The sequence below is a fragment of the Mya arenaria genome, chromosome 13 (genome assembly GCF_026914265.1).
Source record: "Mya arenaria isolate MELC-2E11 chromosome 13, ASM2691426v1".
Taxonomy (NCBI): domain Eukaryota; kingdom Metazoa; phylum Mollusca; class Bivalvia; order Myida; family Myidae; genus Mya; species Mya arenaria.
The window spans coordinates 43,277,441-43,349,529 of record NC_069134.1 but is presented as its reverse complement, the minus strand read 5'-3'; the positions used below and the strand labels follow the sequence as shown (position 1 = coordinate 43,349,529).

General features: G+C 36.1%; 4 protein-coding genes across 4 annotated transcripts; 2 read left to right on the top strand and 2 right to left on the bottom strand.

The window, feature by feature from the left end:
• Positions 1-33,735: 33,735 nt before the first annotated feature.
• On the top strand, positions 33,736-37,908 carry LOC128214361 (para-nitrobenzyl esterase-like). Its single transcript, XM_052920782.1, has 4 exons — positions 33,736-34,453; positions 34,703-35,021; positions 35,202-35,273; positions 35,381-37,908. Exons 1-4 carry the CDS (start codon positions 33,782-33,784, stop codon positions 35,953-35,955), a joined length of 1,638 nt encoding a protein of 545 aa, XP_052776742.1. The 5' UTR covers positions 33,736-33,781; the 3' UTR covers positions 35,956-37,908.
• A 3,666-nt stretch (positions 37,909-41,574) lies between these two features.
• LOC128214671 (intraflagellar transport protein 25 homolog) lies at positions 41,575-46,525 on the bottom strand. Its single transcript, XM_052921265.1, has 4 exons — positions 46,376-46,525; positions 43,624-43,730; positions 42,779-42,847; positions 41,575-42,151 (listed from the first exon to the last, which is right to left on the bottom strand). The coding sequence occupies exons 1-4, from the start codon at positions 46,456-46,458 to the stop codon at positions 42,003-42,005; spliced, it is 408 nt and encodes a 135-aa protein (XP_052777225.1). The 5' UTR covers positions 46,459-46,525; the 3' UTR covers positions 41,575-42,002.
• A 1,934-nt stretch (positions 46,526-48,459) lies between these two features.
• Positions 48,460-50,525, bottom strand: LOC128213336 (doublesex- and mab-3-related transcription factor A2-like). Its single transcript, XM_052918946.1, has 2 exons — positions 50,076-50,525; positions 48,460-49,822 (listed from the first exon to the last, which is right to left on the bottom strand). Exons 1-2 carry the CDS (start codon positions 50,485-50,487, stop codon positions 49,155-49,157), a joined length of 1,080 nt encoding a protein of 359 aa, XP_052774906.1. The 5' UTR covers positions 50,488-50,525; the 3' UTR covers positions 48,460-49,154.
• A 10,538-nt stretch (positions 50,526-61,063) lies between these two features.
• Positions 61,064-69,942, top strand: LOC128213362 (pancreatic triacylglycerol lipase-like). Its single transcript, XM_052918992.1, has 11 exons — positions 61,064-61,214; positions 62,105-62,376; positions 62,858-63,004; positions 63,159-63,267; positions 63,496-63,612; positions 63,797-63,916; positions 64,687-64,802; positions 65,482-65,614; positions 67,477-67,600; positions 68,379-68,573; positions 69,828-69,942. The coding sequence occupies exons 1-11, from the start codon at positions 61,130-61,132 to the stop codon at positions 69,895-69,897; spliced, it is 1,488 nt and encodes a 495-aa protein (XP_052774952.1). The 5' UTR covers positions 61,064-61,129; the 3' UTR covers positions 69,898-69,942.
• The last annotated feature ends 2,147 nt before the right edge of the window (positions 69,943-72,089 follow it).

Below are 72,089 nucleotides of genomic sequence, written 5' to 3'. Positions count from 1 at the left end.
AAATAATTCCCCTTGAAATGTCAGAATAATGCAACAAAGTTCAAACAACACAAAAGTTATTCCCCTTGGAACATACCTATATCAAATCAACATTCGGTCCTCAAACGTTATCCATGAACTGTGTGGCAGTTTACGTTCAGTTGATGAATGGCTATAACATGGCCATGACCAGAATCGATCACAAAGCGTAGACGGATGGCTTTCGCCCGGACATCGATGTTTTCAGACTGCAGCTACCCATCCGTCTGTGGGAGATCTCGAAACTTGTAGGAAAATCAAATGATGTAATTTGATGGCTATCATTATCTTATTTATATGATTATACAACATTTTGATTTGGGTATATAGGGGTAAATAATGAGGGATTTTAATATGTTTTGTTTATAAGCTTTAAGATAAAAGCATCATACAGTTAAAGGACTAAACACCAGATGGTACCAAAGTCAGTAAGACAGAATTCCATCAAATCGTATAAAGATTCCCTCAATTGCAAATATCGTCCAACTATGCTTTAAATAATCACTGAACGAAGTAAATGTTAACGCCAATAATGCCACCAGGTCCTGGTTGAATAAACAACTCTTCATGAAATTAATCGTTTGTTAAATTGGCTTTTTAGCTGTTTACACATTTACCTATGCTTGAATTAAGACATTAGAGCATTTGCTGAGAAATACGGTAATTATTTTGTCTATACTTAACTCTAAACTATTGGCCGGCAGCAGCCTGCACCCGGCCAGTGCAAACGTAATACATTGTATTTAAGTAAAAATAAAGACAAACATTTGATTAAACAATTAAAATAAAATTATTTCATGTCGGAAAATAGCTCATTGAGCTTGAGTTTCTTGATAGCATATGCCCGATTTTAAATTAAGAATCTTGTATTATATTGAATCATGCTAATACAGTCCGAATGATTTTCATTTTGGTAATTAAAGCTATTTGTATCATTCAAGAAACACTGACTTTTCAAGCCCCTGATAGAAACTCTCTGAGCATCCATGATGCTACCGAAACTGAAGTTTTTGTGGAAATAGGCCTGTAGATGACAAGAATGTTGCATCGGATCTGAAAAGTAAAATCTAAGCTTTTAATAAATAGTTCTTTTGAGTTTTCATTTTATTGACATGCTCAGTGCTTTTTCCACTTATTGATAGGGAGTCAGGGCTTCACAATGGGGGATGGGGAATGTTTTAGTATCAATTGAGATTGCTTAAAGAAATTTACAGATCATGTAAAGGACTATAAAATACTTGTTTCTTAATGATAGCATCAATGTTTCCAAAAGCATTTTAGGGTTTTATTGTTAAAATCATTTTTCAGCTAAATTTTGGAAAGATGAATTTTCTTTTTTCTCTTGGGGAAACATGTACTTTGGAGGCTGTGGGTTCAATCATTGAAAATTGGTATTAAAGACACCAGCAAGCGCTGGGCATTATAATGAAAAGGTAGAAGTAGGAAATTTGGAGTACCAGAAGCTCATTTGTCGAAGTTTGCACAAGCCTGCAAGACCTGCACCAGTAAAATGCTTTACGGCTTCTCGATTTTGTATTAAACATGGATTATTGATAGATTTTGATGGCAAGTTCTGATGTAAGAAGTTGGGCTTGTTTATAAAAAAGTTTAATTTCGATGACCAGTAGTTCTTCTCAGTCACAAATTGCTCTTTGACAGTCATGATATGTGCCTAACTATGAACATTTCATATCAAACGCATTCAGTTTTTGCTACCCTAAACTACAATGTATCATTTTTGCATTGGCTTGGTGCAGCCCAGTCGCTTAGTTGTATAATATAGCAAAAAACATAGAACCCTTTTCTATGCTTTGTGCATTTGCAAACTGTATTGATCCAACTTAACGAAACCATTGGTTAATATCAATCAGATGCTTAAACATTTCTGTTGGTTGTAACAGTTTCCTGCAGGGGTTGGGATTTGTTTTAAATAAAACCTCAGAATTTGTTTACTACTTAGTAAAAAACGTTTAACCTTAAATACGAACTAAATTTTATTCTAATGGAAGAAAATTACACATTTCCATTACATAAACTGGTGTAACTACCACTGCTGTTGTTAGTTAACAGACGCACAAGGTATGTTTGACAGTATAAATTATATTAAACAAAATGAATAAGATATATTTGTATGCACTGCTTAACAAATGCATTATAATTTCAAAATAATAATTCAATACTACTATTTTCTGGATTTACTTAATATTCAACTTTTACACATAAAAATTATCATCTTCACAAAACGCTTTGGATGAAAAAGTGTTTTTTTTTGTGTGAATTTTAGGAAATTGTAAAAGAACTTCTGCTGTTAAATTACAATTTTACTTAATTTCGAACAATGTTTTTTAGGAAAATTTAACTTGATTTTTTTTAATGGAAGCGGATCTAATGTATACCGGCGAGAAAAGTTAAATCATAAAAATGTATTATATAAGAAATCTGCTAACAGTGCCTACAAGCGCAACTTATGGGCAGAATGTAGCCATTAGCTTAACAGACAGCTGTGTTGAAGAAACCCAGTGAGATAAAAGATCTAATTGCAATACTTTAGTTCTTTTCGGAATAAACTTTAAGTCAATGTATTTGTAAAAAGGAAACAGAAGGACAACACTCGAGTATGTAAACCTCTTGGTACTCCAAATTTCCCAAACCTTATTTTTAGCGCCAGACAAGGGAACTGCCTACACCGTTTTAATGTTGTTAGGACGGCAAATCATTTTCATTAAATACCTTAATTTGAATTGGCTAAGATAACCTGTAATCAGACTTAAATAGCTTAATAAAAGAGCAACGTTCAACAATAGCGGGGTCCTGGGATCCTGAGAACAACACTGTTTCAGAAGGGACACCTGAACTTCAAAGTTCGGTATTCCGTCGGGTCACTTAATTTTCTGGCCGATAAAAGAGGAATATAAATACATTGCATTTCCCTAATTTATTACCTACATTTTTTATTTAAACATATTTTATTTAACATATACAAACACATAATATGCACACACACACACGAGTTGTCTATAATATTGAAATGGATTGGAACGAAAGCATAGCTTATAGAGTTCTTCTCCGTAGGAATTGAATTACCAGAAAAATGCGTATGATTGACGGTTAGACGATATATGTATTATGCGAAAAAAGAATGTTACTAATGCTAAAAAATAGAACTAAGGATTGTGTGTTTAGATATAGGTTCGATAGTTCAAACAAGATAAAAAATAGATACAAAATAAGTACAAGTTTTGGTAAAAAGGATATATAAATAGTGTGTGGAAAGATATTTAGGAAGAATAGAAGTTTGGTACATACCATATTGGGGAATCTTTGCCAGTAAGGTAATGATCAGAAACGTTTCGAGTCTTATATGAATTTATGAACAGTAGCAAATATTTGTTCTCGTTGTTTAGGGTCGGATTGCCATAGAGAAAGAAACAAATATGAATTTCTGTGATAATTGACAATTGACATATCACGAAAGAAAATCGAGAGTCGGTAAATAAAGATCAATGCATAAAATAGTGAGTACTATTTTCAACTTTACCATACTCGCAAAGAGGAGATTTGATAATATTTCATCATAAGGGTGTTAGTTAAGACCACTGCATCTAGTACGCAGTCGAGTGTGAAGTACTTGCAATCGGCGGTTTCCGTAATAATAGTAAAGCGGGCAGACTGGCAATCGACTACGAAGTGCATTCTTAGAGGATGCAATTGAACGGCAATCCCGTACATTCTGTGAACGTTCCAGGCACGTATAATTGAAGGTAAGAAAGAGGAAAAGTAAGAATGTGTACGTGACATAACCGTTCTTATGTTCTACATTTCTTGACAGTGCATGTAAAAGTGATATCATTAATAATAATCATATTTCGCATAGTCCAAAGCGGTGGCTAACTACGTTTGTAACTACAGTTATGAAATAAATCTATAAAGAAACAAGGCAATTTACAATCCGCAGTATCGAAGTTACCCAATTTATGATACGGTGTAGTGTTTAAGAATCGTGCGCGTGCGGATTTCCGCCTCAATTTGTTGTTTACATTAACAACCTCAGATGTGACAGAGATTTTCAATCGGTACAAAACGTGAACTAACTCGCTAATATGTCATAACCGCCCCAAAAGGTTAGTGGTCATTTTTGATAATTTCATGATACGACCTTGTTACAGTGACATTGCGCTACAAACTAGTAATTACTTTCTGATGCAAAACATGTATAATATGGTATGGTGTTTACTGGACAAATGAAAAGCTACAACATATTTTTGTGGAATTAAGCATTAAAACATGCTTAACAATGAAAACAAGTGTGAACAATGGAAGGGACACGTGATTTCAGGAAGGACTGTTTTTCAGTATTTGTGTCCTTTCAGGATACCGTGGAAAAAGTGTATAAAGGAGTGGTCTCCTGAATATTAGTTACACTCTTGAGAGGTTTTCGAATTATCCATGTTTAAAATAGACATATAAATGAACAACGAGACAAACCGAAGTCAGATTTTTTTGATTTTTTCCCGAATAAATAGTCTGATGGTCTTAAGAAACCATGTTTTTTTTATATAAAATGCCAATGTGTCGACTACTTCAAGCGGAACACCACATTAGCATGACTATATGCAGAATTAAATGCATTTTTGTGGTCTACAAATAACATGGTAATCTTAACGTTTTAAAAATTGCATTTTCAATTACATTATGTAGAACAAATATTGCATCTTCTGTGCAAGATCCCTTCGGAAAGCAAACTGGGCATCCGACAGCATGTTATTTTCATCGAAACAGGTTTCGACTCCTTTAAGTGTTTTCATGGTCCATTTTTGTTGTTGCACACTTTGCTGGAAAGCAATCAGTTCAGCAAAAAGTTATATTGGTGTTTTGACTGTCAATGAAGACAAGATCAATATATGTATATTGTTCAACTGATATTTTCTTTGGAATATATATATAAACATGTACATGACTAGACTAGACAGCACAAATTTGACAAACTGATGCATTTCAGTAACTTTGGTTAAATTGATTAAATGCATTAGACAATTATGGTTATTCAAAGGTTTTCTACTTTTCGTTTGGCCGAACGGGCTATAGCTGCTTTTTTATAAAAATACCATACTGTCTCAAATTTCAAGTATTGAATATTTTCTTTTCAAATCCCAGGTTATGTAGCGTTTAGCCTGAATATGAATTGACCACTTATTCCAGTTATTGAAGTTCACTAACTTTTCCAATACTTATGTGAAAAACTAATTTTGAACTGGCCAAATTGCCGTTTGAACCAACTTTTTTGCCGACAGCTGTTCATTTATTTTTGAGAACACTGAATATAAAAAAGCAACTAAAGTTTAATGAAAAAAGAAAGCTTCTTTTTTGTTTTAACTTAACATAATTTGACACTGTAACATGCATTCAAATTAATCTATATAACGTAATAATAAAGTTATATGTGGCCTAAATTGGATCTCTCCATCAACCTATCATATTTACTAATTAAGGCATTTTGTGTATATAATGCATTCTAATTGTTTTAATCTTTTAAATTGTTTTCATGTATGTGAATGGTACTCATAAGAAATTGGCGTTTGTTCTATATTTGCTGGTACATTCAGCATAAGAATAGTTACTCACGGCTTTTAAACTGAAAGTATGCATGTACCAACGAAAAATAGTGCTGAGTAAGCTCAGCTGCCAGTGGCAAAATTTGACTGGACTCTTATTTAAATTAATAGGAAATCAAGTTCATTCTTTAAAGGCCCAGAATTATTTAGGTTTAATAATTGAGGGAAATCTCTTGGCTTGATAAAACAATATAAAGGAAGACAAATACTTTGATTGGTAAAAACAGAAAGAAATTCGTTTGTCAGTGATGAAAATCCATGTTGTCTTTTGGGAAGAATTAGTTGCTTTCCTTTACTTAATGAAAAAAACGTTAATGTTGATACAGGTAGTTGACTTTATATAGGAAATGTAGAGATACACACTTAAAAACATGATTCCAATTATCAATGCTGTGAACATACAATCTACATAGCTTTTCAACAACAACCACTCCATGTTCTATGGTATGTCTGGCTGATGGTGTTGTAATTGTAGTTTGCACTTCATTAGATAAAGTAGAAGAGATAGTAGCATTTCAATGTTTTTAACTTGATGGCATCTGGAAAACATAATAATATCAGTAAATGGAATAAAAACGTTAAATCGTAAATGAAATAATACCCATGTATGTGATTGAGAATTGGGGCGCCTAATAGCTAGAAAATTCTTATGACATTGGCAATGAAAAAATGTAATCATTTAGATCCGCTTCCTCTACAGGCTTAAACAGGCTCAGGTGCTCAGACAATGTCTACGTCCCTTAAGTATGTCATTAAAGACGTTGCGGCATCTGATTCAGATTCTTGTTTAAATGGAATTACTGAAACAGAGTATATAGAGTATATACAAAGTGAATATAAAGTCATACGATGGAAGTCTGTTTTATGTCTGTAAAACACAATGCTATTAATTTAGATCAATCAAAGCAAGTACATTTTATAGCTCAATCATTGATTTACCACGATTAAATCAGCTGTTAGGATGGTAGAATCTTTGTTCAGGACACTATTGCAATAGGCATACAATCTAAACTCAGATAAACAATCATTCAGATGAAATTAATCCTCAAATCCGTGCAATGCTAGTACAGAAAAATAATTTGGCTTCTAAAGTTGAGAACAGATCTCGACATGCTTTTGTATAAACAATGTTGAATATTGTTGAATTACATCTCATTCTAAACACCTCATTGAGCCCAAGTCATTGCAAATGGCACAATGTGAGTATATATTATCAATAATTTGTCGCCCATAAAATATAAATTGTATTCAATAAAATACTCAATAACTGCTGTAACGTGGTGTTTCTTGTATTTTATCGTCATTTTTCGGTATAATTGTAAGTCATTGGCCCATGTTGCGAGGCAAAGTTACTGGATCTGTTTATGCGCTAATCAAATTAAGATTTAAAACGCACCCATAAAATCAAATGGCAAGCACAATTGAAGTTTGCATAACACCTGTCCAGTATGATTATCATTTTCAGACTGGCATGACAACTACACTGTTTCACAAGGTTTACGGCTATGCCACAGCCATTTGAGTTATCCAATACAAACATAAGCCTGCCATTTGGCCATTGGCAATTGTTATAAACTACACTGTATCACAAGGGTTACGGCTATGCCACAGCCAATTGAGGTATCCGATACACAAATAAGTTTGCCATTAGGCCATTGGCAATAATACAGAACTACACTGTATCACAAGGTTTACGGCTATGTCACAGCAATTGAGGTATCCGATACTCAAATAAGCTTGCCTTTACGACATTGACAATAATACTAACACTGTATCACAAGTTTAACGGCTATCCACAGTAAATTGAGGTATCGATACACAAATAAGCTGCCATTACGCATTGGCAATAATACTAAATACACTGTATCACAAGTTTAACGGCTATGCCACAGTCAATTGAGGTATCCGATACACAAATAAGCTGCCTTTACGACATTGGCAATAATACTAAACTAACTGTATCAAAGGTTAACGGCTATGCCACAGCAATTGAGGTATCCAATACACAAATAAGCCTGCCATTACGACATTGGCAATTACAAGTATACAAAAATACACTGTATCACAAGGTTAACGGCTATGCTACAGTCAATTGAGGTATCCGTACACAAATAAGCCTGCCAGCCATACCAATTTACGTCATTGGCAATTACAAGTATACTAAACTACACTGTATCACAAGGTTTACGGTATGCCACAGTCAATTGAGGTATCCAATACACAAATAAGCCTGCCATTACCCATTGCAATTACAAGTATACTAAACTACACTGTATCACAAGGTTTACGGTTCTGCTACAGTCAATTGAGATATCCAATACTCAAATAAGCCTGCCATTACGTCATTGGCAATTACAAGTATACTAAACTACACTGTATCACAAGGTTTACGTTATGCCACAGTCAATTGAGGTATCCAATACTCAAATAAGCCTGCCATTACGTCATTGGCAATTACAAGTATACTAAACTACACTGTATCACAATGTTTACGATTTTGCCAGCAATTGAGGTATTCAATTCACAAATAAGCCTGCCATTACGTCATTGGCAATTACAAGTATACTAAACTACACTGTATCACAAGGTTTACGGTCATGCTACAGTCAATTGAGGTATCCAATACACAAATAAGCCTGCCATTACCTCATTGCCAATTACAAGTATACTAAACTACACTGTATCACAAGGTTTACGGTTATGCCACAGTCAATTGAGGTATTAATTCACAAATAAGCCTGCCATTACGTCATTGGCAATTACAAGTATACTAAACTACACTGTATCACAAGGTTACGGTCATGCTACAGTCAATTGAGGTATCCAATTCACAATAAGCCTGCCATTACGTCATTGCAATTACAAGTATACTAAACTACACTGTATCACAAGATTTACGGCTATACCATAGCCAAATGAGGTATCCAATACACAAATAAGCCTGCCATTACGTCATTGGCAATTACAAGTATACTAAACTACACTGTATCACAAGGTTTACGGTCATGCTACAGTCAATTGAGGTATCCAATTCACAAATAAGCCTGCCATTACGTCATTGGCAATTACCAAGTATACTAAACTACACTGTATCACAAGGTTTACGGTCATGCCACAGTCAATTGAGGTATCCGATACACAAATAAGCCTGCCATTACCTCATTGCCAATTACAAGTATACTAAACTACACTGTATCACAAGGTTTACGGTTATGCCACAGTCAATTGAGATATCCGATACACAAATAAGCCTGCCATTACCTCATTGCCAATTACAAGTATACTAAACTACACTGTATCACAAGGTTTACGGTTATGCCACAGTCAATTGAGATATCCAATACACAAATAAGCCTGCCATTACCTCATTGCCAATTACAAGTATACTAAACTACACTGTATCACAAGGTTTACGGTTATGCTACAGTCAATTGAGATATCCAATACTCAAATAAGCCTGCCATTACGTCATTGGCAATTACAAGTATACTAAACTACACTGTATCACAAGGTTTACGGTTATGCCACAGTCAATTGAGATATCCTATACACAAATAAGCCTGCCATTACGCCATTGGCAATTACGTATGTACTAAACTACACTGTATCACAAGGTTTACGGTTATGCCACAGTCAATTGAGATATCCAATACTCAAATAAGCCTGCCATTACGTCATTGGCAATTACAAGTATACTAAACTACACTGTATCACAAGATTTACGGCTATACCATAGCCAAATGAGGTATCCAATACACAAATGAGCCTGCCATTACGCTATTAACAATAATACTAAACTACACTGTATCACAAGGCTTACAGCTATGCCACGGTCAATTGAGGTATCCAATACACAAATAGCTGCATTACGCTATTGGTAATTACAAGTATACTAAACTACACTGTATCACAAGGTTTACGGCTATGCCACGGTCAATTGAGGTATCCAATACACAAATAAGCCTGTCATTACGCTATTGGCAATTACAAGTATACTAAACTACACTGTATCACAAGGTTTACGGCTTTGCCATAGTCACTGAAGGTATCCGATGCAAAAATAAGCCTGCCATTACTTTATTGACAATAAACTTAACTACACTGTATCACAAGGTTTACGGCTATGCACAGTCAGTGAAGGTATCCGATACACACATAAGTGTGACATGACGTCATTCACATTGATTTAAACTACACTGTATCACAAGGTTTACGGCTATGCAACAGCCAATTGAGGTATCCGATACACAACAAAGTCTGGCATGACGTCATTGGCAATAATACAGAACTACACTGTACCACAAGTTTTAAGGCTCTGCCACAGCCAATTGAGCAATCCGGTACACAAATAAACCTGCAAATTAAGCTATTGGCAATAATGCTAAACTACACTGTATTACAAGGTTTACGGCTATGCCACAGTCAATTGAGGTATCAGATACATAAATAAGCCTGCCATATACGCCATTGGCAATTACAAGTATACTAAACTACATTGTATCACAAGGTTAACGGCTATGCTACAGTCAATTGAGGTATCCGATACACAAATAAGCCTGCCATATACGCCATTGGCAATACTACTTAACTACACTGTATGACTAGGTGTACGGCTATGCCAAAGCAAATTGAGCAATCCGACACACACATGAGCCTGTCATTACGACATTGGCAATAATACTAACTACACTGTATCACAACGTTAACGGCAAAACCCCAGCCATTTGAGGTATCCGATACACACATAAGCCTGCATTACGACATTTGCTACAATACTAAATTTCGATGACTGCTGACCCCATATCATTTGAAAGAGAATGACTCATCGGTTACTGATATGAACTATAAATGATTGAACAATGTCTATCGATTAAGTTATTGCTGATTGTTTCTGTGTTAGATGCATTCAGCACGATATATGATTTGAAGACAAACGTTAGGCTACACCTTGTATGTAATATCATATGTGCTAAGCATTATAAATATTCCTACTCTGCACCTAAAACCATTAAAAAGGGTACACTAATGTCGAAGTTATTGCTGGTTGTGTTTGTGTTTGAATGCATTCAAATTGATGTATGATTTGAAGACGGACGTGAAGCTTTCCCTTGAATCATACTATGTGATATTAAATGTGATATTTATTTAACATATTCTTACTCTGCACATAAAACCCTTTCACATGCTACAAAAATGATATAACCCAGAATAAAACGTAAATATCAGTATTGACTATCATTGTGTAAAAGGTATAAAATCCCCACCAACATCATTGTATTAGAAGTATAGAAATGTTTCTGAGACACAACTAATTTGCAAAATATATGTATGTTTCTACAGTTGGTTCGTTCTTGTTTCGCAGATGGTGGTTGCGAACACTGTTAAGTTTTCGGGGAAGGTCTTTACATTTGTTTATCGTGTGGTTTCCTGTAAACCTCAGATATGCTTTATTAATGCCGATTGCGGCATGCAAATGTGCTTTAGTTTTGCTAGCGCATGCTACCAGTAAATTGGATTACTAATAACTTTTACGAGAATGCTACACACCTACGATATGCACTGTCATAAAACGTAATGTTTCAGTCGGTGCCATCCTATCACAGTTACATTGAATATAAAGTGATTAAATTGAAGTCTTTTCTATGGCGTCAAAGTACTTTTTGTTATGCTGATGCACTTTTGGAGTTATCAAACAGGTGTATTGCCTTTAACAAGAGAACACAATCATCAACTGATTCAATATGTTATTGTTCTACAGTCCAATATATAAGAATACAATTCAAAATACCTTCTTACCGTTTTCCAGAAACAAATAATATGGCGGTGAGTATAACCAAGCAATCCCTACCAGATTCGTAGTAGAGGGTGATTGCAACGTTCAACTATAACAGTTGTATCTTCAAGCAGGTTATGATTCCTTCAGGGAGCGGATAACGGTACTAAACAGCTCAACGGCAAACTATCTTCTTCCCTACATGATCCGAGGATGTTCACTCATCAACGATATGTCATTTCCAGTGTATGTTGACATTGTTGAGAGTGAACGCAATAAAACTAGCGAAGAAACAGACTCCGGCGCAGTGTTATATATTGTTGCTGTTTGGTGTTCTATTCTGCCGGAATAATTGTGATGATTATTAGGTATTTAAGACGTGAGCAGAGAGAATTGGAGGAGGTTAGAAGATTTCCTTCGAAGTATGCCAGCATATAAAAAAGAACCTGGGCACAACAATGTTAATCACGTGGCAATACACGCATTTCGTGCGGTGACGTGATTTTCGTACGACGAAGGTGAAGATTACGTATACAGCTCAGACGGGGAGGAGGAGTTGCCACCGTGTGCGAAAACAATTCAAAAGGAAGAGGGTGAACATCACGAATCTCGTGAATTTTCTCAGTGTTCATTGTTGTTAAATAAATCCCTTGAGGGGCTTGATCTTGCCTACTCACGAGGTTCAGACGCTCCGTTAACAGGTTAAGTAGTCACGACGAACAGTTCATCGGAACTATCTGGTACTAATTTGGAGAAAGAGATACATCTTTGACAAGTGTTTGCAATTATCTTTCAGATTCTCTCAATATTAAGGGTTCTTTCTTTTCCATGCATAAAGGAAGTATACAGTGTTGATTTGGTATTAAGTATAGGGTATCAACTAAAATCAACAATTACCTTATACTGCATACCTTCTGACTTCGATTTTTTGTTGTTATTATTTATTGAGACTATGGCATTTGTTCAACAGAAGCGTACGATTCGTTTGTAGAAGCTAACAGTATTTTTAACTGTATCATTTCATTTGAGTTCGGCAATAAACCTAAATCAGTATTGACACTCCGAAGCAAATCTGCCTAACACAAAAGTTTGGATTATTGCCGGTGCCTGTCTTAACATTTGTTGCGGACCTATGTTAATATAACAATAATCGGAACTGATTTAATACCGGGACGTACGACGAAATTAAACGTGTAAGCCTTCATAACAGTATTTTTAATGCATATACTTTCGCCCGTCTGTTTTTGGAAGATTTTGAGCTTTTGCATTTGCCTTAGTGTCGTCGGTTTCATTGGCGTCGTAGGAAAGTTGACCTCTGTACCTCGGACATAAATCCATTCAGGATATTCAAATGGCACGTGTAAAAATGTTTTCAGTTAACATATGGACATTTACAACAATAACCATAACTTTTGGTTTAATAGTTGTTGAGTTATATCCTTATTTAGACTTGTAAAAACATCATTACAACACATACAAGCTTTGTCCTTGTTATTTTTATTTGTGTTTAGAAATATAAGGGATGTTAAAAGAATAAAAAATATAATACGGTTGTCTTGTTAATAATCGTTTCGATACTGTGGCAGATTATAAGTATCAATCATGTGTTTCCGGTACGGATAGAAAAATCCGACCCGAGGGCACGCGCGTAAGCCGGAAACGAGGCAGCTTGCCCGAGGGTCGGATTTTTCGATCCGGACCGGAAAAACATGATTTATATTTTTTCTTGTATACCTAAAATAATTAATTTGTGGAAAAATTGACGTAGAAAACGCACTTTTGTACATTTCACCAAAAAGCGCGTGCGACGTTGTGTACTGACGTCATAAAGCGCAGCTATTTGAAATCACTATCGACGTCAAATAGTTCCTTTACAAATCGCGCTTTTACGATTATTTATTTTCAATTTTAATTAAAAGTATTGTATTCTTATATCTTTGATTCCGCTTTATTGAAATTGCACAATACACTTTTCATAAACCATACAATAAAAGTAATAAGAAGTGGCGCGTTGTTGCACGTAACTCATCTTACATGGGGGGTGTAAGATGAGTTTTTCGAGCACCGGTCACATGACCGGAAACACACGTCTGGTATGCAAGAAAATAAAGTGTAGGTAGTTAGATTCTATTTTTTATTAATTGTTTTCATAAACATTTATAAGTACATGTTTCAAACTTCCAAAATGATAAATCTACTTCATATTGTTATGGATATCGCTTCTATCTTTTTTGATAAAAGAATCATTGAAGTATTTAAAAAAAAACAAACATTTTAATACAAATATTGATTAAGAATAATTTTATTTATTGAACAGTTCCGTTGCGTTTGATTTTAAGCATTTTTAGGCATAAATGTTTTCTCAAAGCTCAAGCGCACATCACGTACATTCATTATATTTGTTCTTCGCACTTAATTATTTGATCTCTTGTTTCTAATTATATCTTTTTAAAGCGGAATGTGATAAGTAGGTAAGAATAAAAAGAAATTGAAAAACTTAACATATATTACACCATGAAACACATTCTTACTCAGATTTTTTTTCCATTTCACATTCGATGATTGATAATGATTGGATATTTGGATTCAACTATGGCTTATGAAATGTGTCCCGCATTATAACATTGCTTTCTTCATGTACTGCATAAAGCTTAAAAAAGAAAAAAAAGAATGTATTAAATTTTCCCAGTTTATTTCGATAATGCTGTCGGCCAAAACAAGAACAATGCTGTGCTTTGGTATGCCATGTGGCGTGTAATGACAGGTAAGTTTTCTAATCCGTTAATAATTGTTTGTCTGATTTTTTAGGACAAATGCACTGTCTTTTGAAATCAATTACATCATTGATAAATTTTAATTTTAAAGGATGCAGAACTGGATGAAGTTAAAGTGTAGTTGACAGTAATTTAATATGAGGAATACGTTAACTAAATAAACATATATGTTAACATTCCATTATTGTAAAATTTATATGTCTTGAAAACTTTATTATACCCTAGTAAAATCATTTGCTTAGTTATATTTTTTTGTGAATATAGATAAGTTTTATTTACACTAAACAGATCTTCCAACAAATTTCAGGACTGCATGAGAGTGTAACGCTAAACATTATGTTGGCTGGGCACACCAAATTTGCTCCTGACTGTCACTTCGGCAACTGGAAGGTCAAGTGGCGATGCTGTAATGCCAAGAATCTTCAAGAAATTGCCCACACTGTTTTCGCCACTTCAAAGTCCAGCCACAACATCCCACAGTTGGTGAATGACCCTCAGCAGCCAGTCACAGTTCACAGTTGGAAATCATTCCTAGATACATATTTCAAAATTCTAAAGAATAATACCAAATACCACCATTTCTATGTATCAAAACATAAACCAGGAGTTGTAGTATGCAAATAGTTTGTAGATTCCTCAGAAATTGAAGTCATTCTTTTGAGGATGAGTCCAGAATGTGGTGTTTTGCCTGAAATAAAGCACGCACCGCGCCTAGATGCTGCACGTCAATGGTACCTTCAAGATTCTATTGGTCCATTCTTTAGATCTGAGTCATCAAGATCTGCAGTATGCCCTAAACCCATTCGGATCTCCTCGGCCATTTTTATCGAAAACAACCTCGGATGTATTTGGACGGTTTACATACTCAAAAAGAGGTACGTTTAAGTCCGCTGCAAGTAGATCGCGTAGTAATTTTATTTAGCAGTTAAACTTTATGACTTAATTCTTGGAAATCTCAATTATGTTTGCAATAATATACTTCACTGACAATCAATTTAAACTTGGATCAATAAATACAATTATAAAACACTACATTTCATAAATGATATAATTCAAATATTTAGGCACTACTTCAACTGATGTACCGGCATACATCCGAGGTTGTTTTCGATAAAATGGCCGAGGAGTTCCGAATGGCCCTAAACCAACTCTGTGTAAAGTCGAAGTTTACTCATTTGTTGGTAAAATGTTGATTTTAGATCAAATGTTTGTGAGTAAAAAATGGCATTATCACATGTAAACATAGCAACAGACTGTTGTTTTATGTAGTTCTTTTATGTCATTTTGTACATATAATGAGCAATGTGTACTCGTTGTTTCTATGAATTAGTCTATGTGTTAGCTATAACAGACAGTTAAGTTAGTATTTCGGCATGGTAACATTTAAAAAAGAACATTTTAGTGGATATTGTTTTCAAACTGGCTTACCAATGTGTAACAGAATGATCCATATCTTTTGATTTCTTTGTACAAAAATGACTTGAAACTTTAGTTTTTATACCTTAGATACTTGGTATCATTTATATGCCAATAACTTAAAACGCATTGTATATTGAGAACACATTATATGTGGCAGACTTAGAAAATGATTGAAAATAGCATTTTCATTAGTAACCATAGCAACCGATTTTTGCTTTGACCTTTGTGGCCAATTTCAATGTCATTATGGACATTAGCAATGTGTACTTGCTATTTTAATTTTGAAGTTTATGTAACACTAGTAAAGATAAGTTATATATTTAAACAGGTATCTTGACATATATATTATATTTAAAATTAGAACAGTTTTGTTCACATTGTTTTTTATCCCTGTGTTTCATAATGTTTCATATGTTTTTTAACTTTTGTGGAATTTGACGTGAAACTTTAGATTTAATTTATGTAAATACTTAGTATCATAAAGATGTCAATAAATTATAAATATTTGTTTTTTATGCAGACTTTCAAAAATGATTGGTAATAGCATTTTCATAAGTAACCATAGAAACTGAATTTTGCTTTGACCTTTGTTGTAAGTTTCTTTATCATTATGGACATTAGCGATGTACACTTGTTATTTTCCTTTTGTAGTTTATGTGATACAAGTAAAGATAGTTTTATATTTTAATATTTTGACTTGTATGCTTCATTCAAAATAAGAACAGATTTAGCGAACATTTCGTTCAAATTGTGTTAAAGCCCTCTGTTACAAAATGTTCCATATCCATTGTTTTGTTTTTTAATATTTGACTTACAACTTCAGATTTTATTTCTGCAATTGCTTGATATCATAAAAATGTCAATAACTTAAAACACAACTTTATGAAAAACATTATTTTTTGAGAAACATTTAGAAAATGAGTGAAAATGGCATTATCAATACCATAGCAACCAAATGCAGTTATGAACTTTTCGTTAACTTTTGTAATCAAACTATGAGTGCTTATTGTTTCTATGCTAAAACTTACATGTTACATGTAAATAGTCCCTGACATGATACTTATCTGACATGGATATTTCATTCTAAATAAACACATTAGACCATACATTTTGTTCATTTCGATTTCTACACCCGTGTTACGAAAAGTACTATATGTTTTTAGGTTTTGTGAATTTTGACTTGAAACTTTGGATTTCTGTTCTAGAAATACTTGGCATCATAAAGGTTACAATATCTTAAAATGTCATTTTTGGGCCAGAATGATCATATTCCTATTCCCATCCACAAATGCGTGTGTTGACAGTGGCGCACATTAAAGCGAGACCTTTTTATGTCTCACTTTTCCTTTTCTGCTTCACCTATTAATAGAGCTATTCCGATGAATGTGTTATCTGTTTGTGGTGTCTGTACGTTTTGTGTCCCTCGACCAGTGTCTTCGACTGGATTTTGCCTCTTAACCAGATTTGTACTCAAATATTTGGCTCTGTAGATAAAATTGCAATAACGATACAATTTGGTGAGATTGTAATGTCTGCTTAACACCCAAGTAACATGACAGTGGAAACCACACGGTCACGTCTAGCAAACCAACACTTTTGTGGTCATGTGTAAGGGCACATGGATAAAGTGTTAAGGATATCGTTCATGGTTCATAAAATACACTTTTTACTGATTTTTTTTAATTGCGAAATAAAGTGTGGCAGATCGTGAGGAGTGTTAAAGTTAAGATACTGACGGCTGGAACCCTTCACCAAAAGTTGATATGTTCTCAAATGTTGTCTATGAAGTCTATAATATTGAAATGCGCTACCAACGCGATTCAACAAAAAGCAGTAGCTTGATTGTTTGATTGACATTATTACGTGGTGCTACCAATGTTTTCAATAATGGTTTAACTATCCATCAGATAAGAATGAGTTCCTGTTGGAAAGTGGTTAAGGTATTGGCTTTCTTTTTTTACTGTGAGGGCGGGGGTTCGCTTACCACTACAACCAGGATTTTTTATTCTTTAATTATATTTTTGCTGCTGCAACTTTAGTATCAAAGAGTAAAATAAATAAAACTTTAGAGTTATCAGATGTTTTACAGGGAAAATTAGTTTTTGTTCCAAGACATGAACACGTCCGTTAAGGGCAAACATACAATCCCAGTAAAAAAATACGATTCCACAAGTGATTGACTTATCCTTTAAGACCTAAATCGGTAACCCTGGAGTTCTGCCAAGTGATTGTTAGTAGGCATTAAAATATCGAAAGTCTAATGCATTAAGAATACACTGACCAGGGCAATCGGAGACGTTTAATTCACGATGTTTCCCCGAATATCTTTACACCAACGCAGAAAGGGTATACATTTTGAAAAACACATACAAATTTGAAAATGACATTTCTCCTCTTATATTTTTGTGTAAAATAATACGGGAAAGGTTATTCAAATCGCAAATTATCAAAATGTAGATAATGGTGATTATTATCAGGATTGAATTTGCCTAGTTGTTCAAACATTCATAGTTATAAATAATAAGCATTCCGTCCTAAGTAACAAAAACAATCGTAAAAGTTTTTACATGTTCATATTCTTCAAAATGTTAAGTCCATCACGAAAGTTCCACACTGACTTGCGCTGTTAATAATGGTACAATGTTTTAGACATATGGCTTTGGTAAGGTAAAAAGAGACATTGAAAGAATTTTTGCTGGTGCACGTGTCCATTTATGTCATAGAATTAAAAAAAAAATACATTTCAAAACATGACGGGAATTGATCTGACTCAATCATCCATCTTGGTACCATATGAATTCGTTGTCGTGTTAACAGAAACACATTGTCGCTAATTCAATTTTATCCATATAAAAAGAGCACGTTGTATTATCGAGTAGACAGTGTTCACAGTTCACTTGTGCCAATTTACATCACGACAAATTGTTTGTCTGATTAAAAAACATATGGACATATTGACATCAGTTCGAATAGAAGCAATACAATAAGATAAAACACACACACAGGCAGATTCAAGATATTGCTATTATACATTTGTACATTAAAAGCAATACTATTTATATGATTTAAACATAAATATCATAACATTGAAAAGCTCGGTTCATTGATACCTCTCAAGTAAAGAACTTGACTACAATCAATACGATTCATTACAGCAACTAATTTGAAATAGGAAGCAACATGAAATGTAAATAATTCACCGCGTCTCCCATTGTGTTAAGTCACTATATGGCGATCACATCCATTAAAGCAACGTCATCTGCAACGTGGTATGCCGTTAAAAGCAATAGATGAATAAAATGCATGCCATGAAATCTATGCAAAAGGTATTGTCCATGTACGAATACAATCTGAATCAGTAGAAGTCTGAAACAAACAGTTCTGAAATAGTAATAAATGTTCAAATTCGATTCAAATATAAACGTAAATGGCAATAACATGTGCTTAAGGAATCTAACAACGTTGCAGAACTACGACGGCCTTTGACAAATCACTGTAAGGTTCTGTACGCAGAGACAAAACATGTTACCTCTAGTATTAGACATTTTACTTTTATACAGTGGAGGAGAACCAAATAAAGTGAATTATGCACTAATAATTTAGCAACTACGTTTACATTTAAGACATAAAATCGTTCCAAGGCGAACGGCGTCATTAATTTAATTTATTTATTTTGATATTCATGTTATATGTGTCTATGACCTATTGACGATGTTCCGTCTGTCGCTACGTGTATATGATGCTTCGCACCCAGTACCTCAATTACATGTTTGGCATGTAGGTGTTATTATTGTATTGAAATAGTGAAAACTATACAATGTATTGGTTCTTGCGTAATGAAAATTTAACGATCTAATTATTTGTTTCTACCATTTTCCTACTAAGCCAAGACCAAGTCAATACAAATGCTCTACATGCAAAAATTAAACACGCTACAAGTTTCACATTAAATGTCAATGGAACATTCCCATGGAATGATCATGAAACCATACATTGGAAATCGTACACAAATCGGACCAGAAATACCTTTTCCCGGGGTATTTGCGATCAGATAATTAATTGCGAAATCATGCAAGATAGTTCTTAATGCACGTCGAAATTACGGCTGGAAATCATTCACCTTCAACATTTATAGAGCAAAAAACCGAACTGGTTGTCGTTTGAATACTGATAAAAATATACTAGCAGTGATAGAAAGACATTTAAACGCCTAGACGGTGTCGTAAGGCAAATCAATTATTGAACGTATTTTTAAGTTTAAACCTATTTATTTGGCAACGATTTTGAAAAAAGTAATTGCAACTTTATATTAATCGCGAGGGTGTGGCCTTGTGTTATGGATGAAAACCCACTTGATCGACGTGATGACGACACACATATATGCGTATTGGCCGAGAATCATACACGGCAAACTTACGTGAAAAGCGAGTGTGCTAATCTTTTTGGTGATATAAAAATAACTGCGAATCGCAACATCAATATTATGGTCAGTCAAATAAAAAAGGGTATAGCGCTCGCGCAAACAAAAGTTGAAGAGGAAAGACACATGTACAAATGTATGTAATAGAGTGCCACTTGAGATATTACTTCAAAGCTGATGAAAGCAAAAGGATATAATTGGTAAACTTTGTGTAGGATGAGATATATTGACAATCAATTTGTCTTTATGATTATGTATTTAATCGTCTGGTCTACTTCCTTCCTTAAACAAGCTGTATCACAAATTTTGTACTGCAATCTGTCAACTAATATTTAAAAGATGTTATCGAAGACCTGGTTTGGTCAATCATCAATGATTAAATTGACATACATATATATCTGAAAGCAAGAAGAAGTGCTTGATTTTAAGCATAAATACAGGGTGCTGGATGCATCATACCGTCCACTGGATAACATGAGTCAGCCTGGCCCGCACACTCTTGGGAACGGTTTTAAGGTGCGGAAAAGCCTTAGTCCTGAACTCTGGGTCGTCTCCACTCATGAATTATTAAAACAGTCTAATATAAAATAAACTACAGCAACTAAAGATTCATCAAAAATGTATTCATCAATTAGAATGTGAAAGTGTGTGTCCATGAAACACGAATACAACAACTCTGCAGATAGATACACTTATCGATCTGGAATAATTGTTTGACATGTATATCATAATATTGCTGGTAGTATATCTTGCTTGTGTGTCTAATATGTATAAGTCATATATCCTGCAAATCAATGATAAGTGTGCTGCTAATGTCAAGTAATATTTTAATAAATTTCCATTTCCTTGCAAGTTGTAATATATATGGTATTTAGATGTCTGAGATTTTGTGTTTATCATACTTCATTTGGTTAATACATACGCACCTCATCAGAAATGTTCTATCACAGACACTAAATTATTGGTCATTCTAGATCAATCTGTCTAGACTTTCCCAGTTATATTAATCGACTGTGTGTTTACCAGTATCAAACATGCTCCTAATTACACTATAGGAAGACCAGTATTATCACATTATGTTTGTTTTTTACGTTGTTTACTCACATAAAATATTCCTCAATGAGGATCGTTATAACAGATTCTACCACTCGAAACCAAGGCCGGAGAAAACAGCTTCGCCTCTCCTCGATGAGACCGGGGTAAATAACGTTGCCCTTCTTCACCGACACTGGAGTTTACAACTTCGCCCCTCTACACCGAGGCCGGGTTAAACAGCTACGCCCAACTACACCGATGCCGGAGTAAGCAATTCCGCCAATCTACACCAAGTCCGGAGTAAAACGATCCGCCCCTCTAGACCGAGGGTGGGGTAGTAAACAGATTCGCCGCACTACACCGATGCCGAAGTAGACAATTCAGAACCTCTACACCAAAGCCGGCTTAAACAGCTGCGTCCCTCTACACTGAGGCCGGGGTAAACAGCTTCGCCACTCTACAACGAGGCCGGGGTAAACATCTCCGCCGCCCTTCACTGTGGCCGGGGTGAACAGCTCCGCCGCTCTACACAGAGACCGGGATAACAAAATATTCGCCCCTCTACACCGAAGCTGCAGTAACAGCTCCACCCTTCTAAATCCAAGCTGGAGTAATTAGCTTTGCCCCTCTTCATTGATGCCGGAGTAAACAATTCCGCCTCTCTACGAAAAGGCCGATGTATACAACTCCACCACTCCAAATAGTTCCGTGGAAAGCAACTTCGTCCCTCTACATTGAGGCCGAGATAATCAGCTTCGCCACAGTACACCGATGCCGGGTTTATAGCAATTCCGCCCCTCTATACTGAGGCCTAGGTAAAAAGATCCACCGCTCTACACCAATGCCGGGGTAAGTAGCTTCGCCCCTCTATACCAATGCCGGGGTAAACAATTTCGCATCTTGACACTGAGGCCGAAATTAACATCCAGTATGCTGGAGTTAACAATTCCCCCCTCTACGAAAAGGCCGGGCTAAACAACTCCGCCCTCCGCCCCTCTACATTGAGGGCCGGGGTAAACATCTCCGCCGCTCCAAACCGAGGCCAGTGTAAAGAGCTTCACTCTCTACACCGATGCCTGTATTTACAATTTCGCCCCTCCATACCTCGGCCGGGATAGACAATTCCGAACTTTTACGCCGAGGCTGGGGTAAACATCCGCCTTTCTACACCGAGGTCGAAGTAAACAGCTTCTTCCCTCTTGTTGTCAGTTTTCTGTCATATCTTGACTGTACCGGCATCAGGTAGCTTCCTACAAAACCAGATTGTATTTACTTGAATTGTATTATTTTGTGCAATATAGGTATCAAAGATTAAAATAAAGATTAAAATCAAAGGACTGAAGGTCCTGAGAGTTGCCAAGAGTAGTTTCTTGCAGATGCATTGCTAAATGAAGCTTATATGAGTAAACAAAAGTTTTGTAAATATTTGACGAAAGGTTCTAGATTTTTAGCAGACATGAGACATGTAATATTGTCATGGTTTGAAAGAACTATACACAGTTGTTCAGCACATGAAGATGATGTGACATATACAAGATCCAGGTCCCTACCTATAAGGTCAAGGTCACACTTGGAGGGAGACAAACAGCTGTATACAATTGTCGATGTAAAATCACTTGCAGTTACAAGTCTTGCATAAAAAGTTGAAATCAGTGTGACCTTGACGTTGATGAAGTGGTTATAGTGACAAAAAAAAATTGTGGACTTTTCTTTTATTTTTATCAAGAAAATAGATACATTGCACATTAAGTATGATTTGGTAAAAAATCAGAGGTAACAAAATAGTGAATATTTAACCTGTTTACTGGCCTAAATGGCACACAGTAGCTCAGGGGCCGTATTCATAAAGCTCCTAAGGAAAATCTTAAACTTAAGTGAACATTTCAGATGCGGATTTCCAATTTATTTTTAAGCAAACGTCAAAGAAACTTTTCATGCTTATGAAAAACATAGTTTTGCATATGAATGCAAAGTTTCATTGAAGTATTATGGGTAAAAAAGTGAGAAATCTGCAATGGAAATGTTCACTTAAGTTTAAGATTTTCCTTAGGAGCTTTATGAATATGGCTTGAGCCTGTACAAGACACTTAGTAACTAAAGTTTCATCTAGATCCAAACTGTTTGAAATTCAATCCATAGATTTATTACCAAAGGTTGGGGAAGTGTTTTAAGTTGGAAGTAAATATAATAGTTTTCATGTGCACACTTGGCCTGGGAGTGAAGGGGTTATTTTTTCTAAGCGTTTGAAGATATGAGATGAAGAAAAAAAACAATGACTAGATTGGCATAGAATCTGCTTGAAATACTGGTTAGAATGAGATTGTACATACAAGATGGTGTAAAAGTAATACAAGTACAAGGTTTATGTTGTACATTATCAGTTTTGTAAAATAGTATGTCTCATGTTTCACATAAAACACTGTTTGTAAAACAATTTGCTGCCTGTATGCAATATGGCCTATTAACATCTTGATTAACCTTAAATTTGACCTTTGACTTTGAAGGATGATCTTGGCTTTGATATGTTGCCATTAATTATGTGTACTAACACTAACCCGCGACACTATTAACCCATTATCTGATAAGACACATTTTGATGCATCCGAGAAATGTTAAAAATGGAGCATGTTCTTCTTAAGGAGCAAATGCTCACTTTTTTAAAAAGGTTTTCAAAACTGTTAGAAATTCAATTTTTCTTTTGCAAAGCATTTCAAAAATTTATAACCAAGTGTAGAAAATAATGTCATCATCCAAATATAGCATATCGGGTAATGGGTAAACGATGTACTATGAAAGCAGTTGTATTCCTGTTATATTAATTTAAGGTTAGCAAAAAAAAATTGGCTTGAAAAAATATCTAAGTTGAATGAAACAAAGATAAACAGACAACGATATGTACAGTATAGTAAAAGTTTAGTCATAACATAGAAAGAAATCATAGGCAACATAATAAGCAAATGACATATCAATAGTTTGTAAGATATGTGAAATGACATACACTCAGTCAAAGTTCTAACCGATCACTTCTTAAACTGGATTTTTTTTAAAACTATATTTCTGTCCTGTCTGAAAAATTAGACATACATTACTATACCTATTTAGCATTGGCATGTAAAATCCGATAGTGGATTCGTGTATGTGGGTGCTGTGATGAGCGGTATGGCTATATTTCATTCTTTCGCATGTGGAACCTGACAACTCGATGGTTCGATCACCCAACTGCGGCTTTACATTACATGTCGACCGCCATAAATAAAAAACAAACTAAACATGGGGCGACTGTCCATCAAGAATTATTCCATGGCTGTTGGTATGTGAATACCGGCACTTTTGTGAGACAGGTACGTTGCTCCGTATGATATGTAAAAGCATCAATTACTCATAAATGAATTTTGTGATACAAAATAGAATTATTCAGCCATGACATCGATTGTATGGCTGAATTATTATATTTTGTATCACAAAATGAAATTAATGAAAATGTGCGAAAAAATGAAATTCATTCTTACCACTCGACACAGCGCCCATACACACGAATCCACTATCGGATATTACATGCTTACGCTAAGTAGGTATATTAATGTATGTCTAATTTTTCAGACAGCACAGAAATATAGTTTTTAAAAGAATCGAGTTTAAATAGTGATCGGTTAGAACTTTGACTGAGTGTATGTTTGATACCATTTCACTATGGCACAAGTGAAGTATACACAATATTTAAAAACAGTTGAAAGTTTACTCAAGCCGTAGAAATAAATCATAGGCAACATAATATGCAAAAGACATATCAAAAACATGGAAGATAAGTAAATTTACATATAATGTCAGAATTGCAATATGGCACAAGTGAACTTACCAAACATTTAACAAGAGGACCATAATGGTCCTATATCGCTCACCTGATAAAAGGGCAACAAAAGAAACAGCACAAAAATCTTTATGATATAGGTATATAAGAAAAAAACTGGCCGCTTCTAGTGGCCATGTTTTTTGAGATATCATCATTGTTTGAACAACTTTGGTAAAGGTACACCAAAGGATAATTACTATGAAATTATTTTGAAATCAGACCAGTAGTTTTCGATTAGATTTTCAAAGTTTTCTATATAGCCGTATAAGGAAAACTGGCCCCGCCCCTGGCGGCCATGTTTTTGGACATATCAAAATTCTTTGAACAAATTTGGTAGAGGTCCACCCAAGGATCATTTCTGTGAAATAATTTTGTAATTGGACCAGTAGTTTTGGAGATGAAGATTTTCAAAGTTTTCTATATAGTGTATAAGGAAAACTGGCGACGACCCTGGTGGCGATATTTTTGACATATCAGAATTCTTTGAACAGTTTTGGTAGACAGAGACCGATCACAATACCTCACCTGTATACTCAGGTGAGCTAAAAACACAAGTGAATGTACATGAAATAAAGTTCACATGGAAAATTTCGGATGCTTGCAGCAGTCCCACAACTTTCATTTGGTACCAAATGGAACTAGAAATGTATCTATAGCACACAGATGCCCCCATTTACCATTTGGTCACAAACACATCAAGGCCCAGAACTCTGTTAATATCAAAATATGGTTGTATGAAAATATCCCATTGCACAAGTTTACCGGCTGATATAAATATATAACTTAGGTTTTATCATTCTAGCACTAATAGTTTGAGTTATTAAAATTCCACTTTTTTACTAAACCAAGGCCCATAACTCGTCAATGTTAAATGTGGTTGGATGAAAATACCCAGGTGCACAAGTTCACACCCTGAATAATATGGCCATGAAGTTATATCATTCTAGCACTAATAGTTTCAGAGTAACATGTGACACAAAGTGAAAATTCCACTTTTTCACTAAATCAAGGCCCATAACTCTGACTTGACTGTCAATGTTAAATGTGGTTGGATGAAAATACCAAGGTGAACAAATTCACACCCAGAATAATATCCATGAAGTTTCAAGTCTGAAGTATGAGTGCTTTTAGAGTTATGCACGAAACAAATATTTTGGATGGACAGAGGCAAATCTATATGGCCCCCCTCTTTAAGAGATATATATAAATATATGAAGGGCACAATTGTGTTAAAATGCATTAAGTTAGCAACATGCATTAGCAACAGAAGTTTGAACATGTGACAATAAGTCATGCATTGAATGGAGGGTACTTTTTTAAGTGTTAAATGGCAGAAATTGTACCCAAAGTAATGCCACCAACTTGAAAATTGTCTCAGCTGATGTAAACTTGGCAAAACTCCTAATCGGTCACTTAGTAAAGTAACTTTCCTGAAAAATGCATAAAGTGTCAACAATATACAGTTCAGTATTCTATTTTCCCCATCTCGTGGCAATATTCTTAGAAAATTTCAGCTAAATCGAAGCTTAAACGGCAGAGAAAACACAGTTCATATGTGATTACTCCTAATCCAAAAGTCACAAGGAAAAGAAATTACAATGCAAATTCCATAGGGAATCACATTTTTCATTGATTTTGTATTTTTCAAATCTTTTGACACAGTCACTGTTTTACATAGAAGGTAATGTTAAAGTTGAACATATTTTTTAACTTATTAAGCCATTGGTGACTGTGTATCAGTCTCACATGTCATGTAATATCATTTTAAAGTGACAAAGGGTGGTATTTTTATTTTTCTTCCTTTATACGCTATGTTAGATTTTGTGACTTTTATTATTGATAGTGTTGTCATTTGAGACACTGTATCTTTTTGATGAAGCGTAGTACGTGAACCAAGTTTTCACAGCATGTGTACGAGATAATGGTCTTTTCATAAATCTAATTTGTAATTAAGCTTATTGTACAGGGAAGGGAATATTAGAAGATTACCTAGGTGACCGATTAGGAGTTTTGTTGAGTGTATTCAGCAAAACAACTCTTTAATACAACTACCTGTCTTAGATAGGTAGTGGTCAACTAGGGAAGGTGTCACCAAGAGCATGTAAAAAGAATGCAGACAGCTGTAGCTGGAATTTGGCAAAAGCAAATTCAATTTTTAAAGCCTGGTATAATAAAATGCGAGTATTCCTGTACTCCTTGTATTTAACTAAAGTATATTTAAAACTTAACTACTAGTAGACATGCATATATGGTACATGGACGCCTCCACTCAATTGGTGTGTGAAAATCAAGGTAGAATGTGAAGGTCAAGGTCAGAATGATAGTGATACATGACACTTCACAATCCAAAAATGCAACCACAAGCCAAGTTTGGTGATCGTAGGCCATATAGTATAGGAGATATGCACTGACAAAGATTTAAAAGTAATTCTGCTGATGAATATTCAATCTTTCAAACACGAAAAAAAACCTATATCGTCTGGTAAAAGTAATGACCAAAAACGTTATAGATGAAATCATTTTTAGTAAAAGAGGTAGATTTTTTCCTACAATATGTAATTGAACTAGAACTCTGACCAAGTGAGCTCTACCATTGTATGAAGTAAATATGAAATTCCATCCAGTAGTTTTCAAGTTATGCTCCAGACAAGTAAAAGTACCAAAGGACAATAGCTCCATAATTAGCAAATTAAGAGTTATGGTTCTTGTACACTGCACTTCATCTCATTGAGTTTTAACATTGTATGAAGTATTATGAAATTCCATCCAGTAGTTTCCAAGTTTTGCTCTGGACAAGAAAAAGTAACAAAGGGCAATAACTCTGTAATTAAGCAAATTACTGCACTTCCTATCATTGAACTTTACCATTGTATGATGTTTTATGAAATTCCATACAGTAGTTTTCAAGTTATGTTCCGGACAAGACAAAGTAACAAAGGTCAATAACTCCATAATTAGGTAAATTAGAGCTATGGTTCTTGTACACTGCATTTCTTCCCATTGAGCTTTACTATTGTATGAAGTTTTATCAAATTCCATTAACTCATTATCTCCTAGAGACACATTATTGCACAATTATTGTGGCTGATGTTTGAAGAAATTGTGAGAAATGTCCTCTAACAGACAAAGATAGATTTTTGTGTGTTTTAAAGTGAATTTTCATCAAGAATATTACTCTAAATAATGAAGATCAAATGTAAAGGTCAACGTCAGAAGGACATGAAACTGATGAAAGTGGAACGCTGCATTCAATATATGCATCCTCACACTAAGTTTGGTAATCCTAGGTGATAACTAGATCCTCGTTCGATTTAGTGAAGATTCCATCCTGTTCTGTGACTAAGCTTGATTCCACACCACCCAGGTCAAGAGCTAGCAAGTTTGGTAATTCTTGGTGATGGAATGATATAACAGGCAACACTATGAATGCTCCAGTGTATGAAAAGTAAACATCTCTAAACTATAAACTATGAACATGATTTTTCACTCATTGAAGGTGACCACAGACTGTCATGCTCCAGTGTATGAAAAGTAAACATCTCTAAACTATAAACTTTGAACATGATTTTTCACTCATTAAAGGTGACCACAGACTGTCATGCTCCAGTGTATGAAAAGTAAACATCTCTAAACTATAAACTTTGAACATGATTTGTCACTCATTAAAGGTTACCACAGACTGTCCTTTGGCTATGGAATTCAGTGTTTTTGGTAGTTTGTCTGTAATGTCTTCCAACTGACACTGAAAAGCTGCAACTAGCACTTCGTTTGATACATTGAAGATTCCATCCTGTTCTGTGAGTAACTGGGATTCCACATCACCCAGGTCAAGTCCTAGAATGGTGGCCGTCATCTCGGTGTTTGGCATGTCAGTAACCTATATAAATAAAGTAGGGAATAACTCCGTTATTAAGCATAAAGGGGTTATGGTTCTTGTACACTGCACTTCCTTTCATTGAGCTCTACCATTGTATGCAGTATATGAAATTCCATCCGGTAGTTTTCAAGTTATGCACTGGACAAGAAAAAGTAACAAAGGGAAATAACTCTGTCATTAAGCAAACATGGGTTATGGTATTTGTAAACTGTACTTCCTCTAATTGAGCTCTACCATTGTTTAAAACTTTATCAAGTATAATCTAGTAGTTGTCATAGTATGCTCTGGACAAAGTTTACACTATTAAACTATGGAACAAGGGGAGATAACTCTGCAACAAATTGACCAAGCGTTATAACCCTTGCAAAGTGCACAACTTCACATTGCTATCTATCTAAGTTGCAAGTTTCAATCAAATTCCTTCAATTCCTTCAAGTAGTTTTTAAGTTAGAGTATGGGACAAATACACTATCGAAATAGTTTGCATGCGTAATTGCCAGGGGTAGTATAAACATTTCATAAATGAAACGCTTGATGTTGATGGGACATCTTACCTTAACATGGCCGCTAAAAAATGAGCGGCTTCCTGAGATGCAATATCATGTTAAATATGAAGTTTGTCAAATGGATGAAAAGTTAATGGCAATTTTACATCTTGAATGTGACCTTGACAAGTGGCCCCTCAAAATGTGTCGGTCATTGAGATGCACGCTTCATGCTAAAATTCAAGTCTGTGCATTGCAAATAGTTTAGGTAGATCAGAGGATTTGGAAAGGAACTTTTGCTCGAGTACATGTATGTTTGTATGTTCCAAGATATAGCATTTACCTCTATCTTTGTAAATTGTGTTGACGACAGGGATTCCTCATTGTTATATCTCTTGCTGTTGACAACAATATTGGTGATGGCAACAACATCCCCCAACCCACAGGCTCTGCTGCAATGTTGCGCCACAGGCTGACTTTCACCTTCCCAGTACGGTCCTCCACCGTAATGGTCCGCACATTCACCTCTTTGTCATTCACCATTACTGTAGTGGCAACGCTGTCCTGCAAGGAGAAATAACATCGACATCTTTGATGTGGCATAAAGAAGTTTTTGATTGCTTATTTTCAATCATCTTTTATGTATGCCAACATTTGTCTGCCTGTAAAGGGGCATTAAATTTGCACAAAAAAAAACGTTAGTTATTACCCTGTCAAATTGTAACCCTTGCGATGGTAAATAAAAGTGTGTAGTTGAAACACCAATGCGCCCAAAGGGTCTTGTCACAAATAAATTTGACATTTGACCTTGAAGGATGACCTTGACTGTGTTATGTTACAAATGAATATCTGCAACTTAATGAGATACACATGCATGTCAAGTATCAATTCTGTATCTGCAATAGTTCAAAAGTTGACCTTTGACATTGAAGGATGACCTTGACCTTCAAATGTTACCACTGAAAATTGGTGGCTCCATCAGGTACACCTACATGCCAAATATGAAGTCACTAGCTGTATTAGTAGAATATATGACAATTAAGCTTTGTGACATTGAACTTTGACCTGCAACACATAATCTTGGATGTGGTTAACATTTCTGTAAAATTTAAAATATACACTTTGAGAAAACACTTAGAATACACTTTGTGCTCAATACAGTCCAAAGGACTTAGAATCAAAGAAGCTCGACCAATAAAAATGAAAAAGTTAAAATCAAACTATTGATCAAACACCCACTTAACAATTAAAATCTCGTTTCCAATATTCAAACACGTGTGATGTAAACACTTGATGAAAAAAGTCACAAGTGCTTCTCAAATACTTGCTTTACAATATTTTAACAATGTATCCAATATTCCAAACACCTCAAACTATTGATTATCAAACTCTTGATGTAAACAAAATGTTAATTGATTTTTAACCAGTCTTTAATATGTCAATTCAATACATGTCTGTGAGTGTGAACATCAATAAAAAAATCCCAAATGTACGTGTTTGATAATGGTGGTGGGGGCGAATAGCGCAGTAAAATGATAACCTAAATTTAGCATGCGCACTCGAGTAACGTTAAGTAGAAATGCACGGAATACAACATACATATATAACCCGAGATAAACATAAGACTTGGTTACGAAATTATTCCATGCATGCTAAAATGAACGAGACGGATCGTTTTTCCGAAGTCGAATTCAGGCGTCCCCTTGACACTACGTAATTTGTGCAAAAATGGTTTGTTTAAAAATGCACAGAGAACATCAAACATAAATAACCTACGATAAAAAGAAAACTCAAGTGAATGACAATATATTCAAGTGCATGCAAACGGAACTGCTGATTGTCGATTCGTTGTTGTTGAACGAGGGCCGAGATTTTACAAAATGGCAGGCTCCGGTGTTGTTGAACGATGCCCAGAGTTTTGAAAAATGACTGACTTCGGACGCTTTGTAAATTGTGCAGATATGTCACAAGACAAAAATAACAGTGCACTGCTATGATTGTAAAATACTCAACACATACAATAAGAAATTAAAGGAAAAACAATTTGTTATAGTTGGCTACTTACCAGATATAGTTTGTGGTTTGTAGAAGAGTTAGCCCGGATTGAAGCTGGCGACGATTCCTCCGCGATATTTTAGTCGAACATTCAAAATGAATTGCATATAAATCACTTATGATAACAAACGTTTCTCGACGTTAATTTTTTTAATTTCCATACGTTTATTTTAATGAAATAACAAAATAGCACGCCCGACACTTCACATTCATTGTACTACTTTTAGCCGAAGTACCACAGAATTGGGCGCGTTTTGACAAGCTGGCGGGAAATTCAATGGACTACTTTTATTACCCGGTACTGCACAATTTGACAGAGGGGTGAGCGCAAGACTGTGCTAAGTGCATTCTTTATTGCTTTACACTTAACACAGTCTTGCGCTCACCCCTCTGACAATATGTAAAAGCATAAATTACTACGAGACAGGATAAATCATTTTTAATACCTTCATTTGACCAAAATGCAAATAATCGAGTTTCAGACTCGCACAATAAATGATTTATTAAGACACATCACACATAATAATTGAACTATGCATGTGGAAAACATGATAGATATGGAACTTCTTTCAGCGCGGCATTCTACCTGAATCAAGGGGTCCGCGAAAAAAAGTGTAACTCTGAAATATGGTATCAAACATGACTCCAGAGAGTTTGCCTAAAGGCAACTCAAAAAAATGTTTTTAGATGCATTACCGTAAAAAAACAATGGTCAAAAGCAGGAGCGAGATCCTATAAGGGTATCGTAGACTCTGATCATTGTGCGTCAAATGTTTGGCTTGCAATTTCCATGTTGATATTAAATCCATAAAAAATTACGTGTCTTGGTTTGGCAAATTTTACTCTTAAATTGATCTTTACTACATTTTCCCCAAGAACAAGTTCCTACAGATAACGTCACAAACAAGATATATACACTATCAGTTTCACACTAAATGTCTTAATCTGAAATATGAACAACGTGACATGGAAATATATCACGGCTTCTCCTACTCTGAGGCGATCCAACCCATTACATCACCGTTATCTGTAATGTTTATTACGGTTACACTAAACATGCATATGACGTCATCCATTGTTCTATTTGTACCCTATATTGGTTGTTGGACTGCGTTCTGTACTCAATTTCCTATTACTGTCCAATATTTAAAGAATAGATAATCCATTGTTTAATAACGGACAGTCATTGTTGAAATAATGAACTGTCAATGTTCTTATAATGGACAGTTCGTAAAAAGTAGTATGGTACAGTCAATACGCGTGTTGACAAACAAAACTTGTATTAAAATGTTGCTTTTCATTAAAATCCGAATTTGAGGATGTTAGAGCTCAATGCCCAGTTAAGATGAGACTGAGATTTGTGCAACTGTTAGCCCGAAGGAAATGTTTATTTGTTATATATCCCGTCAAGAGAAGAAAACGAAAAAAAAATCTTAAATTTAAAAAAGTAACTACATGTCCACTGAAATCTACATGTCCACAGATTAATTGCACATAAATTTTCCATAAGCTATGAATGGACATTTCAATATTTGAAACGTTGGTATATTAACATTGGTATTAGTTAAAAAACATAGTTCACAAAGATTGGCTACTAGCTAAGGGGTACACGCCTTCAACGAAAGTAAATATAGCTACTCAATATAATTATATTGATAACCAACTCATGTCATGACATTGTCAATTAAAAAGCACCATATAGCTCTCGAAACCTTTCGACAAAATAATTACCATCATAACATAAGTATTGTTTAAGTGCCGTAAGCCGCAATAAGAATGTAAAAATAGGGTGTTGCAATGGCATGTTTGAAGATAACCCAAGTTTTGTTGGTCATTTAGTAAGCGGGGGTTGTCACAAAACGTCTACCGTAAGAAAGTCACAAAGTTTTGACAGCTGATGAAGTAGCTGTAATTTCAATTTCCGGCCCGTGAAGTAATATTTCTTTAAGTGTTTTTAAAGTTTATTATTTACTTACTTAGTGCAAACAATTCATGAGCATTCATTAGTGAACTTTTATTAGTCCATCTATGACCCAAATAATCTACGACACAAATAAAATAAATGAAAAAAATACACTGAAATCAACAAATATCATCTCTAGCAATATGTTATGTATTTTAACAAATGCAAAACAAATGTGTGGTGTATTTTGGATTTGTGGGTGAGTGAGTGAGTGAGTGAGTGAGTGAGTTACTGAGAAAGCGAGCGAGTGAGTGAACGAACGAACGATCGCACAAACACACGAATAAATAATACATTTGAATTACACCATGTTAATTCCGTTTAACGCATGAAACTGAAATCTAACATTAACGTTACCAAAAGCGATAAAAGATAAGTCCGTTTGACCCATTTTCATATAAAAGCGGGTTACGCTCTTTAAAATGTACTTAATCAGAGAACAAGCTGTTTCATACATTGAATACAGAGATCATTCTTAAGTTGAACACAATACTAGAAAGATGGAAGCAATTTTCTGTTTTTATCTGGTGTTCATATTATCAGGACATATTATCACATTCGCGGTGCTAAGTTCTCCAGCAAAAGTTAACAAAGAGCACGCGACCGTGAGTGTGGACTGTGGTCAAGTGCGCGGACTTTATGACGCCACTTCGGATGCATATTCTTTCCGCGGAATTCCCTACGCAAGCCCACCGGTGGACAAACTGCGATGGAGACCTCCAGTACCGGTGAACAGTTCTAACAACAACTGCTGGCTTGGAGTCTTTGCTGCCACACAATTTGGTAGCCCATGTTTCCAGAGGAATGCTGTCTACAATGCCACAGGAACACTAGGAAGCGAGGACTGTCTGTACCTGAACATCTGGACGCCTTCTCTTAACTCAACGGCGGAACTTCCGGTAATGTTTTGGATACACGGTGGTTATCTTACTATCGGAAACGGAAACTGGCAAGATGTTGGTTATGCACCAACGGCGCAGCTGGCTCACGACCACAACGTTGTCTACGTCAGCATCAACTACCGACTAAACGCGTTCGGATTCATGTCTCTGGAGATGCTTCGGGCTGGATCGCCCAACAACACTTCCGGGAATTATGGTTTCATGGACATGCTGGCTGGGCTGCAGTGGGTCCAGAACAACATCCGACAGTTTGGGGGAGACCCGAAACAGGTAAGTTTAACGTTGCAGATTACAATCTTATAGTTTATATAATATTCACTACAAATGTCAGACATTTAAAAAAGAATGATGACAGGACTATATTAACAAATAAGAACTTTTTTGAGAATCTAAATTTGGTTCATTATTTTAAATGCCCCAAATGATTTGTCATCACTTACTGTTTAGGGTAAGAATCAGGTAAGTTGTATTACACAAATTTAACAGTTGTTAGATTAGGCCAACGTAACGTTTTTTCAGGTGTCGCTTTTTGGACAGAGCTCCGGTGGAACTTCTATTTTCGCCCTGCTTGCTTCTCCGCTTGCACGCGGGCTATTTAATAAGGCCTGGGCGATCAGTGGGTCGCCTATTATGAACAAAACGGCTGCGGAAGCGGATGTGGACAACCAAGTTTTTGTGCGTAACACTGGATGTTCAGACGCAGACTGTCTGTACAAGATGACACCGGAAGATGTGATTCTCAGAGTACCATGGGAAGTGTTTCCGTACTGGGACATGAGCGACCAGTCTGGCATTCCCCCTAAAGATCGCTTTGATGGCTCACTTCCTGTAATCGACGGTAGTTCATGCTTTATTATGAATTGATGATATAAATGTGTCAATAGACCAGGAATAACGTCCGTTAAATACATGAGTTTCCTATATGTTTTTCAGTGAACTCCAGATTTTTATCAGTAGAATAGCAGCAGTGATAATTTGATATTTGAACGTCCATAATTTCAGTTATGTTTATTTGTAGATTACGTTCTTACCAAGGCGCCCCTTGAGGCTTATGTAGAGAGTATCGGAAGCGACGTCCCTGTACTTATTGGTAAGAATTACTGGTGTCATTCATGTTTAGTAAATTGTTAGATTTTTATATTTGTCGTTTCTTATTCAGAAACATTTAATCGATACATTGCAACGTTAACATTGTAGGTACAACTGCCCAGGAATTAGATTTAGAACCAATTCCGCAAGAGGTCGCCAACTGGACATGGGCAGATAACAAGTATCAGGAGTATGTCCGCAATGCGTTACGCCCTTTTGGTGATGTCGTAGCCGAGACTGCGCTTAAACTCTACCCAGAACACGTGCAGACGCCTGAATTTCAACTCACAAGTCTCTCTTCGGACATCAGATTGACGTGTGGGAACGATTATCTGGCTCTAGTAATGGCAAATTCTTTCACGTCCCCAGTGTTCAGATACATAGCAGATTATGTACCCTCAACGCCAATGCAGGCGTTTGGAGATACGTTTCCCGCAAATTACGCCTTTCACGGCATCGACATGTTCGCTTACTATAAAACCATGGGCCTCATGATTAGCAACATGACGGACGCAGACAGGCAGTGGGAGGTCAACGTACAGCAGGAAGTTTTGAGTTTCGTGCGTACCGGAAGTCCCCAAACAAGTGACTGGGGGACGTTTCCCGGCCAGACTGCCTTATTGAATGCCAATACAACGGTGACGACCGGGTACCACACTGCGCAGTGCCTCTTTTGGCTTTAAAACGGGTTCTTCTCGTATTCGTGGATTAATTGAGTACGAACATGCATTCATGGAGCGTTTCAAATATGATCGTAAGCATACGAATTATGATATAATGTGGTCTTAATTATGTGTAAAGCGACACTTCAACCTAAACACTACTACCCTATGTTAAAAAATGAAAAAAAGTGATTGTCGTGCATGCCGATTAATATTCTTCATTCGATCCTCTTATAGGAACACTTTTACTCCAAATATGATTGAACGTTAGTTAACAGCGCCGAAAACATTTTGATGGAATGTGTGAAAAATCCGACCCTCGGCTACGTTACAAGCCTTTTACACGTGTTCTGATTTTTTCCATCCATTCTGAACAAACATGAAATATATTTATTGACCTCCGTCGATGTATAATCATGCATCCCCCTGGCCTCTGCTCTATTAATTTCCGAGAAGGGCGACGTTTTTTGTCCTCGGATGATGCGTTTCTAAACTTTTTACCGAAAAAGCATCATCCGAGATATATATTTACATGCTATGATCCCTATATAAAATTAATACATAATGTAGGTTGAAATGTAGATTAATACAAATTACATATTTAAACACTACTCTTAATTAATATGATTATTTTTTACCTAGGAGTAGAATTTGTTAAAGGCATTTAAATGATGTACCGGCATACATCCGAGGTTGTTTTCGATGGGAAATGGCCGAGGTGCTCCGAATGATTAATCGCCACGATACACACACTTGGTTCACCGACTACTCCAGAGCAGTAATCCCAACATGTGTTGATAAGCATTGCTTTATATTTATTTAATTGATGTCTATTTTCTTGTGACATAGTGTATCATTACATTAGTTCCTTTTAGTAAATAAGTTACCGTTCTTGATTAGTGGTTTGCATAAAACATAAGCGTTTAACCTTATTAAATATGGTATGGATAGAAAGATCAAGACATTTTCGTCATGCGTAAATTGGACATATCACCTAATATCAGCAACCTAAGTAAAAAACGACGACGAAAGAGAATTAGCAGTCGCCGACTCAGGAAAAGGTGCACGCACGTGGAACACGAACAAAGATCCGCCATAACACCGAGTGATGGTATTCAGGAGTATATGAGTCAGCAATACATAAACTTTAATCCGGCGTACAATTCATCTTTTTGGATTAACATTTTACCTGATACCTATATGCAAATTTCATTTCCAAGAGCCCAGACGCAGCCCCATGCACCGAGCATGCCACCCGCCCACGGTGGGGTTTTCCCGGGAGCCACGGTGATGTTCCCAGCGCAAGGGGTACCTCAACTGGCTAACCAGATCATCGAAACTATAAAATACATTAATAATTAAGTCATTAAGATTGACAATGTAGAAATACAAGCAGATACAATCAACAAATAAACGCTGCACAGTGCCTCTTTTGGCTTAGGACCGGGTTCTTCTCGTACTCGTGGTTTAACTGAGTACGAAAATGCATTCATGATTCGTTTCAATTAAGTTGGTAAGCATACGAATTATGATATAATGTGGTCTTACTGATGTGTAAAGGGACGCTTCAACCTAAGCGCTACTACCTTTTGTTAAAAATGTAAAAACAGCGATTTTCGTGCGTGCCGAATAAAATTTTGAAAAAAAATGCGATTCTTTTATTGTTATTGGATTACTTTGACGCCGAATATGATTAAACGTTATTTAACAGCGCCGAACACGTTTTTATGGAATGTGTTCAAATATCCGACCCTGACGGGCACGCTGCAAACCTCGTTACCGGCTTTCAAACGTGCTCGGATTTTTCCATCCGTACTGAAGACATATACGATTTATTGACCTCCGCCGATATAGAAATCATGTATCCCTCTGGCCTCTTTTCAATTAATTCCCGAGGGAGGCGACGTTGTTCGTCCTCGGATGGTGCGTTTCTACAATTTGTACAGAAAAAGCATCATCCGAGGTATACATAATTTATGTTGTCATGCTATGATCCCAAAACACATGAAATACAAGTAGGTTGAAATGTAGATTATCACAAATTAAACATTCAAACACTTGACTTAATTAATATTATATTTCTACCTTGGAGAAGGAGTTGTTAATGATATTTTACTGATGTACCGGCATTCATCCGAGGTTGTTTTCGATGGGAAATGGCCGAGGTGTTCCGAATAGTTTACCGCCACGATGCACTCAGTTGCTTTACAGACCACTTCAGAGCAGTACTCCCAACATTTATTGATATCCATAGTTTGATATTTGTTTAATTGATGTTTATTATCTTGTGACGTAGTGTATCTATAAATGAATTTCCTTTAGGCGTTCATCGTTGTTTCCTTAACGAAGCTGTGTGTGTTTGTTTGGGTACTGGGCTCATCCCTTTAGTTGCCAATAGCATTACTTAATCAGAAATATTTTAATCACGGAAGTAAACTTTTTGCTTCTTATTTTAATCGTATTTGTACAGAACTCGGCATTTTTCCCAGCTGGGAATAATTTCAAGGGAGTATTTTTAAAGCAACTGCTAGTGAAGCACGCGTTGAATTTTCGTTAATTATAAGGATGCCTTCGTCGAAGAATAATTAAACAACAATCATTTCCCGTCTCGGCACAAAGGTACACTATGTTCTTAATTTTAAAAATAACATCTAGGCCAGTCTTGCACCAACATTGTATTAAAACATTATCTTTTAAAACACCTTAAAGCTGCACTCTCACAGATATACCATTTTTACAACTTTTTTATTTTTGTCTTGGAAAGTTCAAATTTTTGCGTAAATATCTGCAAACCATTGATATAAGATTGCTGACAAAAAATCAGATCGTAGATTTTGATATTTCCGTTCGTAAATTAATGTTTTATGGCTTAAACCGTTACTACAGGTTTAGGAAAAATGCATAAAACATAAATTTTTAAACTTAACTATAAAAAACTGCGATCTATTTTTTTGTCAGCCGTCTGATATGACTGGTTTCCAGGGATTTTCGCAAAACAAAACCTGTAAGAGTGCAGCTTTAAAGCCAAATCAGGAACAGGAATATTCCCTTTGAAGCGAAAACAACTAAAATAATGGATTTTAATTGCGTGAGTAAAGTTAATCACATAGTTGAAACCCTGGAGATTCAAGCTAGTATACTTACAAGTGCAGCAACAATCCTGTGATTAGCAGGTAAAGTTTCTATTGGTAGTTCTAATATTTCTGTGCATGGACAGCTTTTATTTGAACATCACGTTACATAATTGGATTTTATGACCGAGTTCCATTAACGTTAACAATTATCTTCAATCAAAACATAACTATACTGGACAATTACGACAGTAACATCAGGCGTCTGAAAGCATTTTACTTTACATGGTATACTATAAAACGCTTCCTAGTCAAATAGCCCCCAAGTCAAATAGCCCCCATTTTGGTCAAATACCCCCCACTCACATTTTAAAGTTGGTCAAATAGCCCCTCAACAAATGTTATGCCTTGAAATCAGTTTATAAAAATATTGCAACTTAACTTCAAATATAATTTCAAACAAAAAAGGAGTGGGGGCTATTTGCCCATAATGGGTGCGTTTTGACCAAATTGGGGGCGTTTTGACCATTTTTTTCCAAGTAGGGGCTATTTGACCAAAAGTGTGGGGGCTATTTGACTTGGGGGCTATTTGATCAGGCTCCCTCTAAAACAATGATTTTATTTAGTAACATAATCGTTTTAGACTGTACAAAACTAAAACACAGCACGATTTATTTCATTAGACACGCAAATATAATGGTTCTTTTTAACAATGACCGGCATCCAATTACATTTATTTACAAATAAAATCGTGACCATCTTATGAACGGACGTGTGGCGATCAAGATTTCTCGTTAACAATGACATTAGAATCATTGGAATTGGCAGCGTTACACTAGCAGCTGTATCATATGTGACCAATCGTTGGAATTTTTTTTTTCTATTCTTGACTAAACGATTTCTTGGTTTCTTAGTTTTGTCCACAACCCGTTTTTGCCACAGAAACCTTGACCAATTCTACCGAAAAAACAAATTCCAAAGGTAAATGTACTTCTCCACAGGAGTTTGCTACATGTCGAGGGGTGAATGCGAAAAGGTTCTAAGTGACATTAAATAAAGATAAGAGAAAATTTGATGCATAGCATCAAGTCGGCGCAATCAAATTAGAAGAAAAACGTGCGTGTAGATAACCAAAAAAATAGTTACTATTTCAATGATAATATGCTGGGTATACATATGTTCAAAAATTATGGTTGGTAATATTGTTACAATAGTTTAAGCCTGGAATTATAGATATTCTGTTGTTGTTTTTCCAAGCTAATCCTCCGGTACAAACTAAATTATACCAACAATAAACACACGTTACTTCGGAAGAAATAAGAGGCATTGGTCTAATACATGAATCTCAATTGCATGAAATTCAACTTTTATTTGTACCGGAATGGGAGAAGAAGATAGAATCATTTCGCTTTCACCCCTCAAAGTAGTTCCAAATGTCATCACCGATACATTATTGTCAATTCTTTCTCGAAGTTATTGAGCGGTAACCACGTTTACTGACATCAACCTTGACCACCAACCCGAAGTTTAATTCCATGGAAGTCTCCACATGATCTAGCTATAGAAAAAGTTTCATCAATAAATGTCCATCCATATTCAAGATAGCGCCGGAGACAAACCACGTGTTTGACACCCTCAGACCCACTCAGACGCTTGCCCTTCCAATACATGCAGAAATACCTGAGCGTTTTGCGCAATGTTTACATGAAGATTTATGGGGTAGTTGAATGACTGTGCATGACATTCCATGTCACTGTGAGGAGTAAATTACTTCTAATATAATTAAAGAATAAGCCCACACTTCAAAATTAAATTGTAGTTAACTTTATTATCCAGCCAGCGTTCTGGCCATGCTGGCTTTCATTAGGACAAACCAAAAAAACAACAAGCATTTTCAGTGAAAAGATATCCCCCGCCAACTATGGCTTGTTTGTGCTTGATGGCTTGTTTGTGCTTGAAGGTTAAAAAAATCTCAGAAAGAATAAGATAAGCACATTGGTTTATCCCTTTCCGAGCCAAATTATAAAATATCGACCGGGACTACTTTATGATAAAAATGTTTAACGAAATAAATCAGAGTGATGATTAAATAAAACTGTCTTTTCCGAAACTGCTTACTCGGTAACATCAATCATTGTTATCCATTGACTGTCAAATGTAGTCGTACTCCGTTGTTGAGAACGTACTCAATAGTTGAGATAAAAATGTAGCCGTAGAAATTCACCGAAGAAGTTCATTGCAGGATGTTGGTTCATATAACATTCAAGTTTCATTAAATTCTAGCAGCTAGTTACTGAGAAACGGCTGCAAACATATACCTCTGTTCGGGGTTGAAGAGATAAATTCTGTAATATGGAGAAGAAAGACAACAAATCATCAAAATATAACTGTACCAGTCCTTTTGACCGTCAGGATCATCTGAGTTTTAAATTTTATATCATGGTACGACTAACACTAGTTCTTGAAGCAAAGCTAGCATCCACACTTATGACCAGAACATGAGCAGAACTTAAAAGGATGTATGTTTACTTTATCACATATATAACAAAGGACAAAAAGAGAATTTTATTAAAACTTTATTTGGACGGAATGTTGAACAAAAATAGTTTTCATTAAAATACCCTACTCAATAAACACCATAAATGACTATGTCAAAAAATGTCATTTATAAATTTGTCGGAGGATACCATAACCTCTAAAAGGAGGTTAAATAACTACATTGATGGAATAAATAATACACAAATAATTTCCCTTCAAATGTTGGTATAATTTAACAATAATTATTCATAAATGTTAATAATAATAATAATAATAATAACAGGGCTATGAATGATTGGGAAGAATATAATTGTTTATTTTTTGTTGAAAATTCAAAAGCAAACATGCATGTCGAATAAGAGAAGGGCAGTAAAATGTCTAAATTTCATGTATAACATCACACAAGTTATTCCCCTTGGAAAATACCAATATTAAACAAAATATTTTAGTTCACAAAATTTATCCATGAACTGTGTTGCCATTTACATTCAGTTGGTGAATGGCTATGAAATGGTCATATCCAGAATCGATCACAAAGCGTAGATGGGTGGCCTTTGCCCGGACATCGATGTCTTCATTCTGCAGCTGCCCGTCTGTCTGCGGGAGATCTGGAAAAATGTAGGAAAATGGTTATGTAGGTATGTGATGACTATATCTAATTTGTATTTATATGATTATACAGAACTTTGTTGTGGTTACATTAAAGTAAAACAGGAGGAATTTTGATATATTTTATATAATGTATCAATTAGGGTTTAAGCCAGAGGGTTGTGGGAGGATGCTGCACTCGGTCCTTTATTTGAAGCACCCTTCTGCCCTCATGGAGACCAGAATGTGCACCCTCCCGACTTCAAAGAATTAAATGCTTAAGATAATCAAATATTTCTTTTGTTTTGATTAAAACTTGAAAACTGATTATGAATTCAAACTAACTTTACATACTAAATTTGGATGTTGGAACCTAAAATTACAATTTTTTTAACAGATTCTACAAAACTCATCATGCTTAAATCATTCACTGCCTGGTACAATGGGCTCCCTCAGCACCCTGTCCTTTTTCTGCAGCAACCTGTCCTTTTTAAAACCTGGCTAAAACCCTTATCAATATTTAAAATATATGCATCATACAGTTAAAGGTTTTGCAAAATGCTCACTGCACTAAGGCTATGACATTGCCTCATTGTTTTTAAAAACACAACAGATGAGCTGTACAAACAAAACTAAAGTACATGTACCTTTTTCTGTTACTGGTTCAAACGAAGTTGGATCTGGTCCTGTGCACTTTTCCACCTGAAGATGGCGAACTGAAAAATACCAAAAGTTAACAGATCACAAATTAAGTTTACAAAGACATTTCCTGACATAGGAGAGGTCCCATTGCAGCACACAGGATCTTTTTCAAATTAACCTTAAGTTAGGTTTTCTGCCCAGTGTTAAGCCTAAGATTACATTAAATTCAGCATATTTTAAAAAGAAAGTGGAAGAATTTATTTTAAACACATTAATTAAAGCCGAATTGGTATTTTTCAGGAACAAGTCGATAATGAAGTAATTTTTTAAAACCGTTTTCCTATGGCTATAAATTTAGAAACTTCTGCAGTACCTGCTGCAAAGATGATTCTCTAAATTCTACCAGAGTTGTATAAATAGCCATGACTGGGAAACCCATGGATTTTTAAACATTCATGCATAATAGGTAAAAGAAATGATGGGGAACCTATCAAAAATATGGCAAGAGTGGAAATCGTATACAAAATCTCTCAAATGCAAATATTGTCCAATTATGCTTTAAACAGTCATTAAACAAAATAAGTGTTAACGCTCATGACTCCACCAATGGGATTGCCAGACAGATTCTGATTTGAAAAATTAAGAAACTATTGACATAATTGACGTTCATTCATTGTGTTAAGTTGGTTATTTAGCCATTTGCATATGCACAAAGACTAGAAAAAAGACTTTTGAGCATTTGCTGAGAAATATTCTATTTATTTTTGCTATTAATTAATACAGTCAGGAAAGGTATTGTTTTGGCAATGAAAACTATTTGTATCATGAATGAAACAGAAGAGACACTGACTGTTGTAGCCACTGAGAGAAACTCTCTGAACATCCATGGTGTTGCCGAAACTGATGATGAATTCTTGTGGAAATAGGCCGGTTGATGACCAGAATGTTGCATCGGATCTGAAATATAAAATATATATATATATGTAAAATATATAAGCTATTAAAATAAAGAGTAGTTCTTTAAAAGGAGTGTCTTTTTGAGTTTAACATATCAATTCATTAGCCAATATAAATTAATTACATAATTTAATTGCTAGATTTTCATCCAATTTATCTTCAAATGACAGCGGGGCTGACATCTAATGTTTCTTAGATGACTGTTTCACCATTGAATATGTGTTCATGCTCTTTCTTATAGCACAAGGGACCATATACATGTGTTCATAGATCATATCAATTTTCCTTTTCTTAATTTGAATATTAAACATCGACACCTTAGGTATGAATTAGCACTCTTCCTGGAGTGTACCGGACCCCTACACAAATACAGACCCCAATTCAACACTTCATTGACCACTGTTTAAAAAATCACATTTTACCCTTGAATGCGGACTTAATTTTTAATTAAATGGAATAAAACATTTTTACATATGCTGATGTTAGTTGTTACTACCAATGGTTTTAATAATTATCAGGCCCCAATTTCTCGAAACTTCTTAAGTCCCTTACAACAGGGTTAAGCTAAACTCACTATTTTTGTTGTTCTATAATATTGTTTATATTCACTTCTTTAAGAGTTTTTATAAATTATACAAGAAAAATCTATATGCTAATTAGAAGAAATCATTTTTCATTTATCAAAATCCATTATTAGTATGTATTTTGGCTTAATGATATAAGCTACTTAAGCCTGTTAAGCTTAAGAAGTTTCGAAAAATTGGGGTCAGACGTACAAAATACATGTAGGATTGACAGTATTAATGATATTTAACATGTTTCGGAGATATTTTTAATCTCTGTTTAAAAATGTTATTATAATTTCCAGCTCATGCTTCAAAACTATTATTTCTGGTTTTGATATTCAACTTTAACACAGATCTAATTCACAAAATTCTAAGGATTATATTTTAGGATTTGTCGAAGAACTACTGATGTCAAACTACAATTTTTCCCCTGTGTTTAAATCATTTTCAACCAAAAAAAATTGCATTATTTGAACGAAAGAGAAGCTGAATAACACCTTGAAGAAAACCTTAATCATAAAAATGTATGCAACTAAACTTCTAACAGTGTATATAAACTACATGTACTATTCATCTGGTTTCCATCAAACTATCTTAGCCTACTGGCATCTATTCATTCAAGAGCAACCCATGGGCAGAATGTAGTCATTAACTAAACAGTCAGCTGTGTTGAAGAAACCCAGTGAGATAAAAAGAGATCCAATTGCAATACGGTTATACCCTAGTTCTTTTCAGAATAAACTTTAAGTCAGTGTTTTTTAAAAATAGCAATACACAAAGGACAACACTCCAATGTTTAAACCTCTGAGTACTCAATTTCCCAGAACTTGTTTTTAGCACCTGACAATGGAGCTGCCTACATCATTTTAATGTTGTTAGAATGACAAAACTTAAGACATGCATTTTCATATGAAATAATGTGTTTTTCTCATTTAAATCTTTATAAAGGTGGACTGAGATACCCCAATTTAGCTGAAATCAGACGAAAACAGACTCATTACTTAGCTATAATAGTTTGATAGAAGAGCAGTGTTAGTCACTAACAGGGTCCCACCAATGTTTCAGAAGGGACACCTGAACTTCATAGTTTGTTTTCATTCCATCAAGACACTTAAATTTCTGGCCTATAAAAGCTAAATATAAATGTATGAATATGGTTTCAATAATTTATTACCTACATTTCTTGACATCATATTTAAAAATGATGTTATTGTTAATAATACATCGCTCACACCAACGTGAAAGTATTGCTTATGCACCAGTCAATTGTAACCACAGCCCCCAGGTCCGGGGGTATACCGGGGATATCCGGCGAAATGGCCGTATTTTTACCTTTCAGGTGGCCCCGCAGTGCCGGGTGAATGCGGTGGTTTTGTCTTCGCTTTAAATATAGCAGGGATTGGGCCTTACCTAGGGTCCCTGGGGTGCGGGGGCATTTGGCGGGGGTTTTACCATCTGTTCGGCCCCACAGAGCGGAGATTTTAGCCATGTTGGCTGGACCGAAAGTCAAAGTCCCCGCTATTCCCTGGACCTGGGGGAGCCGTGGTTACAAGTGACTGGTGCATTATTATTTTATTATTCTAAGTGACTTAGTTACATCACGAATCTAGTCATTGAAATTAGACTTTTGGATGAAAAAGCCCTAATTATTATACAATTGCATGGAATCAAACTTTTTATCAAGCCCTACTATATAAATTTCAGAATTTGAGCAAAACCAAATGCCACAGCATTTGTTTGTTATAATATTAAAACAGGCTTCGCAATGAATAAACATGTAAAAAGTGGAGAAGACTCCTTATTTCAGGAATGTACACTTGATTGAGATGTTTGTGTCCCTTAGGGATCCCTTGGAAAAAAGGTTACTGTTGAACCCCTATAGAAGAGGTCTCCTGAATATAAGTAACACTCAGATGAAGCTTTTGGATTATCAATGCTTACACTGGACATGTAAATGAACAACGGGACCAACTGAAATTCACAATTTTAAATCAGAATAAATTATCGTAAATAATTAAATTCTAAATAGAACAGTTTTTTTATATAAAATGCCAATGTGTTGGACTTAAGAATTAATACCCATCAAGCATGTTTTCCGGCGGATGCAATTGATCATTAGATGTTGCTAGAATAATGTTGGCTCCTCCGTCTCTGCCGTACATCTTGAATTTTAATTTATACGTTCTTCGCAACTTAGTAAACAAAAATGCGCTCTAGGTCATGAGACGATTCGTTTATGATTTCAAGCGTCTCTGTTATAAAAAATCTACCGCATGATCTAAGGTTATACACAACTACGTTTCCTATCAGATCACTAGGATAACTTACACTGACCATTAATTTTATTATGTACAAGTGATGCATTATGGGGGCACGAGACCCTCGTTTGGTTAGTTAACAACAAAATAGGCTGTCTTAAAAAAAATATTTTTCTACACAGCTGTAACTTCTACATATCGTAAATGGCATCAACTTAAAGTCGACTGTGCGAGCAGTTGTTTAAAATATTTGAGTATTGCAGATGTTAAATTTTAGGGTATTTCACAATATCAATGCTGAAACAAGCATCGACGGTTTTGACCGGCGTCCATCTCTCGGACACTTTCGGATTAAGTCCCCCCTTTCACCTCACCACCACCACCACCATCATCATCATCACCATCATCATCATCATCATCATCATCATCATCATCATCATCATCATCATCATCATCATCATCATCATCATCAATCATCAATCATCATCATCATCATCATCTTCATCATCATCATCATCATCATCATCATCATCATCATCATCATCAGCATCATCATCAGCATCATCATCATCATCATCTTCATCATCATCATCATCATCAGCATCTTAACCTAGAGATCTGTACAATCAAAAGTGCACATTGTTCTCCATGCTTGGTAACTGATTTCAAGCCCTAGTTATTTAAGAGGTATTCGAAGTATCGTCAATGCGGTTCAACGCGGATGGTAGTCAATATCTCCTTATTTTAATGAATTCTTTCTAGTTAATGCAAATCGGACTTAACAACGTTTTACTAAAAAGGTGTTGACTGTTGAGTAAATTAAAATCCCCTTTACTCTTAACGATGCACTATTACTCCCAAATACGATTTTACACATTTAATACAACTGTTTTAATATACCAAAAAGGATGAACAAATGTCGAAAACAACGGTTCTTATGAAAGATACCGAGTTTAATTTAGAAGAAATGTGCAGGAAACACGGTATTGCTACAGTATGAGACCATAGTGAATCGCAGTAAATCTTTTAGCATTCGCCATTCATTTACTATTTTTGCGTTTTCAGCCATTAAACACACAGTTAAAATATTGTTATTTTTTTTTTAAATATTTTCCATAAATGCATTATTTAGTATTTAGTTGAAGGTGTATCACTCAAAATTTATGTTTGTTTTACATGTATATGCATTGAATTTGAATAAGAGTGTCACTTTAAGAAACGCAGATGGTGACAATCTTACATGACACTTATTTCCATAAAAACATATTACCTCCCATTAAGTAGTACCCACTGGAATATAATTTTATTTTAAAGTTTGATCGAAGGTAAAATCGTTATTTGTTTGTTTGTCTGTTATAAACTGTTTTCTCTTTGCGAAGAAATGGTGTTATTTCTAGAACAAAACGATAAAATATTGCCCAACTTGGACATTGAACACGTTTCATGAAAGAAAGTCCACTTCGGGTGTGGGTTCAATCTTCGGCGGAGCTCTGCTTCAAAAGGGTCTTATGGGGGGGGAGGTCCAATCAGTACTGGGTAATGTTGTACGAAGTACTGGTTTATATTATACATCAACCAAATACATTTGGGTTCAGGGTATCAATTCATTACGCAAAGGGCTAGGGTATCGCACCTGGACTTCACTTTCTCTTACTATGATTATTTAATTCTTCTAATGCAGTCTAAAACGAATACAAAACATGTCTTTCTTAACCCAACACGTTCGAAAAGAAGTTTGACATAACCATAACGTCGAGATAACGGAGTTCGACATAACGAGTTTCGACTGTACATGAATTTAAAATTGAATAACATTGACTACACTCTCGTGTCTCTTGTGACATATATTTATATCTTGGTGACGCCAATGTATGGTGGAAACGCAAATAATAAATAACAAGGAAGTAGGATTCAATTTTATTCAGGTAGACCCAAATTATAATTGACAAAATAAAACATTGAAATCAATAACAAATATTTTGTATACATTTTAAATACATCAAATGAAATGCACGAGTCCTCTCGTCGTTATGGTCAAACTATATGAGCAAATACAGGTGTACACATGGTCTATTAGGACTCTTTGAAACTCATTTACAATATTTTACAAAACACATAATTAGATTCAAGTCGATACGAATTTAAGTATTTAACATAAATTCATACACTTATGAAGAAAATTAGAATACTGAGCAACCATTCAGGTATATTCTTTACAACAGTGATCTGTACAATTACGAAGAAAGTTCGAGCAATCTGCTCAACAGAGTTTCCAGTTTCCACTTCCAGAACCTCTTTGACAAATCGCTATCTCTAAAATGTTTCGTATTAGATCTTTTGATATCATGCCATCTGGACAGAACATAGATATCTTAACAAAGCCGGTATATACGCTATGAAGTAAATATGTTGGGAGAAATATCTTGTTATCTGGAATCGAAGTCGGTAGGTCTGATTCTGTTTTCTAGACTCGAAGTCTGTAGATCTCTGTCCTGTTATTTGGACTCGAAGTCTGTAGATCTCTGTCCTGTTATTTGGACTCGAAGTCTGTAGATCTCTGTCCTGTTTTCTGGAATCGAAGTCGGTAGATCTCTGTCCTGTTATCTGGAATCAAAGTCGGAAGGTCTGTCCTGGGTAAAGGGTGAGAATGGGTAAGACGAGAACATGACAGGTCTCTCTGTCGGTGAAGCTTGAGGGAGGCCTGGAAACGAACCAAATGTTGAAGCCAGGCCGGTGAACAGTGGCTGATAAGGAGAAGGAAGATGGCCCCTAGGAGGGACAGCACCCCAAGCGTAACGTAGCGGGCTCAGCGAATGAGCGCTGGTCAGTCCAGAAATGCTACGTGGTGTAAATGCAGATTTAATCGAACTGTCCATGTGATGTGTGAAATACGAAGGAATTGCACTTGGTATCGGAGGTGAGTCCGGCAGTTTTTGCCTTGTATCCATATCACTGGCGTTGCCTTTCGTATTGAACAACTGATCAATTGTTTGTACAACGTCACCGTTGCAACCGTGTAAAACTAGCAAAAGCACATGGCGTTTTGTTGTTGGAAAAATACGACACAACAAGTCCAAGGATTTCTTAGTGGATTCAGGTAGATCATCATTCGCCTGAGAACTGAAAACTTCCGGCGGTGGAGGCGATGCCGTTGAGGCGTTACTGTGGGGAGAAGCAGACCCGCGGGAGTCGGGCGAGTGTGTGGCGTCTCTTAGGGCGATCCCGAGGTGGGTGGAATAGGTTTCTGTTAGCCGCATGCGTTTTGAAGCTAGAATAGAAATATATGTCATGAATAAAAATAACTAACTGGTTTCATATTGATTTAGAATAAATGAAAGAGTTTAAGATAAAAATAAATAAACAGAAAAAGAAGTGAAATACGGATTTAATATTATAAATAAATCCGACCGTTATACAATGAACAGTTCATGTGTTCCATTATGTATTTCGTCATTAAATAGTAGCTTAACGTTAAACTATGTTTAAAGTCAATTTATTTGAAAAATGAAATGAATACTTACGAGGTTCATCGCTTTCGCTGCAATCTGAGCTACTGGTCACTGAGTGTGTCCGAGGGCGGGATCCCTCGGCGTAGAAGGCCGGTATGTCCGCCGTAGTTTGCCCCGTGTATAAAAGATGATCACGAGTTTCCTGTTCCTCTTGCGCCTGCTGACGTCGTAGGGCGACTTGTGCCGCCATCACGCGCTGGCGTTCCGAGATCAAGGTGCATTTCGCGCATGCGCAGTCTCTCCATCGACAGTAGCGTTTGTGTCCTTTAAGCGCGGAAACGACTCCGTGGTTTCGGCAACGCGCACATTTAGGCGTCCGCGGGTAGCGGTCAATGGATCGGAGAAACATCGGTCCCGGTATGCTAACGGCTCCTGGCTTTTGCGTATCCGTATGTTTTCTCTCGTCGTCCGTCGGATTTGTCATTTTTTAAACTTTTTTCAATGTTAAGCTCGACGCTCTCGTTTAAGTAGTTCAATTAGTATTGGTGATATAGCTATTATTCTTAGGCTTTTATACTGCGCCGAATGTCTGTCACAGAAAGGCCCACCCGATTATGAAATTTGAGAGAAAACACTGAAATTTGATTCCGCAATAGAAAACGCTGATTGGCTTTTGGTATTACTCACGGACCAATGTTATTCAATAACTTGTGAATATTCATTAGGCTGATCCGCAAATACCAAAAATATTTTCCTTCTACTTTTTTTATAAGTTATCTTATTATTGATCGACAAGTTACAAGGTACTTTTGAGTATACTTTTACAATAACAACTTTTGTATTCAGACGAGAAATAAGTTAAGTTCCCAATTTTAGCTATAGTAGCAGCTATATTACCATCGTACTAAACTGCTTATAGGGATCTTATTCGTTCAAGTGTCTTCTCTTGTCGAGTCACAGTCGGTAGATACGTAACAATTTAATGTCAATATATCAATTAATGGGATTTGAAATTGGAAAATGATCAATGATCGATTAATGCTAGGATAGAATCATGCGTGTACAAACGCTTTACTACTCAATCCCTCTAAAACTATGCGTCCATAGTGAATTTTCAGTCATCTCTGTTATGTTATTTTTATTCATCTAGCCCCGATAATTAAGCTTATTTACAAACCGAAGTATCTGAAAGGGAGTATTCATTTTGGCAAGCGAACTAGGGGGCTCGGAGGGTGGGGAGTTGGGGGGGGGGGGGGGTCGAAAAAAGGGACCAAACTAGTCTTTAACTGTAAAAGGGTATATATATATTTGTCATAATGGATTATGACTAAATCGACTATCTATAGACGCTGATGTTAAGCTTTTCAATTGATGTTCGATTATTAGCGATCATAGGAACAACACATTGTATGGACACATGTAAACATGCTCCTCAATAATTCTCCGAGATATCTGACCCCAATTTCTCGAAAATTCTTAAGCGTAATTCACTTAAGTATCTTATTTTAGTTAGCAATACTACTTACATAAATACCATTTGATGAAAGAGCAAGTAGTTTATCTTATTTATCTTAAATATCATTTCCTTTAAAAGAATCAAAACTCTTTTAAAAGACATTACAATGTATTGCACAACTTAAATATCTATTCCAATTCAAAACTAGCGTGCTGAGCTTAATCCTGTTAGAATTAATTTCAGATGTTTCGAGAAATACGGGCCTGAGCTTGTCCTCGACTTTGGCCAACTCTTCCTGACAATTTCAAACTGCAAGTTTCAACATATGTTTATGTTATAGTCCTTCCTATAAATTACATCGTTGAGCACTAAGAGAATTTCACCGCACCTTATCACGAAGGTATCTGCCTGTTGCCCTCGGATGACCCCTTCGTTGTTTTTGTGTTACAATTGCTATCAAAATGGGCTGAACTATTTGAACCTGACGTTCCCTGATATGGCACAATATTTCGGAATTAGTTCAGGAATTACTTATTTTAAATTTTGTTGTAAATCAATATTAAGAGGTAATCTAAAATGAAAAAAAAAATCAAAATTTCAGTGCAGTGGATAGTAGTTTCAATCGCACCCCCTTGTTCCCGCAAGATTCTTCCACTACCAAAACTAGTGAGTGGCTGCGTTGATTGAGTCTAGCTAGAATCGACCACCCCATACTTACATATCCGACATGTTTTCAAAACTGAGTAAAAGGAATAATATATAAGGTCTATGTAAAAGTATGATGACCTAAAGAAAATTCTTAATGATTAAGATGAGGAGAAAGAGAGTAGCGAATGAGCTCTTCTTAATCATTAAGAAAGTACTTCAAGCCATCTAACTGACTTAAAATACCACCTCACTGGCTAATACATTGACAGCGCAAAATGTGATGCATAAATTAAACAATGTGTATCAGATGAGTGGCAGTATGCGGACCTTTAAACATCCGCGAAAGGTGAAATTCTTACTGATCAAGTCTAGTACTTAATGGTTGCCTATCTGCGATTTCATTGGCTTAAAATGTAGTTTGTCTTCTAATTAATATTGTGCAATCGTTTTGTGCCCGAAAATAGCTTATTTTATTTGCTTTCACCAGTTTTAAATACAGATGTAAAGGAGTAATTAGTATTAAGTATTCTAAAGTTGCTACCCATTTACACGGTAATATCCAGTCCAACATAAAATTGTATTTAGCGTTACCATTTTACTGAGAGTTAAGATTAGTGAACCCAAAACAACTTCTATTAATCAAAGTGTTCGAACCGTTTGCGCCATCATTTATCTTCAATTCATCAAAAGGTCTCAAAAATATAAGATGTGTTCACCGTTACACGACTAGAAACATAACACCCCGTTCTAAATTATTAAAGACAAATCAACATCGAGTGTCGCCACAGTCGTTTCTTATCGGTCCCTAATCTGTCCCCTAATTTCGCTTTTCGTCTCGTCAGAGCTCATCTTGGAGGTGACAAAAGCTCGTAGTGACACTTTCAGAGCCACTTTCATCTCAATATGCACTGACTACGAACCATTGGCCCACAAAGCTATCTTATACTACCATCTCAACAACTGTTACAAGTTTTGTAGCAAACTCTCTAGCTTGAGTAACTTTCTTTCTATGTATCTATTTAAGGGGTCTTTAAACTGACAGATGACATTTAAAAATAATTACAATGTTATTTCAAAAAGTGTTCAAAACGATTATTTTTGCCTTTTAAACAAGTCTTTAAAAAAAACACGTCCGGTGTGCATTTATTTGATCTAATTTCATGTGTTTTTTTAAAGTTGTTTCACATGTAAACTGTAAACGACATTTTGACCATTATAACAACATTCTCATAACAGGGATGCAAGTTTACTTACCTCTTTTCAGCTGATTTTATCTTTTTTGGCCACAAAACTTAAAATTGTTGCATTTTATCTGATCTATACTAAAAATGATTTTTCCTTTGTATATAATGGGACAGGAATAATAATATTTTGTACTGGTTTCCTCTTTTTTTACAAATGTTTCATTGGCATCCCCGTCTCAAAGCAATAATAATTGTATTATGAATTGGTACGTCTGTATTCAAGCAAGCTCGACACCAAAGCAAAATGTTAAAAAATGGCTGCTATTTCATCTTTCTGAAACTACGACCTGTTGTTGCCACCAGACCATCATTCGATAAATATGTTAAGTACAGCAACATTATTAGTTTGTCACCAATGAACTACAAAATGTACAAAACGGTCACTTGTTACATTTTTGTTCCATGTACAATACAATCTTGTCGATTGATTAATTGATCGTTCAATTTAATTATTAATTATATGTAAGTGATTATAGAATTCATGTTTTTATAAATTAATACTGTTGCAAACCAGTTAACTGTATTATTGAAACATCTTTCAAATCATGTTATCGGATTGAAAAAATAGAAAAATACTTTTATAGATTCACTCCCACAGATTGATCGTGTTGACAACTTTTGAATTTGTTGCCTTTGAATGAGCCAACATTTTGCGTAAATGTCTTAAAACTTGTGATATAAAACTGCTTATAAAAGATCAAATCGCAGCTTTTAATATTTACGCTCGAAAATTGATGTTTTATGGTTAAAAGCGTTACTAAGAAGGATTTGAAAGTACCGATGCCAAAATCAACTGATTCTGAGACAGAACATGAAACAGTTGTCAAATCGGTCAATCTGTTAGAGTGCAGCTTTAATTCATTCGTTGATTTCCAAACCACTGTTATTTGGTCATTGAGGAATTCGAATGGTAGCGTAAATTATTATTTTGCAAATCGTTATTGTTTACATTCACAATGATTCATCTTTTTCATATTTTCATCATATAAATTCCGAACGCGTCTGGACCAGCATGAGTCAACGTTGACCAACATAGTCAAAAAAGTACCATGAATAACTAAATAGGACTTTGCAGAAGTTTGTCTACAGGCCAAATCAGATAGCACGATATTATCTTCCTCGCTTTGATTTTCTTTACACTTTCTACCGAGATAACACGAGATAACACAAGTGTCTGCCTTTTAACGTTGAGTATAGTTTTCAATCATAACTGGTAACAGTTTTGTTTTGGGCTCCTCGGCTCTGAGTCATGGATAGGGCTCGTGTCAGGGCTATAGAATAAGACTATCAGTCATCTAAGGCATTGTGTGAGTAGCTAATGGGTAAAGGGCTTCATAATGACAGGGTTAAACGGAGCTTTGTTACCGTCGGGAGATAATTACAGCCTTTAAATGGCAATACAAGAGATATAAGGTCCTCACAGACATGTGGCTACATGTTGGATGTACTTATTAACCAAACCCATGAATTATCGCATATTTTAAGTAACAGTTTTATCGTTCTTATATCTAATATTTGTTCTTTAATGTGTGAAGTCTGGCCACCCAAATTACTCGTACTACCACGTCCTATATTAAGAGTTTAAACTGTTTCAAGTGCTTTTATATCCTTTTATGTCGTCTCCATTTCGTTCAGTCATCTTATACTTGACACCCTTCTTTCTCAATCATGCACTTTAAATCCAAATAAAAAACTTTACAAAAAATACGAATACATCTGACATTATTCTTTGCAATTCAAGTTCTAACAGTAACATTGGGCCGATTCTTCAGCGCTTTGTTAAAGTTAACAACGTGATTGACGTCTTTGATATTAAGTTCTAATCATTGCACGATGCTGTGCTCACATGCGTTATAATGAAGACGTACAGCTGAAACAGTTGTTTCAAGAATTGGTAGAAATACAGTAAATCACAAAGGTATCCAATGTACTTCCAGACCACTAACATATTTTAAAGATAACGACATTGAGGTTAACAAGCTCGGTCCAAACAAATGAATAATGAGTAATAGTGTGTCTTCCAAACTCGTTAAAGATTTAAGAGTCATTTCGTGTCAACCGTGAAAACCATTTTTATTGATAAATTTGAAAGCTCAAATAAGTATCAATATAGGTTAATATATAAGCAAACATTGGGCAGAGTGTATAGATCTTTGTTAAAGTTAACGTTGTTAACGTCATCGTTGTTAACTCCCAAAAGTGCGATGTTTTGATGGATAATGAATTTTACTAAAACAAGTACAACTGAAAGCTGTCTCAGGTCTTGTTAAAAATAACACATACCACATGTTTATTTTGGAAACTTTCAGAGACGTAATGATTTGAATAACGGACTCATTTTAAGACAATTTCATCGATTTCATTTTGAAATATTCCTACTCTGCATGTTCGACTTTTGTCTTTGTCATGGTTGTTTTTGGGCCTAACAGTACTGACTACACCCAGACTTCGAGTTGGTCTCTCTTAGGGTGTGGAAATTCACCCGTGGCAGTAAACCGAGCCTTATAATAGCGAAGGTACGTAATGGATACTATATAAATGTCATTTGTTTTTGCAATTCTAGATATCGGTTTGCTTTCCTGTATTTGACCAAAAACTGAAAGTTCAATAGCTCAATTATATATCTTATTTTATTGACACGTATGTAAACATTTTAATATACATGACCTTTTTCTGTATTCTCAGCACAGAACATCATAATAAATAGCCGTAGGGAGCGACAAGAAACACCAGCGGGTCATCTGATCAACCTGCGAACGATACATTATCGCTACATCAAGAATTTCATTCAAATATTACATTTATAAAAGTTACAAATTATATTGAACATTTTAATTGGAAAATCAAAATAACAGCATTTGAACTTACATACTAGTATACAACAACTACCTTGAAAATATGTTTTATTATTTTTCAACAGAAATCTCAATGTAAAAAAGTCATCGTTCGATGCACTGGAACCGGAATTTTCAGTATTTTTTAAAAAACAACAAAAAAACAACAACAACAACAACAACAACAACGTTTCTATGTTGTGTGTCTGCGGACGGATGGGTTTTAGGCTTCCCTAATGTTTTATCATTTGTACTTTTGTATACAAAGTATTTTTGGAATTTGATCAGTGAATGATGCATTCTGTATGATTCCCATGATCAACACACCAAAATACAAGTTTATTTTGAACTCAATTTGCAGTGGAAATCTATCTTATAATTGAAAATGGTCCAGATTGGACAAATAAAATGTGTACATTCTACATAGGATATCACTCATTTAGATTTCTTTCTTTTTAATGGGGAGGGGAGATTCGTTTCCAATGGTTTGCTTGCGCGCGGCTTTTATCTTTATTATATTAGTCCATTGGTTAATTGGTCAAACATTGATGATGATTAGTTCGGTTCCTTGTACATTGACATTAATAATCATTACTAAATTTCTGAATTCGAATATATTCATGTGCACGCATGTTTGACAAAGTACATTGAATGTATTATTTATAACTCTATAGCAATGTTTCACTTGTTAAAGATGCACTCTCACAGATTGACAGATTTGAAATTACTCTAGATTTTTGTCTTGGAATCAGCTTATTTTGGTAACAACGCCTTCAATTCAGTCTAATATGAAAACTCACAATATAACATATCTCAATTGTTAAGAAAACTACCGCTTTAGCTAAAAGGCATCACTTTTCGAACGTAAATATGAAAAACTGCGATCTGATTTTTTTGTCAGCATTCTTGTTTCGCTGGTGTGCAGATATTTACCCACGTATTTGCTCATTCCAAGAAAAGTTGTCAAACGGTCAATCTCTGAGACTACAGCTTTAAATGGACTCCCTCATGTTTTAGTAAAATGCATCTTATATTTTATGACGAAATGAACTGTGGCAAATCATTAGGAGTCTCAAAACTAAGATACTCAGACGGCATGAACCCTTCAACAAATGTTGATATTTGCTCAAATATTGTCTTTGAAGTCCTAAATGTTGAATAACGCGATTCATCAAAAGGCTTTAAGGTTTAGTTACCCTCATAATTGAGTATGAGTCCTTGTAGGCGTCAGGGTTTGTTGTCAGTTTTCTATTATATCCTCGACTCTACCGGCCACAGTTACTTGGTATTTGGACTGCATTTTTTGGCCAGTCGAGCGATTGGTCCGTAGGGTGATCTCTTGGACTGAGAATCATAAAAATGTGTTTTAGTACTCTATGATACACATAATAAACAAATAATCAACTTTTGGTCGTTTATTTTTATACATTAAATATTTTGAAATTTCATAATCATTCACAAGTTATAAAGGTTAGCAGATTTCGGGTTGAGACATATGTGTGAAAACGAGCTCAGATCTACAAGAATGTTTCGATAAAACAGCTGTATACGTCGCATGCATGTTCAGAAGGAAGTTATCTCCAAGTTGTAATCGCTCAACAAGCACAAACTAGACGCGTGGTCTCTATTTTCTTTAATAACTCTGCCAAGAATACTGTTTATATACCGACTCACAGATCTTCGCCAGTAATTTTGAGTATGCACAAGATCCGAACCCGGCATGCGCTTTTCGGCTATATGCGCGGACGGGTACCAGTCATGAGGTAAACATTACCCCGGTTCCCGTTCGCACGTAAAGTTGAAAAGCGCATGCCGGGTCCGGCCGGTGTGCATGGTCAAAATTACTGGCGAAGATTTGTGAGTCGGTAAAAAATAGTGTTCTTGGCAGAGTTGTCAAAGAAAATTGCGAAAACGCTACTATTTTGTGCTTGTTGAGCGATTGCACCTTGGAAATAACTTCCTTCTGAACATGCATGCGACGTATACAGTTGTTTTATCGAAAAATTCCTGTAGATCTGAGCTCGTTTCCACACACATGTCTCATCCGAAATCTGCTAACCTTCATAACTTGTGAATGATAAAGATTGTATGAAATTGTAAAAATATTTAATATGTAAAAATAAACGACAAAAATTTGATTATTTGTTTATTAATGTTATCATAGAGTACTAAAACACATTTTTTTTTATGATTCTCAGTCCAAGAGATCACCCTAGGGACCAATCGCTCGACTGGCCAAAGAATGCAGTCCAAATACCAAGTAACTGTGATAATTATTGCGAAAACTAAGTGGTAAACACGAAACAATTCGCGAACGCTATCAGGTTATCTTACGGCAGTAATATGCCACCATAGTTCTGCATAACCATGAAAAATGGTGCCAAAACATGAGCGAGACCCTTTAAGGTATTATATGAATCTATGTTACGATCAACAACCCAAGAGATTTATTTCCAATTTTATTTTTTTCGGTTAAAACGATTGTTTATGATGTTTAAATTTGACATGATTTGATTTTTTTTGCAAATGCCTCCATTGTTTCCTTTTCTTATCTACTTCACCAAAGCTTGTTTCATTTTTTCCATTGTTATGATCTGAGATAAAGTTAACGTTAGTTTTCTTTATGAATTTTGAATATCTATAAACATGTAATTGCCTATATTAACATTTTATCTGTCATTTCCGCAATTACAAAATATTCAGTTACAAAAGAAAACAACATTTATTTCTTTAATTTATCAATATTCTGACAATTTAATAAATCCTGATACAATTTTGATATTATACAAAAAAAGATTACGCATTGATTAAAGTTATAGACGTAAACACTTTCAATTTCATTTATATGTTTTTTTTTGAATGTTTTTGAAAGTAACACCCTAATTAAGCGTATTAGTGGTATAGAAGAGGTTAAGTTAAAGTTACAACTCTCTCGGTTGGTCTCACCATAGACCCCCTTTACGAAGATCTGTCAATTGATAATATACAGTCTTTGAAACAATGCATGTAAATGGTATGAAAGAAAGTAAGATTTATTTAAAACGGGCAACTATTTGAGGCCCATTTACGTCAATTTTGAAAAGAAAATTAAAGCAATTTGATTAAATTCGATTCAAAATTATACATTACTCAAATATGAAACTATTATTTTTGACGTTTTAGTTTAATAATCAGATGATAAAAGTGTTAAAATAAATACAAACTATGCATTTTGTTTGTCACAAATAAGCTACAGATATTAATCAATTCATACAAAGATTTTATGATTAAAATGCATTTTTCATTTCATTTTAATCGTGACATGTAATAACAATGAAGGGTCTTAATCGCAGCTATTTATTAATGCGATCATAAATTAAATACCATACGCTTTTAACTTTGAAACCACTATTGAACTGCTAAAGTTAATAACAGTCTTTCTATAATAATATATATTTCCTTGAAAACTGTGTGTTTTTATTTCTAGTTTAGATTAAAGCATTGACTATGTCGGGCTGAGATTGGTCTAGTGGTTCAAGAGGTTGTGGGTTTGATCCCAACAAGGATGAGATTGGTCAAGTGGTTCAAGAGGTTGTGGGTTCGATCCCAGATCCAAACAAGGATGAGATTGGTCTAGTGGTTCAAGAGGTTGTGGGTTCGATCCCAGATCCCAACAAGGATGAGATTGGTCTAGTGGTTCAAGAGGTTGTGGGTTCGATCCCAGATCCCAACAAGGATGAGATTGGTCTAGTGGTTCAAGAGGTTGTGGGTTCGATCCCAGATCCCAACAAGGATGAGATTGGTCAAGTGGTTCAAGAGGTTGTGGGTTCGATCCCAGATCCCAACAAGGATGAGATTGGTCTAGTGGTTCAAGAGGTTGTGGGTTCGATCCCAGATCCCAACAAGGATGAGATTGGTCTAGTGGTATAAGTGTCCGCCTCACACCCAAGAGATTGTGGGTTCGATCTATATCACGGTAATTTTTTTCTAGTGGTTTAGGTGTTCACCTTTCATTCAAGAGATTGTGGGTTCGATCCAAACCAAGTGAACTTATTTAAAGCTCCTACAGTGTGACACCTACCTGCCCAGAAAACGGATTATATATCAACTTTCTTCACAGTAAAGCTAGACGACACTAAATCATTTGTTTTTTTTTGTTTTGATCATTAAAGTCAAATGAGTTATACGAAAATGCATTTGATTTGAAAAAAATGGCATTAATCTATATTGTGTGCCTTCAAGATTTACTGATTCCAAAGGATCAGAAATTAATCAACTTCGCTTTGGACGTCGAAATTGTAATAAGCGACTCCGGAAGAACCTCATAGAATCTCATTCATACTTATAACTTATATTATTTCGGTTCAGTGACCTATCGGTTTAGGGTCGGCCAAAGGTCTACCAATTGTAACACTTTCAACGTGTTCACTGTCACCAAATCCTGAAATATTCAATGCCCAGGGTGTAAATAGATACATTAACATAGGTGGGTACCCGGTGAATGCTCCCCAGGAGAGCAATGCTAATAATTGTCACTGGGGGTATAACTTTTAGGCGAAAGTCTGAAACATTTCTCGAAAACAATACGAGCTTAGCGCAATCTGTCATTGGATCTGACTGTTATTGAATGGCGAACTTTTAGGGCAATGAGTGTACTTTGTCGAACTACTAGTTCAACCAACTTTTAACTTTGATGTATTCTGTGCACGCTTAAGTCATGATGTCTACGAACATTATTTAACGTTGCCCAAGTTTGGCACATCAGTGCACTTGTATCAAATTATATTCACACGCAGGTGAGTTTTTGTATTGTCATTCTTCCTTTTAGACCTTCCTTATCAATTAACGGCTATATACATAAGTGAACTGGTGTAAAATCGAGGACACCACGATAGGTCAATTTGTTCTCTGTTTCATTGTCAGTCTTGATTCCACAAGGCTGGCACGTCACAGGTCGGAGCCAGCATGGAAGTAAAGACCTTCCTCGTGGTGATCCTTACCGTGTTCGCTGTCGAGGCCAAATCTGTACCAGAACGAAGGGCAGAGAAGAGTAAGTTATCACGAGTTTAGTAAACAAACTTACATGTTGTGATGTCTTGATCTGAATGGTATAATTGAACATTTCTGAATGTTAGAGGCGTGATGTCTTTTTCTGTAATAAGGATAAGTGTGTATAGTTTGGTATTTACTATTGAAGTACAAAAGCCACTAGCGGATTCAGTGGGGATAGGGGGGAGGGGGTGAGGGGGCGAGGTGCGCATCCGGATTCAGTGGGGAGGGGGGAGGGGGGCGAAGTGCGTACCCGGCGCCCCCCAACCCCCTCTAAAATCGTCCAAGTTTACTTTTCATGTCCATATCAGAGAAAAACAGTAATAAATAACGCTCAACATGCACCGTTTCGGACCTGATATTAAAAATACGGGGGAATACCTACAAATCCCCCTTTCAACATTTTAAAGCTGCACGCTCCAAATTGATTGTCTAGACAACTTTTACATTTTTATTTATGGAACAAGCTAATTTTTGCGAAAACGTATGGAAACCTGCTGACAAAAAATAGATCGCATGTTTTTATACTTATGATATAAAAAAGTGATGTTTTGTGAATTTCTCTAAAAGCGTTAGTTATGCCACTAGTTTTCTGATATTTACGCAAAAATGGCACACTCCAAGACAAAAAAAGTTGGCAAAACGGTAAATGTGTGAGTGCAGCTTTAAACTATTTAAATTTCAGTTCTTTGGGAGTGGCGCATATGTCAAAAGGCTGCGCCCCACCCCCATCTCCCTCTCAGTGAGCAAATATGCACGTTTTTGTCGACAAAAATAATCAATCAACGACTTAATTTATATGATGATTCTGTCATGTAAAGAAAAGTGCAGACAACTGATTCGAATACATAAATGCCATCACCAGAGGTATTTCATAATTTTAAATTACAGGGTCCTCGATATGTTACGGTGATATTGGATGCTTTAGTACAGGCGGCGCCTTTACAAGCCTCTACCGACCCCTGAGCATAACACCACAGTCCCCACAATCTGTCAACCCCCGCTTCCTGTTGTTTACGCGCCAAAATCCCGCAACCGGAAGCCACCAGTTCTTGGCTTACACAAACACGGCCGGGATTCAGGAGTCAAATTTCAAGGGATCGAGGCCGACAAAAGTAGTCAGCCATGGTTTCCTGGAGAATGGTTTTGCTGATTGGTTAATGGTAAACGCAAACAAATTTTCACTTTCGAAAAAGGCGAACCATTGTGCGATCTTTATATTGACAATCTAGATTTTTCTATTAAGAAGCAAAAATAGCTACATGCCATTTGATTCTACCAAAAACAGTGTCTGAAACTAGTAGCGTTCTATACTACTTGACATATGGATATGAGGATGTCCGGTTAGCGCACTGGTTAGAACTCACTTTTCACCTTGGTTCTATTACCGTCCTGGGCGCATTAGAGCTTAGGTTGTAATCACTAATCCGGACAAGTGGGTTTCCTAGCTCCGGGTACTCCGGTATCCCCACACAACACAAAACCACACTCTCGCTTAAACTCGTGCCAACGAGAGTGATTAATATAATGTTGTAATAACATGTTTCACAATCGCTGTAAAATGAATAAGTTAAAACTAGTTGTATGTGAACGCAATTCTACAACTCGATTTTGTAACTAGGGATACCGTTTACTTTCCAATAGAAAATGAAGGACGAGCTATTGAAGAATGGAGACTACAATGTTATCCTCTTGGACTGGGGTGGTGGTTCCGGTATTCCGTACACACAGGCCACCGCCAACACCAGGGTCGTTGGCGCGGTCCTTGCAAAACTTATCGAAGCGCTTCAGGTATGCAGACCTGTCAAGTATATGTTTTTCTTCGAATGTCAGTCAACTTTCTGTATGAACAAACACTTCGTGAACTTAATTTTCAAATGTTTGGTCAGGCAGAAAATAGATATAAACATCCTGTTTTTGGCTATTAGTCTGGTGTTCATTTCAGACCGTAGCGTCTGCTCGGGCCGAAGATTTCCACCTGATTGGCCACAGTCTTGGCGCCCATATATGCGGTTACGCAGGAGAAAGGACACCCAATCTTGGTAGAATCTCAGGTATAAAAGGAACCAATGATATATATGACACAAAGAACGATTAAAAAAACGCATAATTAAACAGCAGGTCATTCATTGGGAGAAGATTAATCGGGTGGCTGAAGTGCCATAAATAAACTGAAAAAAACACCGATGTATTTCTCTTTGGAAAGTTTTTTTTCCCTCAAATTATGATTGAATTTAATATATACCATTAAAACTAAATATGCCTTCCTCATACTTTGGCAGGGTTGGATCCCGCTGATCCCTATTTCCAGTACACCGACAAGACAGTGCGTCTCGACCCAAGTGACGCCACGTTTGTGGACGTCATGCACACCAATGGGGCAAGCATTCTCACGCTAGGTAGGATGGTACGATTGCTCATTAAACAAAATATAGATCAAACTTTCATATGCCAATATAAATGTATTGAATTTGGGAAGCTTCAGAAACAAATTATGACCCTAACGGTATTACAAAACACATTGATAAATTTGTAAGTCGCTGTAAATGTTTTCTGTTATATATGTATGACTTTGTTCGCCAGGTTACGGTATGAAGCAGCCGTGTGGTCATGTGGACTACTTTCCGAACGAGGGGCTCAACCAGCCGGGATGTGACGCCAGCCCAGTCACCAAACTGCTGACAGAGGGAGACATCTATAATGGCGAGTTTGCCTTCAAGACCAAGAATTCTCTGTTATGGGATAACTTCTTTTTTCCTCTCCTGATTAAAAGTGGCTTTTCGCAGAAGTCTCGAATAGAAGGGACATGCTATCTCACCTGTAATATGATGTCATCCATTCCTAGATGTAATTGTAACAAATACTTAAAGTTTAGTAAGGCAGTTCAAATATAACCACAAATCGTCAGAAGGTGACTTTCAAAATGAAACGGAACGTCATTTCGGAAATGACGTCGTTTAAATTGTGTCCCAGCCCTGTGAGCCCCGATGTTTGAATTGTGTCCCAGCCCTGTGTGCCCCGACATTTGAATTGTGTCCCAGCCCTGTGTGCCCCGACGTTTGAATTGTGTTCCAGCCCTGTGTGCCCCGACGTTTGAATTGTGTCCCAGCCCTGTGTACCCCGACGTTTGAATTGTGTCCCAGCCCTGTGTGCCCCGACGTTTAAATTGTGTCCCAGCCCTGTTTGCCCCGACGATTGAATTGTGTCCCAGCCCTGTGTGCCCCGACGTTTAAATTGTGTCCGAGCCCTGTTTGTCCCGACGTTTGAATTGTGTCCCAGCCCTGTGTGCCCCGACGTTTAAATTGTGTCCCAGCCCTGTGTGCCCCGACGTTTGAATTGTGTCCCAGCCCTGTGTGTCCCGACGTTTGAATTTGTACGTGAGAGCGGGATAAAATTTCGAAAAAAATGCAAAATAAATATCTACACAGCGCCAGAAAGCATAGCATACATTAATGTGTTTGTAATTGTTGTAGGAGGTAAGCAAATTGTTGCTTGCAGCCATCTGAGAGCCCACGACTATTTCACGGAGTCCATCAACAGTCCATGTCAGTTCAGCGGCTATTCGTGCCAGGACTACGCAAACTTTAAAGTAAAGCACCATTTTATTAAAGGTTAAAGATGCACCTTTAAGTTATCAAAATTAGTTAATACACTGCTCAGGCATTCGGCACTCCTCGGCCATTTCGAGTTCCGAATGTCTGCGCAGGGATAAGCAGTTTTGACATTTACAGATTCTAGCCGTCGATAGTGTTATTTTTGTTTGACAACATGTTCGGTGCAATGCATTATCTAGCAGGCTTTTCCCGAGTTCCAGTGAGTTGGTTATAAAGAACAACGGTCTGATATTCACTACGCATTTTTGTCCATAATACCATTGTATTTTGTAAAAGACCGTAAAGTATAACATTATTACAACAACACCTTGACTAGAACAATCGGAACACCTCGGTCATTTTCAATCGAAAACAACCTCGGATGAATATGGACGGTCAACAATGTCAGAATTCTTTACATTTAACTACGCTGCAAGTAGATCGTGTAGTAATTTCAATTTTGCAATTAAATGTATAGAACTTACTTTTAGAAATATGAATTATGTATGCAAAATACACTTCACTGGGAATCTACTTAAAATAGTAACACAAACAACACGTTAAAACAAAATATTTTGCGAACTACTTCCACTGATGTACCGGCATACATCCGAGGCTGTTTTCGATGAAAAATGACCGAGGAGTTCCGATTGTGACTACAAATGCCTGTTCCAGCGTGGTATGTGCATGCCCTGTTCCGGTGGCGGTTGTGGCTACATGGGTTTCCATGCCGACCGTGCAAAACCTTCCCAAGGAGTCATCCATAAGCAGTACTACTTGGAGACTGGCAATACAGCGCCTTACTGCCGTAAGTTGCAGATATGACCATTAGAATACACGTCAAGATGTAGCAAAATGTAGGCATTGCTACCACTTGCACCAAGCGCCACAAAGAAAGAGAAACCAGCAACGAACTGGAAACAACAAAACTTATTTTCTTCTAGTTTAAAGAAAGAAATTTTAAAGGAGTTATGCTTATCTTTTAATGTAAAGAGTTAAGAATACTGTCAAAAGTTCTTCACAGCTCCTGGTATTTTTAATGTTTTTTATAGAAAAGATCCCCAAGATCAGAGAACTTTGTCCTTATATAACAAACTAATATGTCCCAGAACATATTGGAAATTCTTAAAGAACTTTCTTTCAAATCCTATAAGAATCTTGTTTGTTCTAAAACTTGAATACATGGCATAAATAGTCATTGGTAGAACATTCTTAACAAATCCTGATTGTTATATTCTTAAACTTTCATAGGAGAAAAACATCTCAAGCTCAAACTTAAACCCAGGCAATTAAACATTGAAAAACTAAATTTAGAATACATATTCATGTAACAGTATATCATAAAACGTATATTTTAAACCGAATGACATAAACGGCAGACTTATGGGGATATATTCAAAATAGTTTTTATCCTCACCCCTGGATATGCCTCAGTGATTCCATTAGTCTATTGGCCAGTTATTTCTGCAGTCCAATCAAAACACCCAGATTAAAATTTTAAAAATCTTAAATTTAAGATCGAATTCAGTGGTGGCGGATCCCTGGTCTAGTGGTAACACACTTGACTATCAATCCAGTGGTCGCAGGTTCGATTCCCCGTCGTATCACTAAAAAGTACAAATCATCTTCCGGGAGGGACGTTAAATGGGGGTCCCGTGTGACAGTGCTATACACTGGTGCACGTTAAAGACCAAGGGTTACATTTTGTCTGTACACTATGCTCCAACAACCTAAATGACTAACAATCTAAACGGAGCCATTGCCGAATGGACAAGGCCCGAGTGCGAGTATAAATAAGCTAACCCACCACCTACCTCAAATTAAGTTTGTTACCGGATATTGCCCATGATCTATATACATTTGTTCTGTCAGGGTATCATTGTTTGTTACCGGATATTGCCCATGATCTATATACATTTGTTCTGTCAGGGTATCATTGTTTGTTACCGGATATTGCCCATGATCTATATACATTTGTTCTGTCAGGGTATCATTGTTTGTTACTGGATATTGCCCATGATCTATATACATTTGTTCTGTCAGGGTATCATTGTTTGTTACTGGATATTGCCCATGATCTATATACATTTGTTCTGTCAGGGTATCATTGTTTGTTACCGGATATTGCCCATGCTCTATATACATTTGTTCTGTCAGGGTATCATTGTTTGTTACCGGATATTGCCCATGCTCTTTATACATTTGTTCTGTCAGGGTATCATTGTTTGTTACTGGATATTGCCCATGCTCTATATACATTTGTTCTGTCAGGGTATCATTGTTTGTTACCGGATATTGCCCATGCTCTTTATACATTTGTTCTGTCAGGGTATCATTGTTTGTTACCGGATATTGCCCATGCTCTATATACATTTGTTCTGTCAGGGTATCATTGTTTGTTACCGGATATTGCCCATGATCTATATACATTTGTTCTGTCAGGGTATCATTGTTTGTTACCGGATATTGCCCATGCTCTTTATACATTTGTTCTGTCAGGGTATCATTGTTTGTTACCGGATATTGCCCATGCTCTATATACATTTGTTCTGTCAGGGTATCATTGTTTGTTACTGGACATTGCCCATGCTCTTTATACATTTGTTCTGTCAGGGTATCATTGTTTGTTACTGGATATGGCCCATGCTCTATATACATTTTGTCTGTCAGGGTACCATTACCAGATAAACGTAGCGTTTGGAAGTCTTCCCTCTGCAAAAATCGAACAGGGAACAGTGACTATGAATCTGATTGGTTCCAAGGGACAGACCGGCGATCAATTGCTTACACACGAGTAAGTGCCTCAAAACATTGTTTTAATGTAAATACTTTCGTTTTAAAAAAGTTTAAAGCTGCACTCTCACAGATTGACCGCTTTGATAACTCTATAATTTTTTGTCTAGGAATGAGCAAATGCGGAAATGTCTAAAAACTGTTGATATTAGACTGCTGATAAAATATCATATCGCAGATTTTAATATTTACACTGGAAATTTGATGATTTATGGTTAAAAGCATTACTTGCTCTTAAAGTAATATTAAGTTTTCCAAACAACTGAGATCTATTCGATTGTGAGTTAGCTTATATGGCTGAATTGAAAACATTGTTGCCAAAATCAGCTGATTCTGAGACAAAAAATGAAAACAGTTGTCAACTCGGCCAATCTGTGAGGAAGCAGCTTTAAGTTTACCTCTGCTATTATATGTCACAGGCTCGAAATAGTATGCGACCCGTCCGGGTATCGAAACCGGGAGCACTTGCATGTAAGAAGGCAGTTCTAGCAACTGTCATAACCGGCCCGGATAACTCACAATGACTCTTTCACCCGTGAGTGTCAGTACCGAGTCATGCCCCTCCCCCCCCCCCCCTCACACACACTCCAATTAAACGCCAAAACAAACCGGACTCTCTTTAATTCTGGGAGTGTGTTAGCTCCCAAATTCCGCTGGCAGTGCCTCGCCCGGAATCCAAGTGTTCTACCAACTGAGCTAACAAAAGTTGCATTTAAAGCATTTGATAAATGTGTGGGTTAAATGTGCGTGCTCCAAACTATACATCGTTTGAATTGCAGCCCAATAGATATTCATGAAGGCCACACGTACGGATTTATGGCAACATCACCCCACGACGTTGGTGACATCTCACAAGTGACGTTTAGCTGGACTCTTGACTCTCATTGGTACAATCCCCTCTCATGGAGTCTTCTCACGCGCCACTCCATCCACGTCAGTTCCATTGACGTCACCAGTGGCGTCACAAACACAAAGTATGCGTACATAACTTTCTTTTATTAACAATAAGATATAAGCACGCATTCAAAAACGAGCTAAATTATGACTTATTTGCTGTGTATACAAATCCAAGTCGTATATACAAAAGATAAACGACATTTTGTAATTCGAGTTTAAAAATGTTTTAAAAGAGCACAATATATGTTGATGCATTTGTTTTTAGTTATCATGCATTATCATGTTAAACTTATTTGACTTAAATGATAAAAAATCGTATGGTTTGAGAACAGATAAAAACATCATTACGAAGACTGCTTTTATATCATTATTAATATAAGAAATGCATTAATAAAAAATATATCATTACAAATGTCGTTATATCCTCAACTGCGTCTGTTAATATCAGAAATGTCTTTCTCCCACCTCAGATAGGCAGATCCAATAAATGAACCATGCTACAAATTCTTATCTTGCCCACGGGCGAAGATAAAATGCCCGTATGGAACTCATTTTTAATGGTCACCACATTGTAATTCCCTCCCTTGTTAAAGACTGTCGTCTGTAGCATCATGGAAACCTTGTCTTGTGGCAATATTTAGAACGCTAAATAATTATTTCTCACTTCAAATGTCACCATAAAACAGTTTTTACGCACCTTTCAAGAAATAATATTTTACTCTCCTTAGAACTATTTAAAGACCGATTTGACTATTAACATAATCTGAATCACTGCGCGCATATCCATGACTACCACGAATTATCGCATATCCAATTTCTTTTATTTCACTACGCACAGAATAGTTCAAGCAAAAAATGCATTTTTACTTAATTTTGTTAAACTGAGGTGGGAGAAAAAGCATCTACCATAGCCGCACGTGTAAGATAGGTTCATCCCGACCCTCGCGCACGGTATTTGCGAAAACCCGGTAAACCTCGTTTCCGCAAAACACCCTACGCTCGGAACGGCATGAACCTTTCTTACACTCTCGGCCATGGAAGATACTTATAGTCTCTCCTACATCAAATCAAGGCGACTTAAAGACGAACACTATCGCGCTCATAGCTATATAGTAAAATATCCCATTTTTGAAAGGATTTTTTTCAAATGAGTTTAACATAATAATGCATTGAAATTAAAAACAATGCACCTACCAATAGTTATGCCCTTTTTATGATTTATAATAGCATAATCAAAGTTTTGATCATAGGGAGTATTAGTATTCATTATTTGTCTTTTTCGATATGATAGTATTAATAATTAATTTGATGAAAATTTAATTCCTTTTCAGGAAAAGATTTTGTGGGTTTAACGAGGCAATCGGCAGTCAGATTTCGAAAACTGTTTCACGAACCTGTTAATATTGTTGAAACACACTTTAAGGAGTCATTAAAAAGGAAACCGAATATGTTACCTTTATTATGAACCCGTAAAAAGAATTACATTCTATAACAAATTAACGAAACGAAAGGAAACTATATGACTATAAGAACCATTACTTTTAGTTATATTTTTTGAATGAATCTCGTCTGATAAGCACACTCGCTTCTGGTCTCGACGACCTGGATTCGATTTTCGGCTAGGGCATATTTGAGTTTGGTTTGTGGTCACCAAGCCGGACAATAGGGATTCCGCCGGGTTCTCTCCGCCACAAGATCACACTCTCGCGTGAAATCGTGCGAACGAGAGTGGTTAATTTATTGTTGTAATAACTTGTTGAAAATGTTGACAAATATATAAGTTTAAACTTAAATATTATTCCATCAAAGGGTATAAGTGGACCATAGAACTGCACGCATGTGCAAATTAGTGTTTGACAACTTCAATATTAAAATGTATTAAGTTTAATTTTGCTTGAGCTATTTACAAGCTTTGGTGACCAATTTAAGTGGAATTAGGGGCAAACGTCAAATAGGGGACTCATTATTTTAGTTTAGTAAAGTGGCATTTCAGTTAAGCTGAATATAGGTACCTATAATGTACGGTTAGCGCAGTGGTTAGCGCACTCGCTTCTCACCAAGGCGACCCGGGTTCGATTCCCGGCTTTGGCACATGTGAGTTTGGTTTGTGGTCACCAAGCCGGACAAGTGAGTTTTCTCCGGGTTTTACGGTTTCCCCCACAACGTAAGATCACACTTTCGCGTAATTCGTGCCAACGAGAGTGATTAATATAATGTTGTAATAACTTGTTTCACAATCATTGTAAAATAAATATGTTTAAACGGAACATGGTCAAATAGCCCCCAAGTCAAATAGCCCCCAAGTCAAAAAGCCCCCATTTTGGTCAAATAGCCCCCACACTTTGGTCAAATAGCCCCCACTGCGAAAAATTTGTCAGCAATCTTTTATCATTGATTTGCAGATATTTACGCAAAAAATGCTCTTTTCAAGACAAAAAATAAAAAAGTTGTAAAAACGGTAAATCTGTGAAAGTGCAGCTTTAAAAACATTGAGTTATACCCAATTTCATGTTATGCTGTAGAATATTTTTTCTTTGGAATATTGGCCAAAGTTTTTAATCCACATTTTCTATGAGAGAATGCACTTTTTAATATGAGTTTAGATTGAGATTGAGATTTGACTTGAGTATTTTCGTCTTATTGGGCCGGCTTTTTGAGTTGAATTCAAATTGTGTTAAAACTTGCCGATTGTGTCATTGACCTTGATCAATGTAGGGGAAACTACCGGCAAATGGTAATGTTCATTCAGTGGTTGAGTTACTGAACGTTACCGTTTAATCTGAAATATGTTTTGCGATCAATAATTAGATACACATATGATTAACTTAATGTACAAGTCAATTGTAACCACGCCCCCCCCCCCAGGTCCGGGTGTATACCGGGGATAGCCGGGGAAATGGGCCGTGGTTTTACCTTTCAGGTGGCCCCGCAGTGCCGGGTGAATGCGGTGGTTTTGTCTTCGCTTTAAATATAGCAGGGAATGGGCCTTACTTAGGGTCCCTGGGGTGCGGTGGCATTTGGCGGAGATTTTACCATCTGTTCGTCTCCGCAGGACGGGGATTTTAGACGGGGTTGGCTGGACCGAAAGTCAAAGTCCCCGCTATTCCCCGGACCTGGGGGGGGGGGGGCGTGGTTACAATTGATTGGTGCATAATAAACTGTATTTAACAACTTTAACGCAATAATGTTGTACCTCCGAGGGGTCTTAACTGATACGGGTTTTTTACATTGTGATGTTCGTGAGTTTTGTGATACTCATTAGACTAGTTTTTGTGGCTTTCTAACGAGTTGCGTTTAGTAGTGCTGTCATCGAACAAAGATAGAGTATGCAAGGAAACTCGCATCCAATACGTATTAAGTTGAGAAACTTGTGCGTTCGATTGATGTTTCTGTCAGAATTTATATACATGTACAGTGAACCTTCAGTCAAAAATGTAAAGTTGCCTGTGCACATATATATATCGATTTATACTAATGCATGCAAGTGGCGACTCATTTATTTGTGTCAGAATGTCTGTTTCTCTTATCTGAAGTTTCGTCCTACTATACAGCACCTGCACAATTACGTGTGCGTGTTTTTGCAGCTAGAAGAT

What these genes read in the sequence shown, in the direction of transcription:
- LOC128214361 (XM_052920782.1), top strand. Translation starts at nt 33,782, where the DNA reads ATGGAAGCAATTTTCTGTTTTTATCTGGTGTTCATATTATCAGGACAT. An exon ending in CTCACTTCCTGTAATCGACG is followed by an intron (nt 35,022 to 35,201) that starts GTAGTTCATGCT and finishes GTTTATTTGTAG; the next exon opens with ATTACGTTCTTACCAAGGCG. An exon ending in CGACGTCCCTGTACTTATTG is followed by an intron (nt 35,274 to 35,380) that starts GTAAGAATTACT and finishes TTAACATTGTAG; the next exon opens with GTACAACTGCCCAGGAATTA.
- LOC128214671 (XM_052921265.1), bottom strand. Translation starts at nt 46,458, where the DNA reads ATGTACGGCAGAGACGGAGGAGCCAACATTATTCTAGCAACATCTAAT. An exon ending in CCGGAAAACATGCTTGATGG is followed by an intron (nt 43,731 to 46,375) that starts GTATTAATTCTT and finishes TTTATATTTCAG; the next exon opens with ATCCGATGCAACATTCTGGT. An exon ending in TGAACCAGTAACAGAAAAAG is followed by an intron (nt 42,152 to 42,778) that starts GTACATGTACTT and finishes ACATTTTTCCAG; the next exon opens with ATCTCCCGCAGACAGACGGG.
- LOC128213362 (XM_052918992.1), top strand. Translation starts at nt 61,130, where the DNA reads ATGGAAGTAAAGACCTTCCTCGTGGTGATCCTTACCGTGTTCGCTGTC. An exon ending in AGAGGGAGACATCTATAATG is followed by an intron (nt 63,917 to 64,686) that starts GCGAGTTTGCCT and finishes TAATTGTTGTAG; the next exon opens with GAGGTAAGCAAATTGTTGCT. An exon ending in AGGACTACGCAAACTTTAAA is followed by an intron (nt 64,803 to 65,481) that starts GTAAAGCACCAT and finishes TGCCTGTTCCAG; the next exon opens with CGTGGTATGTGCATGCCCTG.
- LOC128213336 (XM_052918946.1), bottom strand. Translation starts at nt 50,487, where the DNA reads ATGACAAATCCGACGGACGACGAGAGAAAACATACGGATACGCAAAAG. An exon ending in CAGCGAAAGCGATGAACCTC is followed by an intron (nt 49,823 to 50,075) that starts GTAAGTATTCAT and finishes TTTCTATTCTAG; the next exon opens with CTTCAAAACGCATGCGGCTA.